This window comes from Triticum aestivum, chromosome 4A (genome assembly GCF_018294505.1).
Source record: "Triticum aestivum cultivar Chinese Spring chromosome 4A, IWGSC CS RefSeq v2.1, whole genome shotgun sequence".
Lineage (NCBI taxonomy): Eukaryota > Viridiplantae > Streptophyta > Magnoliopsida > Poales > Poaceae > Triticum > Triticum aestivum.
The window spans coordinates 753648713-753720801 of record NC_057803.1 but is presented as its reverse complement, the minus strand read 5'-3'; the positions used below and the strand labels follow the sequence as shown (position 1 = coordinate 753720801).

Sequence of the window (72089 nt, the reverse complement as noted above, 5' to 3'; positions counted from 1 at the left end):
AAACCAAGTGGTACAAGAGTACTACGCGGTGCTCCAACACAAGACACAGTTAACTGGGCTGCCGTGTCTTGTACTCCTCTGTCGTAAAAGTGAAGACGCTCGCTTTCATAAATGTTGTACTTTCTGATGGGCTAAGATACCACTATTCTTCTAATCATTCAATTGCAGGTTGGTTAACCTCAATCACATTCTTTGCATGTCTCCTTCTGATACAAACGTGACCCAGCCAACCCTGTGACATGCGTTCTCCATTCATCTAGAACGGACTGGCATGGTTTAAGGCTGTAGAATTTTGAAAGCTCGATACTCTCGTTTAGTACTTAGTGCCAAATCTGTCCACGTACATAGGAAAACCTTCACGACAACATGAATAGAAAATTAGAATACCCCACACGATTGGACTTTGAAAGATATAGAAAACCGTAGTGTGTAATAGTTTATGTTCTTCCATGATAAGAAATAACTGTGTTATTTCAAGTACAAATACAAACCATAGACCAAATTTCATGTACTTTTTCTGCATGGAGCTAAAACAGCTTCAACAACAATTTATCCGTATTTTCAGTTCCTATAGGACTCAACAAATCAAACCAGAGAGACAGAGGGCCGATAACCATGAGACTAGGGCGCATCGTCGTCGTAGGCAGGGCTCGAGGATGACACACTCGGCCTCCTGAACATCCTTCTAGGTCTTACTGCCCTTCTTGGACATGTAGCAGATGCTCATGAAGGTGGCCACGACGCCGTACTTCTGCCATCAGTGCTCATACGATGGTAAAACGTTTTCCAGAAGTCCTCCCCGTATGCTTGCAATATAACCTGTTATTGTGACATAAACATATAAACTAAGGAAAGTGTATTTCAGATGTTCTTCTGTAAAAAGCGCTCAATTGCTATGTGCTACTATATTTACCTGGTTCAGAAATCACACAAGTTTCAGCACGTTCTACAACCATGGCCTGATAATGACAGGACAAGACAAACATTATAAGAAACTGAATTTTACTAGAAAATATATGAACACTACTGTTAAAACAGTCTCATGTTACGGAATGTTAGGGAATATAAATCATGGATATATCAACCTTATGAAAAAAGGAACCTAATAATTGCCTGACATGTGTACAAGCACATGGCAATTCCGAACATTTTTTATGGTAAGCTTAGTGACGCAAGGATGGAAACTTTCGTGCTCCAGTTTACTTTTGACATAAACTTGCCGTGTGTCACTGGAATTTGCCATCCTTGCGTGACTGGAATTGCCATCAAAGGACGTTAGGGCTGGAGTGTCACGCACTTGATGTGTGGCACTTATTATTTGGAAAAAAAAAGTATGGTACTACAACAGAACACTAAACAGTTGTAACATGGGACAGAAGGATGATACAGCTAGTTTTTACATCAATTAGTTAAATAGTATTGCATATAAGTTCTATCTGTCAAATATGTTTTTCGATTGAATGAGCTTCTCTGGCAAACATCTGACCGCCATGTGCTAAGAAAAAAATTAAAGCACAAGATGCCACAAATAGAAGCAAACCACTTGCTATATGAAATGAATATATGATTGTTGGCTCTTATGGCAAAATAAAACTGATTAAATTGCCCAGTGGAACTAAATTTCTGCACTTATATAGCAGTGAGGAGTTGCATCATCTTCTCATGCACTGTGCACATGAACGAACTAAGCAAAACTTATTTGTGTAACGAAAGCCATCATAAACTTCAGAAAATTTTAAGCATTCCAACATAATTGGAAATAGTGAAGATAGAACTATTTAGTTCCAACATCTTTTTTTAAGGAACCTCATGCGACAGCAGGGTTCCTTCATTTCATTAAGACGGATAGAGATGATCAACTTTATAAGGAAAACCAGATCTAAAAACCTAACATTTCCCGGTTAATTGGGAAAAACCAAGTGAGCACCCAAGAACAAACACAAAACAATGACACTAGAGCTTGGGGGCAGGGACTAGGACAAGCATGCAGCTCCTTGGTAGTCTTGGAGGAACCGTCGGGACGGGGCAGCCGAGCACAATTGGTGGACGAACTCCTCGCTCCCCACCTACGGAACAACAGGCACCACCCACACCACATCACACCAAGCAGAGCAGCCGGCAAGATTCCAATTAACACGATCAGTGTCCGATCGGGCAATCTTCCCCGGACACCAAGGCATGCTCCCGAACCACCACCGACTTGAGGTGATGCCTCGAAGCGGAGGGGGTGGAAGCAGCAGAGGAGAAGGTCAAAGCATCAGGCATGTAACAGGATCCAGCTGCTGCGAGGACGAAGCAGTAGGGGCCGAATCCAGCGGGGATTCCAACGGATAATGCAAATCGAAGCTATTTGATGTCTGACTCAGGCAAAAAGAAAAGAAAGAAGAGAACGAAAGGAGGCCAGGACTGCAGCGTCAGCCATCTCCGTCCCGGACGCGCCAGCGTTGATCTGGAGAGCAGATGGCGGCGTCTCCGGGAGAGCCTCCCCAACACCAACGCAGCGGCCATTTCCATCCTGGGCGCGCCGGCCCCGGCCAGCATCGCGAGCTGCGGCGTCGGCGATCTCCATCCCGGTCCAGGACGCGCCGGCCTGGAACTTGAGAGCAGGCGGCATCTCCTGACTCCTGGATAAGGGGCTGCTCTGGTTGGAAGTGATTAGGGTGGGGAGTTCAGTGGGATCTGGAGGGGACGCCAGCCAACATGGAGTTTGAATGATCACGGCGGCCGATGAAGTTGGATTCCATGGACGGTGGTGCTTTTGAGTTGAGCGGCGGCCGTTGGCACTTAGTAGAGGCAGACAAGGAAGAGAAGGAGGTGGCGCTCGGTGGTGCTGGGACGGGTGGAGACAAGGAGCCTTGTCGAGTCCGTCCGTCCAGAGGATGTGTGCTTACTAGTTATGCCGCGTTGGAGGCTGCTCATCATGCTTTGTACTCCGTATTTGATTAATGCTACGCCGTGAGTATATAAGATCGACCTTTATCTCTATTTTTATATTGCTTAGAAAAATGTAAGGTTCTCATTTCACCTTTTTCTTCTCACAACCATTTCGTCCAACCTTTCATGTACGATAATTGATCAACTTAACTTAATTTACTTATTTCCTGAACCAATTTTACTTTAATTTTCTTACCAAACTTCTCATCAAAATATAAGTAATACACAGACAGAATTTGATGAACATTTATTTACACAATTGCATTACTATGAAAGGTAAATCACAACCTAACGTACTAGAATATTTGTATACCGTTGCAACGCACGGGCATTGTTCTAGTAGAAACAGAATAGTGAGCGGTCCGGCCACTTGATTTCAACCCGTGTCCAGCTATGCCACTTGGACTTAATTTTGCGGCCATCGTATCAATGATAAGGATGAAGACAGAGCAAATTAAACTCTTGTTTTCTTTGCTGGCCTATCAATGATATGCTCACATCCAAATAAATTTTTGTGTTGTATTCAATTAACTAATAAGAAATGATGAAGAATATTATATGCACGATTCTATGGTTTTATTATTGTGTTGTATTCAACTAATTATGACATGCTCAAGAGTAATTTTATAAAGCATAAAAGTTTCAATGGTTTTCACGATACTCTATTCTTTCAAATCGCGTGTTAAGAAAATAAGTGAACTTCATTTGGAAACATTTTTTATCACATCAGAGACGGTGCCTGCAAAAGTGCACAGGTCGCGGTACTGGTCTTAAAAAAATGCTATGTTTAAAAAAGTATCTGGAATAATATGTACCTCCAGAAATGGTCACCATGTTCAAAAGGCTGTTGTATTTCTGTCAGCCGGGGACAACCGGCTATACGCACATACTTTGTCTGAGCAACATTAACTGAAACAGCAATGGACCTCAAGTCTGGGCAATTCTCAATCTGCAGTTGCTCCAATGCTGGAGAACTCCCCATCTGGCAAAAGTCGATGGTTTCTATACCTCCACATGCAGACAACAAGAGTCTCTTAAGAGTGGATGGTAATATCATTACCCTATGTGTATTCAACTTGGCACAATCTTCAATAGCCAACTCCTCCAAACAAGAAAGCTCGTGGAGCCTATCAACCGGCAGGGACGTCAACTCTTCACACATTCTAATACGAACGTACTTTACAGTAGGTAGATAAGCTGGTGTCAGGAATTCATCAAGACTCAATATTTTTACGCACCGACGAATATGTAGTGTACCAAGGGATGAGAATGCTCCAACAGCGCTGCCTGCTTCAGACTCCCAGATAGACGCAAGGGAGCTACAATTGTCGATGCATAACTCTTCAAGATGGCGAAGGTTGTCTAGCACTTCTTTCTGACAGAGTGGTTCCCAGAATGATATGCTCTGAATTTTCCAGCAAAAAAGGAAACTAAGTGAACGTACCCTTGGCAGGAGATTAGACTGGAGCCAGCTAGGAAAAAATCCACCTTGGTAGTGGTCTATTTCCAAATGTTGGAGATTCCAATGAGGTAGTTCTTCCATCATCTGTATGTGGTTCTCACCACTAATTCTGTCAATGTAGGTCCATTTTAGACAGAGTTTGCCAGTATGGTCCTTACTATAATCGAAGGCCCTTGATTTAATTTTCTGTAAACTGATGAGGTCACCGAAGCCTTGAGGAAACCTTTCAAATACACATTCCCGAGCTTCTACAGTTTTCAGCTGATGTAGGAAACGAATTGATGATGGAAGGGTGCTCAATTTTGTAGACCTTGCGAATAAACAAAGGTAACGCAAATGTTTTGAATTGCCGATGCTCTCAGGTAGCTGTGTTACTCTAGAAAGCTTAAAACTCAATACACGGATTTTCAGGAGTTGCCTGAACCAAGCGTCAATCACCACAACAAATTTTCTTGAACTGCTATAATATTCATTGCAAACCAGAGACCGCAATTTTTTCTTGTTGCATATGCTCTTCAATTCAGAGTACCCAACATTTCCATTAGTGAATATGGAGAGATGACGAACATTCGAAGGTATTTTGTGTAGGTCACTTACATGCCTTATAATGAAGCACTCATCCTTTGAGACTAGCTGTGCTGTATCATGAATCAAGTCATGAATTACAAACTTTTCTCTCTTCTTAGATACTCTACTGAAAAAGGACCGACTTGCAAGGTCATCAAAGCAAAAGGATGCATCTTGAGGTTCCGCATACCCTTGTGCTATCCAAATATCGACTAAAACCTCCTTTTCAAATATGTAATCCTTGGGATACATTGCACAAATTGAGAAGCATCTCTTCAAATGCGGTGGTAGGTACATATAGCTCAGTCGAAGGGCAGGCAAAATGTCAGTCGCATGTTGTTCTAATTGCCACAGCTCACTTTCCAATATATATTTCCAATGTGTTGTGTTTAGTCCCCTATGCAACAAGCGCCCAAGAGTTTTGGCGGCCAAAGGAGAACCCTTCAACTTTGGGAGTATAGCTTTACCAATGCACTCCAACTCTAGGTAGTTGGGAGGACTACTGGATCCAAATGCACATAGTTTGAAGAACTCCCAGAAAACAGCATCAGGCAAGAAGCACCTTGGGGCCCGCCCCCTGCGTCGCCTCCCCGAGCGAGGCGACCGGGGGCCCATCTCCCCGCCCTCCAGCGCCTCCCCCTCCCGTTCCTCTCCTCCCGCCGCCGCCGGCCTGCGCCACCGGGCCCTGCCCGCGTGGTGTTGGCGGCAGCGGCGGCCGTCCCTTCCCTGCGCGCGGTGCCACGGCTCGGGTGGTGGCGTCCCGCGACGGTGCTCCTCGGTCAACGGTGATTCCGGCAGCGGCGGCTGCTCCAGGCGGCGCAGCTCCGGGTGGCCTAGAGGCGGCGGCGCAGCCCCTTGGCGGCGCGCTGGCACGGTGGATGGTGGCGGCGCCCGCCCGACCCAGATCTGGGCCCTTTTGGGCCCCATCTGGGTCTGGGCGGGCCTGACTCGGTCTCGCCTGCGGCGGCTCCGGCCGGGGCGGTGGTGGTGCGGCTCGTGCGGGGGGTGGTAGAGACGGCGGCACGTCTACTGCAGCTCGGCGACGGGTGCTTCACGAGCCCCTTTTGGGCTTGGCCGGGCCTCGAGGGCCTCGTACGCTCCCCTTGCCGCGTCCGGTCGGTGACCGCCGATGGCGGTGGAGGTTGTGTCCTCCGGCGTGGCTGCTCTCGCTGCCGTTCCTCGTTCCCGGCTGCTCCCTCTCGTCCTTGTCGGTCTCTCTTCGATGACCACGGTGAAGCGGCGGTGATGATGGCAAGTCCGTGGTGGCGCACGTTCGTGGGTGGCTTGTCTGGTGGTGCGCGTCGGACCGTTCGGGGTTGTGGGTGTTTGGCGGATGGGAGAAATCCGGGCCGGCTTGCCGGCCCCGACGCGGTGACGCCCGTGGGCGCCATCGTTCCTTCCTGAAGGGCGTCGGGTCTTCCCCTTCCCCACGCCTCTCCGCGTACCGGGGGAAACCCTAGGACCTGTCCGGGCAGCAGCGTCGTCGTCGTCGTCGTGTTCCTTCCTGAAGGTGCTGCTTGGTATGCGGAGGTTCGAGGTGCCTGGAGCGAGGTGGTACATCTCCGGTGGGCGCAACGGTTTTGGGTTATCATCGTTTTCGTCGATCCGACGCTGCGGACATTTTTTCTCTCTCTTCTTTCTCTTTTGTTTCTTTTGGGCATGCTTGTGCTGTTTGCCCCAGCATTGGACTCTTTGTTGTATCGGGCGGTTGCTATATCAATATAGCGGGGCGAAAGCCTTTTTCGGAAAAACAGCATCAGGCAAACCCGCTAATTCATAGTGTCTCATGGTGCCAACTAGATTAGCAACCTCGGGAGATCTAGTGGTGACCAGAACCATACTTCCCTGAAGGCCATTTTCCAAAGGTTTACAAAATCTCTTCCATATCGACTCTCCTTGTTTCAAGATATCATCCCACATGTCATCAAGGACAAGCAAGAACTTTTTCGACTTGACACAACTAGCTAGATTTGTCATAAGGATATTCAAATTATCAGATGGTGTTTGTTGTCCCAAGTGCTGCAAAATCTCTCTTGCTAACGTCTTTATGCCAAAATCATCTGAAACACATGTCCAAATTATGCAGTCAAAATGTGCTTTCACCTTTGCATCACTACAGATTTGTTGGGCCATAGTTGTCTTTCCGACACCCCCCATGCCAACTATTGGCAACACAGGCAATTCCGTCATTCTTTCTTCACCATCGGTCCTGCCTCTCTTGCGCACAAGTACTCCTAGCTTTTGCACCAACTCCTCTAGTTCTTTCTCACGACCAAATATTTGTGGCTCCTCGGAGAAAGAACATGTTTCTGGCCTGACAGATCTGTCAAACTTCTGTGGTGCTTGATGCAAGCTCAAATCCCTGGACTGTTTATATATATGATCTAGCTTAACTTGTATTTCCTTCACTTTGTTGAAGTGGCCACACTCCTTGATACTGTTGTAGAACTGTAGAAAAACACCTTCCATGTGATCTTGCCCAGAATTCTTGCTCTGCTCAACCCCCAACTTGATAGCATGATAATCAAACTCATCGAGGAGGTCCTCAGCATCATAGACTGCATCCTTGGTATGTGGGAGGAGGTCAGCTGCCTGCTTCCTATGACTCTGCCACTCGAGGCGGTCAATGAGATCAAGCATCTTGGGCGTTATAGTCGTCCGGAGCTTCCAAAGGTCATTCTCTAGCTGCCGACGCTGCTCCCTCACCTCATGAATATGGTGCTGCACAACTGTATTGTCTTGGTCTAGCAGCTGATTTCTAGCTGCTATGATGCCCGGTGTGATCCAGCTAAAGAATTCACGACACACATTGATATCGCCGAATACACTAGCAATCGTTGTGAATGCTCCAAAGGCCATGGCCGTAAGTAGCTTGGGCACTGCTGTGTGATGAAAACAAAACGAAATTAAGCTTAATGGTAGAGAGTTCAAAGAGTAACATATCAAAAACAGGCAATCCTCCCAAATGGAGAGAGACACATGCAGCATGAAAAGGCAGTACCTTCTCTCTCTTGGTATTTTGTTAAAAATCGCCTCTTGTTGATTTGATGAGCTGTTCAGAGAGGTTGGTCCGTGAGCGAATAGAGATACTCTGGAGATTCATTCCAACAAAAACAAAAACAGCAACGATGGCGCACTGGGGCTACTTGTCTGACTTGCCTTGCGCGCTGACCTGCTGGTGAAGGGCAAACTTATCATGTCTTTTGTACTAGTATAAGCGCAGATGTAAACCATCGAGTTAATTCAAAGGTCATTTATCAAAAGCCACAACACATAGAACTGTACATATAATGAAAATGCAGAGATAAAAATAATATTCACAATTATATTATGTGTTACTTGCACAAATTCGATAGACTTATACTGCCTAAAACATGAAGGCCACATGGAATATATTGCCAATGAAGATGCAATACTTTCATAACCCATACTGGTTAAACTATACAGTACCTTTTATAAACCCAATCCATTGGAGATGCAATACTTTCACAATCCGTATGGTAGGTTGATTTCCATATTAATGTGTTATGTGGCTTGTATAAACAAACATGTGTCACAATCTATGAGGAAGGCTGATCTCTATTAAGCTCATGAAAGGCCAATAATACGACTTATATAGTCCGAAGAGAGGGGCTGCATATGGCAGCCTAGTGCGAAAGAAGACCAATTATGCAACTGCAGATTAGCGTTGTTTTTGTTGAAAATAATCTTGTTCACCTGGAGGAAGTTGTTTTTGTCCCAAGCTTGTCCATTAAATAGATGTATCTAGCACTAACTTGATGCTAAATACATCCTTTTGAGGGATAAGTTTTTTGGGACAAAGGGAGTATGAGCTAATTGAATGCTGCAAAATATCATGTCGGCAAACTTAGCTGGTAAGGAAGCAACATGTCTTCAGTAGAATTGTGCATGCATGAGCTGTGCATGCAAGAAATAAATCTAGTACCTAGTGTAGCTTCTAGTGCTCACGCCCAACTTGTAGTCCACTATATAAGGACTGGCGTCCTTCAGTTGTAAAATCAAGCAAGCCAGCTTCAAATCTGAGTAGTGCTAGTGAGCATCTCTAGTGCATGTATGTATGCATGTAGACGGCATATGCAGCTGCAGTTTACTTGAGTCCTCCTGTTTGTCATAGCCGCTCTTTGTTCCTCTACTTTGATCCTGAGAGAAGCTAACTACTTGGTAGTTTAGCTAATGTTTGGTATCAGAGCCTTGGTTTATGTCAAAATACATGCCACCGAAGGAAGATCATGGAAGCACCATGGTGCCAGCGGCATCAAAAAGTGGCATGTCGTTGCAGTGTCCAATGCTCACACGAAACAATTATGCTTCGTGGTCATTGAGGATGCGGGTGATCCTGCAAGTACACAGTGTGTGGGACGCTGTCACCAAAGATGATGTAGACGAGCACATGCATAGACAGGCCATTGCGGTCATCTATGAGGGTATCCCCGAGGATGTACTTCTAATGATGGCCGAGAATGACTCGGCCAAGAAGACCTGGGAGGCTCTCAAGGTGATACATATGGGCGCTGAGCGTGTCCAGGAGGCGAAACTTCAAACCCTGAAGAGTGATTTCTAATTGATCCGCATGAAGGAAAGCGAGTCAGTGGATGATTTCGCCATGAAGTTGACTACAATACTCAACGGCATCCGGGCGAGAAGGTGGATGAATCCACTATTGTCCGTAATTTTCTTCGGGTTGTTTTCCTTCTAGATTTTTGCAAATTGCATCCTCAATCGAGCAGTTTGGCAATCTCAAAACTATGACCATGGAGGAGCACATTGGTCGTCTCAGAGCTCACGAAGAGAGAATTCATGGCAGTGGTGACACAGATGGTGAGCACCACTTGCTTTTTACTCGATCCGAGTGGGTGGCTCGAGGTAAAAAAATATGGAGGTGGTGAAGCATCGTCATTGTGTAACAACGGCTCACTCTGTGCGTTCGGTTTATTCGGTTTGCATAGTTCGGTTTATACGGTTTTCCGGTTTGTACGGTATTAATACTTTGGTTTATACGGTATGAAATTAAAATACGGTTCGGTTTCAGTATGGTTTTGGTATATACCATAATAACCAAAGTTGACGCGAATTTGAAAATGACATACTATATTTTACAAATTTATAATTCAAAACACATACTCTTTTAATACAAACGGTATGTAACTTTATATAAGTATATATGCATGCCTCAATTCATACCTTGAAAGGTATGGACGTGATTAGCATTTTTGCAAGTGAAAAAAATACTACATTACAGGTTATGGACGTGATTAGCATTTTTACAAGGGAAAAAATACTACATTACAGGAAAAAAGGGATGCTCTTTGCAGGAAATTTTACTCCTATACAAGAAAAATGACTATTTGTATCATTGTTTGCCTCAAGAAATATAAATATATTTTTATTTCGGTTTATTCGGTTAACCATTCGGTTTTTCGGTATATACCATAAAAACCGAAATTTGAAATGGTATCAAAAGTTCATACCATATCGAAACCAGAAACCATAAAAACAATAAATTCAGTTTGGTTCAGTTTATTTTCGGTATGGTTTTTTGGTTCGGTTTAAAAATGCACAAAGTGAGTCAACGGCAGTAGTAGACGTGAGGGATATGGTGGCCGTGGTCGAGGCCAGCAAGGCAACCGCGGTCCTTGCCGCGGCAGAGAAGGCCATGGTCGTGGGACAAATGGGTTCCGTGACAAGAGCAATATTGAGTGCTTCAACTGTGGTATTTTCGGACATTACTCTTCTGAGTTTCGTAAACCACGTCGTGCTCATGGCGAGGAATTGCACCTCGCACAGGCTCAAGATGATGAGCCCGCTTTGCTCTTTTCAGCGTGCGCGGAGGAGCTGTCTGATATGGTCCTGCTAAATGAAGAGAAGGTGATTCCCACACTAGGGGCTATGGAGAAGAGTGCCGAGTGGTATCTCGACGCAGGAGCTAGTAACCACATGACGGGGCGTATGGAGGTATTCACCGAGTTGGACAGTTCTGTGAGAGGCACTGTCCGGTTCGGCGACGGGTCCACTGTGGTGATATGTGGGTGCGGAACTATATTGTTTAAGTACCTACCAGGAGAGCATTGTGTCCTCACCGATGTATATTACATCCCGAGTCTCAGCAGCAACATATTGAGCCTTGGCCAGCTTGATGAGAATGGTTTCAGAACCGTTCTTGAGGATGGATTTCTGTACATCTACGACTGCAACGATGGAAGGTACTGGCTAAAGTGGTGCGGACGAGGAACAGGTTGCAGTACTCAACCTAAACCTGACACAGGCTGTGTGTCTTTTAGCATGCATAAAGGATGATGCGTGGCTGTGGTATGGACGCTTTGGCCATCTCAATTTTCAAGCTCTACATAACTTAGCACACCACGGAATGATGGGAGGTATGCCCCTCATTCAACATGTTAACCAGATTTGTGATGGATGTATTATTGGCGAGCAACGACGTGCTCTTCCTTACGGCAAAAGAAAACTACTGAGACATACGCAGCCGGTCGCGGAGGAGCTCGTCTTCCACACCACCTTGATGCTTCAAGGAAGGCCCCCGCGCAACCAACTTCACCCACGGCTTCTGCCGCAAACACGAGGAGGACTCGTGACGAGCAGCGCATAGGATTTGGCCCGAATGGTGGTGTCTATCTAGAAACGTACACAGCTACAACATGAAGAAATGAACGAACAAAATCAAAAGAAATCGAGGCAAAAGAAATTATTACTAGCAGCAGTTAAAAGGAATGCATAGTTTGCATGGATGTACTTGGGCTAACCTGGAGACACGAGAGCTGCTGCAGGGGGAGCCAAGAAGGTATGGAACAGAGAGCAAGACGCAGCTTGCTCGATCCTTTGCGACCTTGCCTCGCCTCCTTGTGCTCGCCGTCCGTACGTGTTTGTAAGCTAGCACAAGCCTTGTTCCTAACGATCGAGGGTTGTCGTCTCTGATGGAAAAGATATCAGTGGTTAATTTGCATCGTAGTTTCCGTCCGAAAATATATTAATATTGCAAAGATAACAATTACACCCAGCCTCAAGAAGTCACAAAGACTTTCAGAATGCACACAGTCCGAAAAGAAAAGAAAAAAGAAATTAAAAGAAAGTCCTCACCGTAATGATCAACACCCGAAAGACATAAAATGTATCCGAAAGCAACGCTTTTAAGAAGAAAACAGTGCACAAGCGATGTCGTCGTCCGATCCAAAATCATAGGTTTTTACCCTGGAGAAACACCCAGCTCACAAAACAATACCTTCAACAAGGCAATTTCCAGGCACAACCACTGAAGGCCAGACCTTAGGTTTTCACCCAGGAAGTCACGACTCGGCACCCGAGGAGCACCAGCAAAAAATAATATGAAATCCTCCAGTGTTCTCGCCCTCACTTGACACTGCTGCTACTGAAAGTTATCAAACACCTGGCTGACTCCGTCGCTTTCAAGGCACCCTCCGCCTTACTGATCCTCCGATCTCAGCCATTAAGACTTTCTCCACCGCTGTTTGTGCCATGAAAATCGAGATGCCGACACGTCTCATGGTGTAAACAAATAGCAGAGCTTCGCGCCACGCCCTCCTGGCTCGCAAGTGACCGGATACTATCCAATCCAGATATCCTTGGGCAAGATCTCCGACAATAGTTCTGGAACACACCGACGGCCAGATCGAGGAGGACCGATCAAGTAGAACATTGTTGTGATGCAATAAGAGCACGGTGGAGGACACCGGCCCGCTCTGTCCACAGCCTGCGCCTCCAGGCGCCAGATGTGACGGAAACGGCAGTGGCCAGCCCGCCGTCACGCCGCGCCAGCCCGCCCCGCACTCCAGTGCCGCGCTGGAGCGGCAGCAGTACGGCGTGCACACGAGGAGCAGACCACCAGCCTGACCTGCCGCAACCGAGCAGCCGTCCAGATCATCGCCGTTGTCGCCAAGTGAGACTCCGCCATGCCCGAGGACACCCCCACGACGCAAAGTAAGGTCCCTGCCGCCGCCGTCGCCCGCAGCGGCTTCGCCCTGCAGCTTCCTCCGGCGGCAGCGGAGAGGTGAGATTATTTTGGGGGCGGCTGCGCTAGGATTCATGATCCGCCCAGGTCGTCCGCACAGGAGCGATGCGGGGGGCGTGGGCCTCGTGCGTCTGGTCCTTTCCATCCTCCTCCATGGGACATAAGTGCATGGACCAATTAACGCCAAGATGCCCTACCCTAACCTATATATACCTAAGAGATTCGTCCAAACTATTTTATTTAACTTGACATGCAACCTAACCTATATATACTAATAAGACGGTTGTGCACTCAGTGAGAAGAAAAGGCATTGATTTGGTTGCGTGAAACCTCCTCTGTTTCTTGCTAAATTTTCCCGGTGTGCGCAACACCCTACTCTCGATGTTTGCTCGGAATGGGAGGCTATGAAATACTAGTTGAAAGCAGATGCAACATTAAAGAAAGTCAATCCAGTGGCCTTAAGTCGGCGGTCACAATTTCGACTCTCCGCTGGTACCCTACCCATGCAATCTCCAGATGAGCCGTTACCCTCGCTGTTTGACATGATGGACCCAGGAAAGAAAAAGAGTGCCGGAAACTCCACAAACAGTTTTTTTTTTCCTAAAACAGATCTTTTTTCCTCCCATGACGGGAGCAGGCAGAGTGCAACAATGAATTAAATTCCCTAGCTAGGTAACTGCTCTAATGCCATAAACTTATCTTCTTGTTATCTCTTATTATAGCAAGAACTGGCCAGTTCTCTTCAATGGCAGCATTACAAAACTGATAGCCTATATGCAGGACACAGGAGTGCTCCATATGTACATATGTTAAGAAGAAAGACAGAAAGTTGGGTTTGAAACACCGGGTTCACGACCAGAAAAATAACCTTTCAAACTCGATCTACAACTTTTTACGAGATCTCATGATTCCATTGCTGCTAACTGTGGCTGCCAACGACGTGTGCTTGCTGAAATCTTTATTACGCATTTGCATTACGGACATTATGCTACTATACGTCCGGGAGCGGCGTTTCAGCCGTCGTTGGTCCACACTTATCCCCAATTCCTCCGACCATCTGCATCACCCGCTAACTTACTGAACTTCACTAAACCCTGCCGAGCTTCATCAGTTCTACCATTTTGGCTCTGCAATTCCAGCACTACCCTCTTTGTTTCTAAAGACGTATATTACTCAGTAACAGGGATTAGTTCAAGACTGTCTAATATACATCAAGTACATAGTACAGAGACGGCCATTCCAGAGATATTATAGGAATGAATCAAAATGTGGTAGTACATACTTTACTGCGTACATAAAAATTTCCACACTTTTCTACAGAGGCAATATGACACAATATTCAGTACTATTTCAGCAAGCAGCACAGGAAGTTTAAATTAGTATTGCGTATTGACCGGGAACTCCAGAGCTAAAGAAAACTTCCATGTCACTGAAATTTTTCATACAGTAACAACGATTACTTCAAAACTGAGAAATATACATTGATAGAATTTCAGTCCATAAAGCTACGGCCATAACCTGCTAAGAAAATCTAATCTATGCACGGCAGAAACTAACAGTTGCATTTGTAGAATTTATTAATAATTATGTATCACTATAATAGCTAGGCCGTGCAGGTGCATGGGTTGATGACTAGTGTTATATGCCGCTCCTGCATAATGCATGAGTTAGACAGTTGTAGCATCGACTTGGTGTCTAATAATTGAGCCACTTGTTTGTCACCGTGTATCTTTGATGAGGGATTCAAGTTGGAACGTAGTAGTATATTAAGTTGGTGCAGGCACTGTATACAAAACGACAATACCTTGGCACGTTAGGCTTACCTACTGTTTAATTATCTTGTTCAAGAATCTGTTTATTACACTGTTTAATTATCTTGTTCAAGAATCTGTTTATTATACTGCTAACCCAGCTTTGAACAGTCTAGCCTACAAGTAAACAACTATTGGGGGTGGTTATTGGAAGATGATAGGGGGGATGGCACCAACTAGTAGTTGAGGATTACACGGATATGTTCCATCCTTGTAGTAACAAACGTACACTTAGCTCGGCCGAATCCAGATGATTAAGTGAGAATATTGGATAACTAGCGTGCATTTGGAGTGCTTGGCAAGGTCTTATGTAGGCTTAGCAAAGGTTAGTAGGCCTGTTGGGCGCTAACTTTTTCGTTCTCTTCCTAGCAAAGGTTAGTAATCCACCTGTCAACACATTAAGAACATGTATAAATGAAACTAGTATTATCATTTGAATGAAACTGATTTTCGCTGGTAAAATACTAGTAGCACTGCCATGCATGCTGCCACTTTTTTGGTCGGATTAAGTAATGCAATTTTCTCACTCACCGGTTTTGCAGCTGCTCCACGAAATTCAGTCACTGCTTCTGCATTGGGGAGGTCAAAAATTCAGTCGGATGCAGAGTTATTGCGAACATTGTTGAATTAGATCACCAGAAGATCATCTTATATAAGAGCACTTCCACTATAGAACAAAGCATAGAAGGAATAATTTTCGGAACTGAGTGTGTTGCTGCTTACCCGCTTTAGTGTCTTGGCTGCCGTTTTTAGCTTGATGACATCTCCCAATGTCACTGATGCATGGTGGACCTGCGCCGTGCAAATGCACATAAATGATGGAGCAAGTGTGTGAGCATGCTGTAGCCGTCGTTGCTTTTGCTAAGATGATGCAGTGAATTTGCATGTTGGTTCAGTATGTAAGAAAAGGCATAATTAACAACGTCTGTTAGAAATTCATCAACACCAGCTCTAGTTGCACGAGTCTCTACAGTGGGCAAACCCAAGCCAGTACCTCCTTCATGTGGCAAGATGATGTCAGATGAGCTCCAGCTGCATCAGTCACCACTGATGCAACCTATACAATTTTGAAGGTGCAATTTCTGGGAAGAGGCCTATGGCTGCTTTGCAATTGTATGCACGTCCTTGCACAGTTATATAATCACCTCGGTTGCCCTCGCGTTTTCTGGGAAAAGGTCTTGTCCAGTTTAGGTCAATATATATTGCATGCGGACCATGGAACAGCTAACGCAAGCTTGGTGGCTAGAGCATGCATGGAATGGTGGGGCATGAACCGAAAATACCGGGATGACAAGCGGCTCGTGTTTTCAGAATTCTTCTTTTGAAGCCCCGTCTAAAATGTTTGGACCCACATTGCCGTGAAATTAAGATGATACTAGCCACCTTATTAAGTAAAGTATGGGCAACTACCGTATATATGTATTCTTTCATTTTGTGTCAGCATCTCAGCGCGTTAAGTTGTTAAACCTGTTAAAGAATCTGCTATGTACTGCTAAAAGCGCCCCTTCTCATCTCTCAAGACAGCCCCTGTCGTGCCTGACCCTTCTTCGGCTTGGAACGTGGTCCTCCTCTCTATAGTTTTGATATCATCAGTTGCGACCTTGCTATTCTCGTGTATTTATGTGCTGATATGGCATAGAAAAGGAAGAAGACTATGGTTTCTCCTTTGCAAGAAGACTAGCGGAAACAATGAAAATAATTACGAGGCCATGATTGCATCGTATGGATCCCTAGCTCCAAAACGATACACGTACTCAGAGGTAATGAAGATAACATCCTCTCGCAGCAATGAGCTTGGAAAAGGTGGTTATGGTGTGGTTTTCAAAGGAACCCTACTTGATGGCCGTCTAGTAGCAGTGAAATTCTTGCATGAATGCAAAGGAAACGGGGGCGAGTTTGTGAATGAGGTTATGAGCATTGGCAGGACTTCTCATGTAAATGTTGTTAGCTTGTTTGGGTTCTGTTTGGAGGGATCAAAACGAGCTCTTATATATGAGTACATGTCCAACAATTCCTTGGATAAGTTCATTTACTCAGAGGACCCAAGGAAATTTTAGGATGGGATAAGCTCTATGTAATAGCAATCGGGATTGCTCGTGGCCTCGAATACTTGCACCATAGTTGTAATACACGCATCGTACATTTCGACATCAAGCCACAAAATATCCTTCTAGACAAGGATTTTAGCCCCAAAATTGCTGATTTTGGTCTAGCTAAATTGTGTCATACAAAAGAAAGCAAGGTTTCAATGACCGGTGCTAGAGGAACAATTGGATTCATCGCTCCAGAAGTTCACTCTCGAACCTTCGGAGTGGTTTCAACCAAGTCAGATGTTTATAGTTATGGAATGATGCTGTTGGAGATGGTCGGAGGAAGGAGAAACGTAAAATCATTTGTTGCAAAGTCCAGTGAAAAGTATTTCCCAGATTGGATTTATGACCATTTTGCTCAGGACGAAGGTTTGCAAGCATGTGCTATAACCAGTGAAACTGCGGAGGTAGCAAGAAAAATGACCTTAGTGGGATTGTGGTGCATACAAGTATTACCTATATATCGCCCTACTATAACAAGAGTTCTTGAAATGTTCGTGAGAAGCTTAGATGAGCTGGACATGCCACCAAAGCAAAGCTTCGGTGAACTAGTGTGAGATATTTCTCTAGTATTTTTATTTTGTTGTTTTTCTGTAAAATTATTCTTTAGCACTAACTTGATCTACTCACTTATCTCTTATTTCAGTGAAATTTCATCTCACAATATGGATGTACAAAGTGCAAGCTCCACCAGTAGAAGATCCGAGAGGATAAGTCCTGTGACTTCAAAAAACCCTACAGCGGCTGCCAACTCTTCGGCCTTCTCCTCCTTGACGCGGACGCCCCGGCTGGACCCGACGTCGCCACGGTGGACTCGCGGCGGCGCGTCGTCGTCGTCGTCGCTGTCGCATAGGACGACGACTCCGTCTTCGTCGCGGCTGCATCGGCGCTCCTCGAAGCGGCGCAGGGCGGCGCGCTGGCGCTCCTTCGCCTTCTCCCGGCGCGCCTTCTCCATCGCAATGGAGTCCTGGCGCGCCCATTCTAGGGCCACGTTGTCGTCGACGAACTCCGCCTTCACCGGCGCCAGCCCCGGCTCCGTCTTCACCGGCGCCAGCCCCGGCTCCGTGTTTGGCTTGACGAAGCACGGAGGAGCCGACGAGGAGGAGGCGCGCCGGCCGCCCTTGTTGATGACGATGCCGGCGCTGCGAGTGCGCCGGCCGAGCGGCGACTCCGCTGCGGCCTCGGCCTTGACGCCGAGCAGGGCCGGAGTGCCGGAGGAGTGCGACGAGGATCGGGAGGAGGAAGAGGAGGAGGAGGACCCGAACCGCCTTGGCGCCCATGGCCCGACGCGTCGGTGCGGCGCCGGGGGGTACGCCAACGGCGGGTCGTTGCCGCCCTCGAGGTGCATGAGCACGCCCTCGAGTGTGCGGCCGGGGACGCCCCACCAGAGGTGGCGCCCCTCGCTGTTCTGCCGCCCGCCGACCACCGGCGCGCCGTTGGTGGACGCCAAACGCTGTTGCTGGCGGTGCTCGAAGTACGCCGCCCAGGCCGCGTGGTTGTCGGGAGAAAGGGGGAGAATGGCGGGAGGAAGGCGAGCAAGCGGGAGAGAAGTGAGAAAAGCGTCAACAAAACAGCGTGAAAAGGCCATCGGGTCGCCTCTAGTGCGGGCCCACGCGCCTTTTTCGCTTGCGCCGGCTCCCCAAGCGCCCCGCAGGGCGCCGGGTTCGGCCTGGGTCCGCCGGCACCAGTTTTGGCCCGAGCCGGCGAAAAACGGGCTTCTGGGGGCGCGACTGGGGTCTTTTTTCGGTGCCGGCGCGGCAAAATCGCCTGGGGAGGGCCTGTTGGAGACGCGGCTGGAGATGCCCTAATAATTGAGCCACTTGTTTGTCACCGTGTATCTTTGATGAGGGATTCAAGTTGGAACGTAGTAGTATATTAAGTTGGTGCAGGCACTGTATACAAAACGACAATACCTTGGCACGTTAGGCTTACCTACTGTTTAATTATCTTGTTCAAGAATCTGTTTATTACACTGTTTAATTATCTTGTTCAAGAATCTGTTTATTATACTGCTAACCCAGCTTTGAACAGTCTAGCCTACAAGTAAACAACTATTGGGGGTGGTTATTGGAAGATGATAGGGGGGATGGCACCAACTAGTAGTTGAGGATTACACGGATATGTTCCATCCTTGTAGTAACAAACGTACACTTAGCTCGGCCGAATCCAGATGATTAAGTGAGAATATTGGATAACTAGCGTGCATTTGGAGTGCTTGGCAAGGTCTTATGTAGGCTTAGCAAAGGTTAGTAGGCCTGTTGGGCGCTAACTTTTTCGTTCTCTTCCTAGCAAAGGTTAGTAATCCACCTGTCAACACATTAAGAACATGTATAAATGAAACTAGTATTATCATTTGAATGAAACTGATTTTCGCTGGTAAAATACTAGTAGCACTGCCATGCATGCTGCCACTTTTTTGGTCGGATTAAGTAATGCAATTTTCTCACTCACCGGTTTTGCAGCTGCTCCACGAAATTCAGTCACTGCTTCTGCATTGGGGAGGTCAAAAATTCAGTCGGATGCAGAGTTATTGCGAACATTGTTGAATTAGATCACCAGAAGATCATCTTATATAAGAGCACTTCCACTATAGAACAAAGCATAGAAGGAATAATTTTCGGAACTGAGTGTGTTGCTGCTTACCCGCTTTAGTGTCTTGGCTGCCGTTTTTAGCTTGATGACATCTCCCAATGTCACTGATGCATGGTGGACCTGCGCCGTGCAAATGCACATAAATGATGGAGCAAGTGTGTGAGCATGCTGTAGCCGTCGTTGCTTTTGCTAAGATGATGCAGTGAATTTGCATGTTGGTTCAGTATGTAAGAAAAGGCATAATTAACAACGTCTGTTAGAAATTCATCAACACCAGCTCTAGTTGCACGAGTCTCTACAGTGGGCAAACCCAAGCCAGTACCTCCTTCATGTGGCAAGATGATGTCAGATGAGCTCCAGCTGCATCAGTCACCACTGATGCAACCTATACAATTTTGAAGGTGCAATTTCTGGGAAGAGGCCTATGGCTGCTTTGCAATTGTATGCACGTCCTTGCACAGTTATATAATCACCTCGGTTGCCCTCGCGTTTTCTGGGAAAAGGTCTTGTCCAGTTTAGGTCAATATATATTGCATGCGGACCATGGAACAGCTAACGCAAGCTTGGTGGCTAGAGCATGCATGGAATGGTGGGGCATGAACCGAAAATACCGGGATGACAAGCGGCTCGTGTTTTCAGAATTCTTCTTTTGAAGCCCCGTCTAAAATGTTTGGACCCACATTGCCGTGAAATTAAGATGATACTAGCCACCTTATTAAGTAAAGTATGGGCAACTACCGTATATATGTATTCTTTCATTTTGTGTCAGCATCTCAGCGCGTTAAGTTGTTAAACCTGTTAAAGAATCTGCTAATTATACTGATATTTAGACTAGCTAGCTTTGAACAGCCTAGTGTACAAGTAAACAACTATTGAGGATCGTTTGTTGAAAGATCAGCTTTAACAGCCTAACTATTTGAGGACCCACAGTGACGTTGCAAGTTTGAATAAGAGATCTCTTTGAATAACGTGGCCGCTCACTTCATCCATGTGACAACAACAACAACAATAGCAACAATAACAACAATATTGAAAGGAGGAGGAGGAGGAGGCCGACGACGTGGACGACAAGGAGTAGTAATATTTGAAAGGAGTGGTCCCAACATGACAATGCATGCAACTTGCAAGTCTTCCTCTCTTGAGTCTTCTCTTCACGGGGAGAATTACTCCTTGAAAGCTAGGGATCCAACTTGCTTCCTCCTCCTCTCTTCAGCCTTCACGCCTGCCACTGCCATGCCCGGCGTCTACTCTTCCTCCATGATTATTATTCATGCTCTCCTGCTCCTCGTGCTAATTCCGCTCGCCGCAGCACAGCCGTGGACCAACTGCGGCAGAGGCCAAGGCAACTACTCGGCAGGCAGCACATACGAGACCAATCTCCTAGACCTCCTCCTCGGCACCCTCTGCCATAACGCCTCCTCGTCGCCGACCCTATTCGCCAAAGGATCCCTCGGTGCCGCGCCGGACACTGCCTGGGCCCTGATTCTCTGCCGAGGCGACGTCAGCGCCAAGATGTGCTACGAATGCGTCACCTGGGCTGGTCACTACGCGGCCACAGCCTGCAACCGCAGCAGGGACGTGGCCCTCTGCTGCGACCAGTGCTACGTCCGCCTAGCCGACCACAACTTCTTCGACCCCAACGGCAACGCCGGCGTGGTATCGTCCTTGAGCGCTCTAGGTATCACCAACGGGGACGTCGTCGGCTACGACTGGGCCCTCACTGGCCTGTTCAGCTCCACGGTGAAGTATGCGGTGGACAACTCCTCCAGGATGTTCGCCATGGGGTATTCGGCAGAGACCGAGCCGGGGATCTACTCGGCGGCGCAGTGCGCGGCGGACCTGTCGCGGCCGCAGTGCCGAAACTGCCTACAAGGCCTCATGGGCATGTGGCGGACCACGTTCCTGCGGAACACGCGGGGCGCGAGGCTGGCTGGTCCTTGAGGTCCGAACTATTCCAGTTCTTCAATGACAGAGATTCCAGGTTCCCGTCCAACACCGGATCCTCCGGGCCCTTGGCCGTGGGACCAGCAGCTGGTACGAGAGGTCAGTTGATTTGAATTTCGTTGTAAAAAGATTCCACTTATCTTTTTATGTTTATTAGGTACCACAGGCAAATAATGGAGGTCTTTCATTTGGTAAAATAGGTTATTTACAATTTCTCCCTCTTGCCTTCCGCGTGTTGGACACATGATTTCTTCTCAACACCAGCATCAACGGCTGCTAAGAGCATCTACAACCATACATACCTAATATGAGTTGTCAAAAGCCCGCGGACAATGACCGGGCATACCCCAATTTCCATGTCCAACAACCATAGTAGCCATTTCATGATAACTAGTTCCATTCAAAACCATGCGACGGCATGATATACATACAACTACTACTTCAACTACACAACTGAGAATCCTCGCCGGGCATGCTGAGGAAGCTGGTGCCGGAGCCGCCGGCCTCGTGGTCATTGGCGGTCGGGCACACCTCCGGCTCGTCGTCCTCCACAAACTTGGTGAAGATCTCGACGATCTCCTGCTTCCGCCGGCGGAGGAAGGGGTGGTTGCCCTCCACCTCGTACTCCGACTCAAAGGACTCAAGGAGCACCTGCTGCTCTGCCAAGTGGTCCGCCTGGGCCGCATCGAACTCCGCCATGGCATTGTCCATGTCGAAGCCCGCAGGCTCTAGATCGTCCTCTGCCGCCTTCTCCGGCCGCTCCTTCTCCGTGTCCTTCTCCGCCGTCTCTGGCTCCTTCTCCTGGCGTCAGACAAGCTGGAGTATAGTTGAAGACTTGGAATACATTTTAAAATGACTAGTGAGATGTCACCCATGTTTTTTTTGCCAAACCTGTATTCGATCAAAAGAAAGTCACATATGTAGTCCATGTTCTATCGTTCTTCATATCCTGGAATTTATTTATTTATTTCCATACATATTTCATTCGCAAAATATTGAAGATCCATAAACTACGCCTATCTCTTTCTTTTGGAAAACACAACCAATGTACTCCATCTGTTCCTAAATATAAGACGTTTAGGCAGCTCAATTTGAGCGGAGGGAGTATTATTATTGGACAATTGAGGTTTTACTCATAAATGTTATGTCATATTCCAGGTACCAGGAGGGCCGTCACAAAGATTATGATAATAGGTATGCTAAAACTTTCACCATCTTTTCACAAACAGAGGATTTAAATACCAGTAGTCCACTAATAGTGTTTTTCTATGGTGAAATAGTAAATTGAAAATTTATCATGCCTATAATCATTAAAAATTGATTCTAAATTTAAAGTTAAGACAAACAGCTCTCAGTTTGTGCATAAGGGCATCTCCAAAGAATACCCTCAAACCTCCGGTATATGTCGAGATTATAATGTCTGGGCAACTTTTGTCATCCAATGGGGACCCTTGTTCCGCGGAGCGGTCTAGACGTCTGTTTTCTCGTAAACTAGAAGAAAGTTGTGTGTGTGTGTGTGTGGTTGTGGGGGGGGGGGGGGCGCTATGCGGGAGCTCGGACATCCACTTTACCAACAAAAAACAACCACGTGGTCCTCATCTCTTTTTCTTTTTGGAGGAAAGGCCATCCTGGCTACCTTTATTAACTTAAAAAACAGTTACATTGTTTACTAGTTGGCAAATTAAGAACCCAGGAGGCTCATTAGTCCAACTATCATCACACTTATTACGAAAACTGAAATTAGCTAGCTCATGTGCTACAAAATTTGCATCACGAAAACAATGCTTGAAGATGACCTTTCCTACTAACGTTGCCAAAATCTATGCATTCTGCAAAAATCGCTGCTGCTAGATCCCACCATTGGTTCCGTCCTTGGCAATAATTCACCACAACGAGAGAATCAGACTCCGCTTCAATCCTACTAAAGCCAATAGCATTTGCCAAAACTAGACCGTCACGCATAGCCATTGCTTCCACTGTCATCACATCCTCTGCGTTCTGAATAAATTTGCATTCTACTGCTAAAAGCGCCCCTTCTCATCTCTCAAGACAGCCCCTGTCGTGCCTGACCCTTCTTCGGCTTGGAACGTGGTCCTCCTCTCTTTTCTCTCTCTCCCTTTCCCCTCTCTCCTTTCAACCGGACACCACACACACATATCCACCAAAAGCAACCACATGCAAAGTTGAGACAAACAGCTCTCGGTCTGTGCATAAGGGCATCTCCAAAGAAGACCCTCAAAGCTCTGGTATATGTCTAGATTATAATTTTCAGTCAAATTTTGTCATCCAATGAGGACCACTTGGTCCACGGAGCGGTCTAGACGTCTTTAACTGTGTGTATGTGTGGTTGGGGGGGGGGGCTATGTGGTCCTCCTCTTTTTCTCTCTCTCCCCTCTCTCCTCCCAACACCACACACACATATTCACTAAAAGCAAGCACATGCACGATCCCTCCTCTCCTCTCTCCTCTGAGCCGGACAAACGGGGATTTTTGTGATTAAGGGTTGGATGGCTCCCGCGTCACTCTCCATGGACTAGTCCCCACCGTTCCGCGGACAGATACGGTGTTCGATTTAGAGGTCAGACTTAGAGATGCCCTAATGCAAGAATTTATGGAATTTAGCTTGTTAATACTTTTGCCACCACACAACGTCGCATAAACAGAAATTTAAACTACCGATGATCTTGGAAACTTAATTACTATACTATAGCCTCTAGTTTACAAAAGGAACTAACATATGCTTTCTTCTCAGTTTTGACATCATCAGTTGCGACCTTGCTATTCTCGTGTATTTATGTGCTGATATGGCATAGAAAAGGAAGAAGACTATGGTTTCTCCTTTGCAAGAAGACTAGCGGAAACAATGAAAATAATTACGAGGCCATGATTGCATCGTATGGATCCCTAGCTCCAAAACGATACACGTACTCAGAGGTAATGAAGATAACATCCTCTCGCAGCAATGAGCTTGGAAAAGGTGGTTATGGTGTGGTTTTCAAAGGAACCCTACTTGATGGCCGTCTAGTAGCAGTGAAATTCTTGCATGAATGCAAAGGAAACGGGGGCGAGTTTGTGAATGAGGTTATGAGCATTGGCAGGACTTCTCATGTAAATGTTGTTAGCTTGTTTGGGTTCTGTTTGGAGGGATCAAAACGAGCTCTTATATATGAGTACATGTCCAACAATTCCTTGGATAAGTTCATTTACTCAGAGGACCCCAAGGAAATTTTAGGATGGGATAAGCTCTATGTAATAGCAATCGGGATTGCTCGTGGCCTCGAATACTTGCACCATAGTTGTAATACACGCATCGTACATTTCGACATCAAGCCACAAAATATCCTTCTAGACAAGGATTTTAGCCCCAAAATTGCTGATTTTGGTCTAGCTAAATTGTGTCATACAAAAGAAAGCAAGGTTTCAATGACCGGTGCTAGAGGAACAATTGGATTCATCGCTCTAGAAGTTCACTCTCGAACCTTCGCTCCAGAAGTTCACTCTCCAGAAGCCTCACACTCTCAGTCTCAGTCAGTCAACACTCAGCAGCAGTAGTCCACTATTTTTTGTTTGTGTGTGTGGATGGCCATGTAACATTGAATTCCACGTCTGGCCCATGCACAATAATTGCTCCAAGGCCCACCGATATGATACAGAGACAGACCCATGTTCAATACTGGACCTCACCAACCCCTCAAAAAAAAAAATGGACCTCATCATGTTTTTTATGTCCATCCCCACCCGAAGCAGTTCTGCCCCTGCACTCAAGACATATAATATAAGAAGACGGAATAGCTAACAGCGTGTTTGCCTATACTCTTTTTTTTTCGGGAAAAACTTCCAATCTATTCATCTTCAATCATGATAGTACAACGAATACTAAAAATAATAAAAATTACATCCAGATTCGTAGACCACCTAGCGACGACTACAAGCACTGAAGCGAGCCGAAGGCGCGCCGCTGCCATCGCCCCTCCCTCATCGGAGCTGGCCAAACCTTGTTGTAGTAGATAGTCGGGAAGTCGTCGTGCTAAGGCCCCATAGAACCAACGCACCAGAACAGCAACCGCCGCAGATGAAGAGTGTAGATTAAAAGGATCCAACCTGAAGACACACGAACGAAGACGAACGACGAACAGATCCTAGCAAATCCACCAAGGACAGATCAGCCGGAGACACAACTCCACACGCCCACCGATGATGCTGGACGCATCACCGGAACAGGGGCTAGGCGGGGAGACCTTTATTCCATCTTCAGGGAGCCGCCGCCATCTCGCCTTCCTGAGCAGGACGCAAACCCTAACAAAGATCAAAAAAAGATCTAAAAACGGAGCCCTCCCCCCGGCAAGGGGCGAGATCCACTCCGCCTCCATGGCCCTAAGGCCACCGGAGATGGAACGGACTGGCGCCGGCGCCGGCGGGAGGCAGATTACCCTAGCTTTTTGGAGGGGCGGCTGGTTGGCGTTTCGGTGCCCAGGCTCATTTGCACCTGTTCAGAAAAAATTCAAAACAAAACCAAGAAAAATTCAAAAAATTCCAAATTATTTTCTTGTGGTAGATAATTTGATGTGTGAGGATCGCCCTAATTTTTAGATCATTTGGACATAGGAGCAGCTCTCAGCAAAAAAGATAAATTGGGTCATAACAATGCATGAACAGTAAACATTTTTCAGATCCTGAATTTGTCTTTTTTGTCGAGAGCTGCTCAGATGTCCAACTGATTTGAAACTTGGAGCGAACCTCACGCATCAAATTATCTACCATAGAAGAAAAAAATTGGATTTTAAAAAAAATTCTAGTATTTGTTTTGATTTGTTTCGTGAGGGCGGGTGCAGCTGAGCATGGGCTCAGAAGTGGATTACCGTATACTCTTATATTTCTTTACAGGGGGAGTATTTGAGAAGGGGAAAGAGAGTTTAATGTAGGAAGTTGTATTGACATTAGACCTGCGATGAGTTGTTTTATACACAATCCTCTGTTTGACGCATGATAAGAATTACGTATGAGAATTTGAGGAGCAAACGTATTTCCTTGTTTGGATCGTGGGAAACGACGAGGGACTATACAAGGGAATTCAACTCATAAATCATGAAGAAGTGTTAAGATTGAATCTCAGCCTCCAAAAGGGATTTCCGAGGAAACACTCTAATTAGCATTGCCCAAAAAGTGTTTGTTTCAACTTAAAAGAAGTGTCTGTTTCGTGCAAATAAATTGGCTCAACACATGCATTTTATATGTTGTAAGATGTCACTAGTAGAAAAAAGGCCTATTGTCCCGGTTGGTGAGGGCCTTTAGTCCCGGTTCATGAACCAGGACTAAAGGGTCGGTACTAATGCCCTGGCCATTTAGTCTCGGTTCAATCCAGAACCGGGACAGATGGGCCTCCACGTGGCTTGTCCCCTGAGCCCAGGCAGGAGGGCCTTTGGTCCCGGTTGGTGGCACCAACCGGGACCAATAGGCATCCACGCATCAGCATTTCTGTGGCTGGGGTTTTTGTTTTTTGTTTTTGAAGGGGGGGGAGGGGTTTGGGGGTTTTGGGAGGTTAATTTAGGTGTTTCATATATTGTGTTAGCTAGCTAATTAATAGAGAGAAGTGTCCTCTCTTTTGTCCGTGCTTGGTCGACGCTACGTACTATACATACGTATAGAGAGGACTAGCTAGACACGCTATCTAGCTAGTAAGCAAACTAACGGAACAGAAGATCGTCATGAACATATATGCATACAGAGAGAAGTGATATCGACCAGCTCTCCTTCTCCGAGAGATTGGTCGAACAACAAGTTCTCATATATCTATCCGACACTACCGACTACATATATACAATAATTATCTTTTACAAATATAATCTCCTAACATACGGACGCGTGGTCCACATAGTATTCTCCGTCTTCAGTGATCACGTGGTCAAGAAAGAATGCCGCCAATTCCTCTTGAATTGCTCGCAGGCGATCTGGTGCTAGGAGTTCATCCCGCATCCGAAACATCTAATTTTAAGAAGGGGGTCAATACATATATATATGAATGAATGAAACTCAACACAAATGATGGTAATAAAATAAAATTGTGAATATTGTTATTTACGCACTTCATATTGTTTGTCAGAGTAGCCCCGCTCACAGGTCGTGTGGCGGATGGACTCGCAAATGTAGTATCCACAGAAATCATTCCCTTGTTCCTGCCACAACCACTTTACAAGAAAAGGAGGTCAATCAAACTGATAATTAGCAAGCATGCTAAATGGTATTGATGAAACTAGCGCTTGAATCACTAGGAGATGCGTGGAATATGCTACTATAGTACTTACTTTCGGGTGTCTAAATTGTAGCTTCTTCGGCAGTCCCGGAGCTTTTTTTGGTGAATTTTCTCCAGACCATGCCATACAAAGAAAACAATTACTTGATATCAGAAATGAACAAAGTTGCTTAAAATGTTGGATAATGATCGATTTAGCTTACTTCTCGAGCATTTCAGTCATGTCCGCATACTCCTTGGGATCTTTTCGTTTGGAGTCTAAGACAGTTACTACTCCCTGCTCAAGCTTAATCTCTAGGAGAATATAGTGGTACCTGCGCACGCATGCATAACTCATCAATATTACATTACTATAACCTGGACTAATAAGGGAAACCAAATATGCCACAAGACAGTAACACTCACTTGAAGTTGTAAGGAAAGAGTATTATATCTTTGTGTTCATTTATTACCAACGATCGTAGCAAGTTGGCCTCGGTATTTTCGGCATGAAATTCAACCTCAGTTGCATCTATGAGATATGTGTTAATGAACCCAATATCACCCACTTGTCTTTTCTTCAATTCGGTGATCTTCAATCTGCATAATATAGTGAGGATAATTATAAATACATGCAATGAAAGAGCTGAGTTATATAGAGAGACTTAATGACAGAAGTAGTACTACTTACAGACAGTAGCAGGTGACCGTTGCTTTATCGAGGGCCAATTGATTGAAAAACTGATAGAACTCCTCAAATGGAATAGGCAATAGTTCAATTCCAACGAGGTCATGCTCCTTTTTAACTTTCACATACAAAGTACTCCTCCCCTCAGACTCTCTGCAGGTTTTCATGTACGAATCATGCAATCTTCGCATCATCGTTGATAGAGATCTTTCATCTTTGACAAGAGGCTTCCCGTACTCGTACCTTTGTATCTGCACCTCCAAGAAATCATAATGTACATCGTCGGGCAGGTAATCTTCAGGATTGCCATAACCGGGCACCATCCTCGGATCGACGATGTCGCTAGCAGGCACCTTGAGCGGGGGGCACGATTGCTTCACTTGTTCGCCGAGCTGGGCAATTTGTTTCCCTGCTCGTCGTTCTTTCATCCTTTGATCACTTTTAGTACTTCCCGACCTCTCCGCTTCGGCAAATGCCTTTCCAATAATGCGCTCATAGTTGCCTTTCGGCGGAGACTTGGGTGGTTTTGTCAGGGCAGCCAGAGTGCACTTCGCTTTCACCGGATCTACCTTCTCCTCCGGAGGTGGATGTCTCTTTGCTTTCAACCCTTCAAACCAGTCATTCAATTCGGTCTGCGTGATCTTCGCGTTTTCCTCCCCGTTCCTCTCATACGGTAACTTCTCTGGAGTCTTCAGAGAAGGACCGAATCTGTATCTCCTCCCGCCTTTGGCTGTACTGCTCGACGGCGGCAGAGCAGACGGAGCGGATGTCTTCTTTCGTTGCTTACGAGGCGGAGGAGAAGGACTACGATGTGCCGGAGCAGCCGGAGCGGTGGCGGGCCTCTTCCGCCCTTGCTAACAAGGCGGAGAAGGAGGAGGTTGGCTGCTTGGGCGCGCCGGCGCAGACGGAGAAGGAGGCGGAGTGCCGCCACGCGCCGGAGAAGGAGCCGGCCGAGTGCCCTAATCGTCACTCGCCGGAGGAGGAGGCGGTGGAGGAGGCGGAGTGCCCTGACTCGCCGGAGGAGGACGAGGAGGCGGAGGCGTCCAGTTCGGAAGGTTGATGAGATCCTTCCGCCATAGGCATGGAGTCTTCAGAGCAGAACCCAGCCGATACTCCCCTTCACCGGTAGGGTGGTCAAGCCGGAGGTCCTAAAATCCCTCCGTTATTTCATCCACCATCGCCTTAGCATATCCTTTTGGAATCGGCCGACAGTGAAAAGTTGAGTCGGGTTTAGTAGGATAAACAGAGCCAACAGCTGCCTTGACCTTCAAATTGCTCCATTCCGCCATAAGGTGGCAATTTTGAGACTCCGTGATAGCATCCACGGGATAGCTGGCAGGAGCCGTCAAGGCATGCTCCGGCTGAAGCAGCTCGGTGGAAGCCACGCTGCTTCTCCGCTGAGATGGCGGGGTAGCTTCGGGGTAAGCTTCCGCAGGTTGTTTGCTCCGTTCTGCTTCTCGTTCCTCTAGCCCCATTACCCTTTCGTCCAGCGCCTGCAGTTGGCTCTGCTCCAGTTTCTTCCTCCTCTCCTGGGTTTTGTAACCGCCTGCGTCCAGAAATCCAGCCTTCCACGAAACGGAGCCTGGCGTGCCTCGTGTCCGTCCAGGGTGCTCAGGATTCCCGAGGGCCAATGTGAGCTCGTCCTTCTCCCTGTCTGGAACGAACGTCCCTTGCTGTGCTGCTTCGATATATTGCTGAAGCCTCTTGACTGGTATGTCCAATTGATCGTCCGTCCAAATGCACTTCCCTGATACAGGGTCCAAGGTTCCGCCAGCCCTGAAGAACCAAGTCCGGCAATGGTCTGGCCAGTTCATTGTCTCTGGTTCGATCCCTTTATCAAGCAGATCATTCTCAGCCTTGGCCCACTTAGGCCGGGCTATGAGGTAGCCACCTGACCCCGTGCGATGGTGAAGCTTCTTCTTCGCAGCATTTTGCTTGTTTGTCGCCGACATCTTTTTACTCTTTTCTGATGTCTTGTGGGCCACAAATGCGGGCCAGTCATCTCTGATCTTCTTATATTTGCCCTTGAATTCTTGTGTCTTTTTTTGATCGACAAACTTATTCAGGTCTTTCTTCCAATTCCTGAATAGGTCTGCCATCTTCTTAAGAGCAAAAGACTTGATTGATGGCTCTATAACTGGCTTCTCCGGATCATCCTCTGGCGGTAGGGTGAAATTTGACTTCAGCTCAGTCCAAAGATCATTTTTCTGCAGATCATTGACATAAGACACCTCAGGGTCTTCGTTCTTATGCCTATACCATTGCTGGATGCTGATCGGGATCTTGTCCCTAACCAGAACCCCGCACTGAGCAACAAATGCCTTCTTTGTCCGGATGGGCTCAATCGGTTGGCCGTCGCGCGCGATTTCTATGATCTCAAACCTTTCATCCGAGCTCAACTTTTTCTTCGGGCCTCGTCTCTTTACCGAAGTTGTGCTCGATCCAGAGGGCTAGAAAAAAGAAACAAAGACGAGAGTTAATTAATATGTGTACATACCAAAACAATGAATGCATCAATTAGCTAGTCAGCACAGGCTTAACTAATATATATACCTGGCCGGACTCAGTTCGGTGATCACCGGAGCCGTCCTCACGGTCTACTTCTTCACCCTCTCCTTCTTGCACCAGCATTGGGTCATCGGAGCCATCATAATCATAGCCAGCTGCTTCTTCACCCTCTCCTTGCAGACCATCGGTGTCATTGAGAAACATCAACGAGCAGACGACATCACTTCCTTCTGCGATTATGTCCCTCAACAACGCTTCTTGTGCTTCGTCTCGGGGCGGGGTGTCCATAGTTTCTACAAATATTTACAACATGGCAATTATTATTCAAACATGACAGATATGGATATATTAGTGGCAAACGTAGAACTAGCTAGCTAATCACAATAAGGAATCATATTAATTAGTGGCCTCGACGCTGCTTCTCTAGGGTTTCGGGTGGCCTCGACAACGCTTCAAGGGTTAGGGGTGGCCTCGAGAACGCTTCAAGGAGGGGGTAATATCGACCCCCCCCCACGTGTTGAAGCTATCGGGAGGGGGTCGGTGTTGAACACTACATTTATGTCCCACAAGTGACGTGGGCATCGACGCCCGCGGTAGGGTAGAGGGTCGTGGATCGCCGAGCGGTCGAGGGTCAAGGGGTCGAGGATCGCCGAGGGGTCGGGAGGTTTCCTAGTGTCAAAGGATTCAACGAAGCCATGTCTCATCATTAGGCGAAAGTAACAGGTGCATGATGGTACGAAGCTCTCCAATGTTATTTTGGAACGGAGTCCCAGATAGGATAATTCGCTTTTTGGTACAAAGTTCAGCAAGAACCTTCCGAATATCGTTATTTGGAAGGCCTTTGCTGAAATTCATACAGAAAGGCAAATTATCCTATCCGGGACTCCATTCCAGAATAACTTTGGAGGACTTCGTACCATCATGCCCTGATTACTTCCGGCTAATGATGAAGCCATGGATTTCTTCAATACTTTGACACTAGGAAACCTCTCGACCCCTCGAACCCTCGACGACCCTCGAACCCTCGACCCCTAGACGACCCTGGAACCCTCGACCCTCGACCCCTCGACCCTAGAACCCTCGAACCCTCGACCCTCTACCCTAGTTCCCGACCCTCGACCCCTCGGCGATCCTCGACACCCTCGTTCCCGATAAAAATTAAGAAGAAGAAGAAGAAAAAAAGAGGAGAAAAAAATGAGAAGAAGCTCCTCTATTCCTTCTTCTTCTCCTTTTTTTCTTCTTCTTCCTCTTCTTCCTCTCCTCGTCTTCTCCTTCTTCTTCTCCTTCTTTCTCTACTTATTTTCCTTTTTCCTCTCCTTCTTTTTCTTCTTCTTCCTTCTTCTTCCTTCCTCTTTTCTTCCTTTTCCTTATTTTACTTTTTCCTCTCCACTAACATAAAATGCACTAACCTAAAATGCAACAAACATAAAATGCACTAAATCGATCAACTAACCAAAAATCAGTGATAAAATGCACTAACCTAAAATCGATATCTACTAACAACTTAAAAAAATTAATACATATATGAAAAAAAAACATCATCATATCATCAACAGAAAAAATAGTATTTTTTCTAAAAATCTATCTTTTGCATATATACATCAACATATATATACACAGAGAACATATATATACATACATATATACATTTTTATAAAAATGCAAAAAACAAAAAATCTAAAAAAAGGACATATAAACAGATATACACACATACATATACTCATACATATACATATAATCTACAGGAAAAAAACATATATATATTTGCAAAAAAAGGGGAAGAGGGGGGCGGTGCCGGCCCTGACCAAAATGAGGCAGAGGCGAAGGCGGCGTGGGGCAGCTGGGGCGCGGGGAGGCAGAGGCGGGGCGGCGACGGCGTCGGGGCGGCGCGGGGAGACCGCGACGGCGCGGGGTGGCGCGCGGCGACGGCGTCGGGGCGGCGCGGGGTAGCTGGGGCGCGGCGAGGCAGAGGCGACGGCGAGGCAGAGGCGGGGCGGCGACGGCGTCGGGGCGGCGCGCGGCGACGACATCGGGGCGGCGCGGGGGTGGCGACGGCGTCGGGGCGGCACGGGACGGCATCGGAGGCAGGGCGACGACGGCGACAGCGAGGCGCAGAGGGGCAGCCTGGCGGTGTCGTCGGGGCGGGATCGAAGAACTGAACGAAATTTTTCACAAGTCCTGCTTATATAGACGGAGCATTGGTCCTGGTTCGTGGCACAAACCGGGACTAATGCCCCCCTTTAGTCCCGGTTGGTGCACCAACCGGGACTAAAGGGGGGCATTAGTCCTGGTTTGTGCCACGAACCGGGACCAAAGCCTTCTTTAGTCCCGGTTGATGCCACCAACCAGGACCAAATGCCTTGTGCTGCCCCGCGCCCAAATGTTTAGTCCCACCTCGCTAGTTGAGAGGGAGCCGCACCTGTTTATAAGGTGCGGTGCGCCTTCCCTCTCGAGCTCCTCTGTAAAGCGGGCTTTCGGGCCTAACCGTGCAATCTGTGCCTGTGGGCCTACTGGGCCTCCCGCGAGCCTGAATCCTGACCCATGGTAGGGTTTCTAGTCGTATTCAGGCCGTGGGGGCCCAGTAGGTGGCACTTTTTTTGTTTTTTTCTTTTATGTTTTATTTGTTGCTTTATTTAGTTTATTTTGTTTCTATTTACAACAACAAAATACTTATTGTTGCTATATTTATTTTTTCTAGTTTATTTGTTTTGTTTTCTGCATTATTTATTTTCTTTTGTTTTTTGCTTTATTTTTTAATTCTTTTTTCTTTTAGTTTTAGAAAAATTATAAACTTTTTGTTAGTGCCATTAGTTTTCAAATTTGAAAACACTTTTTTTGTTTTCTTTGTTGCTTTGCACTGATTGAGATGGATTGGTAAAAAATTTCAATTATTTGAATATCTCCTGTTTCACCTATTAGGGGCGTGCTAATTTTATCCGATGAAGTACTTCTAATAGGTCAGTTAGAGCTATTCATAAATTTTTGTTCGAGAAAAAGAGGCATTTTGGACAACACTTTCAAACATAATATGGCCGTGTATGTTCACCGAATTTAATGAGGTTAAGATTTGAAGTTTATTTAATATTAACACAAGAGACAAATAAGCCATCATGTTCAACCACAAGTGCTAAAACATATACACTCCAATGATTCTAAAATCAAGTCTAATATTGACACGTACAAAGCTGAAGTACGGAGGTGCAAACCGGACCACGGAAATATGTGCAGACTGGCTCACTTATGTGTTACAAAGGAGACAAGTGACCTTCCCAGGAATAGAATATCATGCATAAATCTTTCAGTCTAGAAAGGAGTATACATGCACGAGCCATACATTGTTTTCTTTTGCTCCAGCCATACAGATACCAGAGAGGTTCAGGTGCATCTAATGCTAACCCATCAAAACATCCAGTAACTTCAACGATACTGGATATACTGGAGACAAGAGAAAGGTCATCCAACTGGTACAAAATGAAAATTTACCTGAGACAACTAAAGAAATGAATAACAATTCTATTCGTGGGGGGCTGAAGAGTGAAGATATAAACTATACACCCATTATCCTTTTTCTTTTAGTGAAACCGTGTCTTCAATTTAGATGAATGCAGCAAATACAATTCTTAAAACAAAATACGAAAACGGTGCAAGAAGACTATATGTATTGATGCTAGGTTTAAAATAGAAAAAAACTAGCAAACTATTTTAAAGCAATACAACATCACAACCTCTATTTATAAAATATATAGATATGCCAGAATTTAGTAGATGAAGTTATTTTGGCAATTTTTGTTGAATACACAAATAATTTTATATTATGTTTGATAGCTAAGAAAAAGACATAATTAGAGAAAGATTACATTAGCATGTGTGGAAGCATGTGGTGATATTGCATGATGCAACTGTAATAGTGATGAGGGGGCTATACTAGACATAAGTGTTAGATATTATCTTTCCTTAGGTTGTTTCTTAATTTTTTTATTGAAGACAGACACCAATATAGCTCGGAATGTCATGACCGGACCAAACTGATATGACTTCACGTTGTCTGTCATGATCAGACCAATATAGCTTGGAATACGTTGCAAACAGTACTTATCACGCACGATAAAACAAGTTCACATTAGGTTACAATTATTTTTGATAAACGAGTTCCTGCATTATGCATTTTTAACATAATTGTGTAAGTTTGCAAGTCTGCCATCCTATAACAGCTTCTAAATGCTAATTTAAATATAACAACAATTTAGGAAATCTAGCCGCGCAAATGCGCGGGTCACACCGCTAGTTTATTCTTATGAAAATCTGCAATGTGGGGAGTGCTTAATGCATATAGCTGCCGTTGCGTGTACCTAAAACTGCAATTGTGGGCGTCTTTGTTTTTCCTCTTTCTACAAACGCATGAAAAGACCTCTGCAAGGGACAACAGACCAAGCAAGTACTGTACTATGTTTGTCAAACTGCATGCGTCCGGACTCTCTGTTGCAACCTTTGTTTGTACAATTTTCGCTCGGGAATTCCAACACCACCATTCGGACTCTTCATTTCCAATAAGACACAGTCTTAGCCTGTTTAATCAGGTTAGCAGATGCTTTATTTATAAGAATCTCATCTTCTGTTTTATGCATCAACTCAATATCCACTCCATAAAAAGACCATCTTGGGCATTCCATTTTGATTTTTTTATTCCTCTTTCTCGCCACAATCTTAATAATTCTTCCAGTCCATGAAGATTTATTATTGTCAGATGAAAAGGGTAACAAGGAGCACCTTTTCAAACAAACACTATACTCCAGCTATTTCAGTATATGATATACAATGTATACATCATCACTAATAGTAGATAGTAATACTACACATTTCAATCAGAGTAAGTTTGATAATGCTATTTTAATTAGGCAACCTCTTTTCTGTATGCTTGGTTGACTTGTACATTTGCAGAGGCGACTGCGACCTACTGCAGATTAGATGCATACAAGGAAGACAGGCACCAACCCCCTTCCTCAACAACGTTTACACAACAAGAGTCTGAATGACATCAACCTCTACGAATTTCTTGATGTTTAATTCATTGATATCAACAAAGATCACTACACACTCAAGGCAGATGCTGCTTTGCTGTTTCTTCTTGTGCTGTTGCAACTAATTACATTTCTTCCTGTGTAGATAATCTTCATTGTAGTACCCGCAAAAAAAAATCTTCATTGTAGTATCGTGCAGTCTTAGAACTGCGACGTGCATTGATAATGAGAAGCACGGAGGTTGCCACATGAAAATCCTTAACACTTTTCTCCAGAAAAATACTGAAGTAGTAGTTGTTGTATTTCAGTAACCAAGCAGAAGAGGATATTTTAAGTAGCATACATATATGTATAAAACACATAGAGAATATGAAGCAGTTTATCTGACAGGTTAACTAATGCATATTGCACTGACTTTGTGTGGCACAGAACTGAGCATTTCAGCATCTCAGTCAATAGATTCTTTTATACAGTAACAGTGATTACTCGAAGACTGATCAAGTAGTGTTCATTGACAGAATTTTCAGCCCATAAAGATAAAGCTACGGCCATAGTCTGCTAAGAGAAGAGAAAAAGCAAATACAATCTACGAGTGGCTGGAAATTCAGTCCTAACCGTTGCAGCTTGCATACCAGATCAACAATGTTAATAACACTTGTGGAGGAACTAAGGTAGGTATGTTGTACTCAACAAATATATCAATGAGTGTCTATGGTTTCCATGCCAATATAGGTAGGTATGTTGCACTCAACAAATACATCAATTCTGGAACGCCACACATAGATAATCCCATGAGGCTGGCATCTCAATCAAAGATCAATGCGAGCTAATGTGAATTTCAAGCTCGGCGCCAAGTCTTGCCTCTCGAATTACTTTAGCCTTAACCAAATCCTGGTAAGCGCCTCCTCTTGAGAAGATTCCCTCTAAATGGGGGCAGCCCATGATCCATATGTCCTGGAGGGCAGGGAGCTGATGCAGGAGTCCCTCCGGTAGTGTCTCTACCCTTGGGAACCACACCATCTTCAACATCCTGAGTGAAGTGACTCCATACATTCCATCTGGAAATGCCACCAGCGCGTTACACCCACTCAGAGTAAGCTCTGTCAAAATTTTCACATTCCCAAGAATTTTTGGCATGGACACCAGCTTGGGACAAGAACAAATGCACAATATTTTAAGAGCAGGCAACTTTGGTACCTCCACCAAATTCTTGCAGTTTAGAATGTCAAGAAACCGGAGTTGAGGAAGCAAGACATTTTCTTCATCGGATATGGTTGATGGAAGTGAACCAGTTAAGTTGGAACAACTAATCAAGTTTAGATCTTGAAGACGATTCAAGTTTCCAATTTCTACCATTGGCCATTGTACTGTATTATTGTTGCCTCTAATCCAGATTGTATCAACAAAACCAAAATGGTTCCATATATTCTGCTGTTTTTTAGATTGTTCAGCTGAGAAAAGAAATTTGCAATCTACTATATCCAATTTCTTAATAAATTTGGAAGGTACTCTTTTCAGCTCCTCTTCAAAGCACTCTACATTGTCCTTCAAACCTTTTAGATTCAGTGTCGCATATGAGTCACCAAGCCCCGAGAAATGAAGGTCCTCAGGCTGCCAACCAACTATAGGTTTCACTAAAATGGCGCCCTTGCACTCAAGATTAGATTGCACAAACAGATTAATCAAATGATAAACGGGAATGGCGCTTGCCCACTTTATCAGCAGATCTTCAAGCAGAGGGAGCATCTTGGGCATGCTTCATAGCATTGGGCATTCAATAATTTCTAGCTTCTTGAGCTGAGGGAGTGATACAACCGTTGCTTGTCCAGGCACCTCTAGGTGCCATCTCTCTAGCTTAGGCATGTTGGAAAGCTTCATACATTCCAATTTAGGAAAGAAAGGTGGTGGAGAAATACATGATTGCCCATTGTCTGTATCATCATCACCAACACATATACGTGTCAAATTATCAAAACCTTTCAAACTCAAGTACCCGAGGGAGGGACATTTATATAATGGGGAGAGATCCTTGCAGTTCTTCCAGCTACTCAGATGAAGTTCACTAAGTTGTTCTAACGGTGTAGAGTTGTGCATCCATGATGATAATTTAGCACCTCTATAATTAGATAACATTAAAGCTTCAATTCGTTCATGAGGACAAAGGGCCTCTAATATTCCTTCTGCATTGGCATCTACCTCATACCCATCTTGTGTGCTATAAGAAGGTCCATTTTCCCAATCAAGTGACAATTGATTCACATTATGCTTGGCGGACATATTGCTTGGTTTAGCATTTTCTGCACTATGCACTTTTATCAACTTAGTCAAATAAAAAGCACCACTAAGATTCAAATATTTCAGTTGATCAATTCCACAACCCGCATCACTATCACAGACATAATTTGTCAATGTCGGTAGAGAATTCAACTGACCAATACCTTGTGGCATGCGCTCCAAACGATGACACCCAAGGAGGAAAATGTGTCGGAGATTGGTCATATATCTCATGCCTTCTGGTAATTTCTCAAGTTTTGTACATTGAATGAGCTTCAGTGTTTGCAAGTTATACAACATTGTAGTGGCTTCAGGAAGTGAAGATATAGCTGAACAAGAACAATCTAGATAGCGAAGATGCTTCAAGTTTGTCATTTGTGTTATGATTGAATATGTCTTCAATGCTCGCAGTGACATGAATTTTGACTTGGCCACACTCAGAGGAGTCCCATATCGAATCTCAAACCACCACTCACTTTGGACTAATATCATGCGGGGCCGAGGAGCTAAAATTTTATTCATGGTTGCAATTCTACCAAACTTTTGCAAGAGTACTAACTCCAGCTTTTGACCAGATCTTAATCAAGTTGAAACTAAAACACTGCTAATAAAAAAATAGGTATGGGTATGAGGACTTGATCTTACAACTATATATTTGCGAACTGGATCATTATGATATTAATTTGTGCACTGAAAGTTATACATCGAGATGTGCTTGCACCATATCAAAGGGCATGTGTCCAAATTACATCTTTCTCGAAGTGCTTCCTGCATCAAGAATCGGTTGTCCAATCAAAGGCCCTATCCATCACACAAGGTTGCCTTGATAATTAAGATTAAAATCAGGCAAGAGATTTGGGCGTTTAATGATTACACTTCTTATATCCACAGAGATAGGATCCGTGTTACCGTACTAAACTTTCTGTCACTAGTTTTCAATAACACTTCACGGTCTCCCTCCCTTAACCTCTCGGTGACTCATTCTCCATGATCATGGTTACGTACAGGGATGAACAATGCGGATGAGACAAGAGACAACTACAATGAAATTTTATGTTACACATACGAGCCGTTAATTCAAAGTACTTCCATCGCCCCCTCCCCCAAAAAATACATAGGGTTGTAGGGCTATGTCTCAACTCAAGATGGCAACGGGGCCCCGAAACCCGCGTCCCCGCGGGTTTTTACCCCATTAGGGGACGGGGATGGGCGATTTTCTAACCCCGTGGGCCTGCTGTTGGGTAAAATGTAAAACCCAGCATGTTTCGCGGGTTCACACCCGTTTCATCAATACCCGAACCCAAAACCCGGCCTACCCGCGAAAATACTACACAAGGTATTGGGCCATGCAGCCTGGACTCGCATCGGCCCAAACGTCTGCAGCGTCCGAGCCCCCAACCTCAAATCCACTCGACGCACCCCAGCCTCGCTAGGTCTCGCACACCACACGGGCACCGCTCCCTCGATCCCATCTTGCACACCACACGGGCACCGCTGTTGAACCATCTACCATTGTTTTTTGTTCAAATTTGCTCAAGCTATGCTGCTGAAATGTGCTTGTTTTGCTGCTGAAATGTTATTCTTTGTTGCCACTATGTTTGTTTAAATATTTTGATTTTCTCGTGGGTTCCCCGTGGGTTCCCCGAAACCCGATGGGTTTAGGGGACGGGTGAAAAACTAGCCCCGCGCATGGTGATGGGGACGGGGACGGGTTTACGATTTTCTCGTGGGGATGGGTTTGGGAAGGCAAAACCCGATGGGTTTCATCCCCGTTGCCATCTGGAGTCTCAACCCATGCCCTTATAGAATTACTTACATATGACGATCAGATCGCAAGAAAAAATGATGGAAGAACACATCAAGAGGAATGATCAATTAATAATTTCTTACAGTTGTTGCCCACTGCAATAGATGATTACAAGGTATGTATAATCGAGCTGAGTGCTATGGTTGTGGTGATGGAGATGGAAAATGGTGGCTGCTAGGGTTTCTGGATGCTGTGGACCCCGAAGATGGAGGTCTCGGCGATCTTTTGTTGCTTGTCTGACGTGGGGTCCTTTATAAAGTCTGTTTGGTTGGATCAGGGGATGCCGTTGGCAGGTCATACGACGGCCGCGGCGGAGATGGCTTCCTCGTCCTCTACCTGTTCTGTTCAGTTTGAGGACTCCGGTGATGGCTTCCTCGTGCAAGCTACGGACCTTCATGTGCTAGCCTGAAGCTAATCGATCCACCTGCCTGTCTACCTGCTTGTGTACGTAGTACGTGCATATATTTCAAAAAACATCAATGAAACTGAAAGGGAAATTTGACACGTGTGATACGACTCTTTTTTAGAAAAGGAGGATGCAGCCACACGTGTGATACGACTTGACTCGGTTGAGAAAAAAGGCTATGTGAATTTAGTATCGCGTGAAAGGAACATGTTCTGCCGGGGGGCTTTTAGACTGGAATTCGAGTGGCGAGATTCACAGGTTAGCACACAGAATGAACAATCAAATAATGTTTTGTGGAAGCTTATGCCTTTGCCTCGGCATGCTTTCATGTTAATATAGGGGCAAAGCCATGTAGGCCAAGAATACAAGGTTGGTAGGATTACATATTTGAGAATCAAGAAAGAGAGAGAGATCTAACAGAATCTTTATCAATCAGATTGGTGTACATGATCCTAACAAAATATTCGTTACTTCTAAGACATATTACAAGCTTATAATCTTCAACAAAACACATTCTTGTACAAGCTACTAAATACTTGCTCACTCTTATTTATTCATACAGTTCAACAGTAGAATGACAACAGCATCAGATCGGCCTTATTTGGTTTAGCACGCCAGTTCTTAACTTGTAGTTGTCTTACTGGTTATCATGCCCCAAGTAACAACAACAAACACGTACACATTGTCATGTAGCTTGTCAAAGAGGCGGAAATAAGCATTCCTCCATGCTCTTTTGAACAGAAGAGCACAAAAGACAATCCAGAGTCCCGCCACAAAGCCCGCCGTCAGCCCAAAGTAGAAGAACACCACTGGATCATAACCATTTTCTCTTCTCTGCTGATCACCATGCTCTAAAGCATTGTTGCCTGGGCAATTCTTTTTAAGAGGAGGCCCACAAAGACCATTATCGCCGCTGTACATGGACGGGTTCTCGGCGTAGAGGGTGTCAAGTTGACGTCCTGTCGGAATTCTTCCTACAAGATTGTTGTATGACAAGTCCAAGGAGCTTAGATACGTCAAATCTGACAAGCTTGTTGGGATTTCACCGAAAAGGTTGTTCCTTGATAAGTCGAGTGATTCTAGTGATTTCATAGCCCCAATGTTCCTAGGAATTTTTCCACTCAGGTGATTCCATGATAAATTCAAAGTAAACAATCCATTAAGAGAAGTCATCTAATCTGAAATTCCACCCGTTAAGTGGTTGAGTGAAATGTCAGTGCCGAACATGTCGTAAACTGTATATATGTCATACTTCAGATTTTGCCGCTTCATCACCACAGACAAAAGGTCCTTGTTCATGTCCTCTTGAACATACAAGTTAGTCCCACCACGTTGTGGATGTTTGGTGTCATTGCTATTAATTTTGACAATGACGATGGAATTGATCCTGAGATATTGTTGCTTGCTAAACTAAAGTACTGAAGTAGTATAAGATTTGTGATGTTGGCTGGAATATCCCCATAAAACATGTTATGGTTTAGCAGCAGAAATCTCAAGTTCAGTAATACACGGAGAGGAATTTGTTGGACGAGCATTGTGGCAGTTTCCTTAAAAACTCTGTTATGTTCCCAAACGCGAGACTTCCATCAAGCCGTAGGAGCTCTAAATCACAGAGATTTTTCAAGTCCACCATCATTGTAGCTGAATTGCCATTATAGGCAAAGGATAGGAATTGGAGGGATGTAATACCTCCTAGGGCGTCAGGGAATGGACCATAGAGATAGGTTTCATCAAGGTCTAAATGTGTGATGCCTGTTATGTTCCAAAACCAACTCGTATCGATTTGATGGCCAAGATAGTTTCTGTGGAGGACGAGCTGCTCAAGTTTTGTGAGGTTTAGGTGTGTGAGCGGCTGGTTGGCGTTTGGAAGTGAGCAGTTACGAAGAATGAGGTCCTTGAGAGTTGGGATTGTGTTGGCCACAGGGAACACGTTGGGGGTGCCGAGATTTATGCCACTCATGTCAAGATATTCCAGGAAATGCAGATGAGTTAACCATGAGACATCTGCTGTGTGTATATTTTGCATATAACTGAGGTCAAGGTGTCGCAAGTTTGAAAGATTGCCTAGCTGAGGCGGCAGTGTACCGGAAAAGAGCGTGCTGGTGAGATCGAGATACTCCAACTTCGAAAGTTTGCCTAGCTGAGGCGGCAGTGTACCGGAAAAGAGCGTGTTGGAGAGATCGAGACGTGTCAAGTTTTTGTAAGAAAACAGGAACTGAGCACGACCATGCAGGGATGTCCAACTGAGATCGATATACTCAAAATTTGAAAGGTTGGAAAGCCGAGCAGGAACTCTACCAGAGTATGGCGTGAGGGAGAGATCGAGATGTCTCAAGTTTTTGTAAGAAAACAAGAACTTGTGGAAAGTGGTGGAAGCGTTCCTACTGTCCATACAGGGAGAGCCGCGTGATATATATTGATATGGAGCGAGAGGCGTCTCGTGGCGTTACAGGATGCGATCGTGGACTAACGATCGAGAGATACAATCGGGAGAAGAGATAGAAAGATAAGAGGAAGTTAAAACAAACTCTATCTCTAACTACCTAAGATAAACATGACATATAGCCAACGTGACACCATCGTGACATGATGTTTAACACTCCCCCATAATCAAAACCGAACTAGGTTGAGATTACGCCGAAAAACTTCAAAGCTTCTGGTTGGTAGCGCCTTTGTAAACCCATCTGCAATTTGATCCTTGGATGAAATGAATCGATATCTAATTCTTTGTTAGCAACTCGTTCCCTGACAAAATGAAAATCTATCTCGATGTGTTTGGTCCTGGCATGGAAAACTGGGTTAGCAGACAGATAAGTTGCACCAAGGTTATCGCACCAAAGACAAGGTGTTGGGGTTTTCAGTATTCCCAACTCCTTTAGTATTGCTTGGATCCAAATGACTTCAGCTATGGCATTTGCCAAGGCTTTGCATTCTGCTTCAGTGCTCGATCTAGAAACAGTGGCTTGTTTCTTTGCACACCAAGAGACTAGGTTTGGGCCATGAAAGATGGCAAATCCCCCTGTGGACCTTCTATCATCCAAGCAGCCAGCCCAATCCGCATCAGAGAAGGCACTAATGCCCATGGAGGATGATCTGTTGATGGAAAGACCCATACTGACAGTGTTCTTGACATACCGTAAGATGCGTTTTGCTGCTGTCCAGTGAGCTGTGGTAGGTGCATGCAAGAACTGGCAGAGCTTGTTGACTGCAAATGAGATGTCAGGACGAGTAAGTGTTAAGTATTGAAGTGCACCAACTATACTTCTGTAACTAGTGCTGTCATCCTGATTCAGGAGTGTCCCCTCTGTGAGAGACAAGGTTTCTGAACTTGACAGGGGGGTCGGTGACGGCTTGCAATCCTGCATGCCAACTCTGCTCAACAAGTCAGTGACATATTTTCCTTGAGAAAGATGAATGCCATGATCAGTTTTCTTAACTTCAATGCCTAGAAAATAGTGCAAGTCCCCAAATCTTTGAGAGCAAATTCTGATCTAAGATCACTGAGCAAGGCTGTAATTGCTTCATTGGACGAGCTAGTCACAATTATATCATCAACATATATAAGAACAAAGATGGCAGTTTGAAACTTGTTGTAAATAAGCAGAGAAGTGTCAGACTTTGATGGAACAAACCCAAGTGCTTGCAACTTCATACTCAACCTAGAATACCAAGCTCTGGGGGCTTGCTTGAGTCCATACAGGGCCTTGTCAAGCTTACAAACATGGAAGGGTGCATTTGGATCTGCAAACCCAGGAGGTTGTTTCATATACACCTCTTCTTCCAGAACACCATGAAGAAACGCGTTATGTACGTCTAGCTGGCGAAGACTCCATCCCCTGGAAACAGCAAGAGAGAGCACAAGACGAATAGTTGCTGCTTTGACAACTGGACTGAACGTGTCCTCATAATCAATACCATACCGTTGCTTGAAACCCTTTGCAACTAAGCGAGCTTTGTAGCGATCAATAGTGCCATCAGATTTTCTTTTAACTCGATAGACCCATTTGCAATCAATGAGATTTATACCTTGTCGATGAGGAACTAAATGTCATGTCTTGTTACGTTGCAACACAGATATTTCATCCTCCATTGCTTGTTTCCATCTATTGTCCCCAAGTGCAGCAGCAAGCGACTTTGGTTCAACAGATTCCCCTGTCAAACACGTGAGGCCATACTTGGAAATATTTTTGTAATTAAGTCTGTTAATAACTCCCTGTTGCAACCTGGTGCGTGTAGAACAGACTCCAGAAGAAGGAGCTACAGAAGATCCGGGCTCCAGAGGATGATCAGCCGCAGCAGATCCCGAGGGGGATCCTGGTGCGCTGACAGCGGCCGATCCCGAAGTCGCCTCGGGACGAGGCGAGGCGACCAGGCCCACGTCGCGGGCAGGCGCGGCTGTCTCCCGGTCGGGGAGACCGCGGGAGTGGCGGGCCCAGGCTCGGGCCCAGGCGCAGGAGAGCGGCACGCGGAGCCCTCAGGTTGGTTGGGCCGGAACGCGAGTGGAGAGGCGGGAGGACCAGGTGGTGGCCCAGCCGGTCGCGCCGATCCCGAAGTAGATCGGGGCGCTGCTGATGGGACGTGGACAGGAGGTGCCTGGGTGGATCCCGAGGCGCATTGCATGGCAGAGGGGGGTAATCCCGATGAGGATCCGCCAGGAGATTCCGTGCACATAAAATGTCGCACTGTAGCGCCGTTTTGAACACCATTTTCACCATCATTTGCACTGTTTATCGCTGCAACACAAAGCTCAGGTATAAAGTTAGGAGGGTTAGGCAAATATTGATCATCACAATTATTTTCTTCCCCATTTGCACCATTTGATAGACTAGAAGGCAAAAGAAGGATTTCTTTGCGAAGAAGAGCACCGGCATTGGGATGGAGTGTGGCAAAGGGAAACTGAGTTTCGTCAAATGCAACATCCTGGGAGATATACACTCGACCGGTAGAGACATCTAGGCACTTAACTCCTTTATGTTGTACACTGTAGCCAAGAAAAACACACTGTTTCGAACAAAACATGAGTTTACGGTTATTGTATGGACGGAGATTGGGCCAACATGCACACCCAAAGACACGAAGTGGAGCATAATCAGGTTTGACATGTAAGAGACGCTCGGTGGGAGTTTCATTTTTGATGACACGGCTGGGTAGAATATTAATGAGATGCACAGTTGTGAGAAAAGCTTCATCCCAAAACTTTAATGGCATGGACGCAGCGGCAAGCAAAGCAAGACCTACCTCAACAATGTGTCTGTGTTTGCGCTCTGCCGAGCCATTTTGCTGGTGAGCATGGGGGCAGGAGACATGGTGAGATATTCCCAACATTTGAAAAAAAGAATTGAGTTTTTCGTACTCACCACCCCAGTCGGATTGAACAGCGAGGATTTTGCTATTGAATTGTCTTTCAACAAGTGCTTGAAAGTTTTGGAAAACTTGGAACACATCACATCTTTTCTTGAGAAGGTATATCCACGTATATTTACTAAAGTCATCAATGAAGCTAACATAATAAGCATGTTTACCAGCGGAAAGAGGAGCAGGACCCCATACATCAGAGAATATGAGTTGTAAAGGTCTGGTAGACACACTAGTTGAGACAGGATATGGCAACTGATGACTTTTAGCTCTTTGGCAAGAATCACACACTGTTTCAGAATTATGCTCTCCAACAACTGAGAGATTATTTTTGCTAAGAATTTGCTTGACAATAGAAAAAAAAGGATGGCCCAAACGGGCATGCCATCTCTCTAAAGAGAGTCTAATGGCACTACACACTTGTTTATTGAATCTGCTAACTTTGGGAATCAAAGGGTAGAGTCCATCCACGCATCTACCTCGGTAAAGAATTTGCTTCGTGACCTGATCCTTGATCAAGAAAAAGAATGGGTGAAACTCTAGAAAAACATGATTGTCAAGAGCAATGTGATGCACAGAAAGAAGGTTTTTCGATGAACTAGGACAATGATGAATGTTGTTAAGATGTATGTCCCTATGCGGGGAATGAATAATTGAATGACCAATATTGCTTATCTCCATACCTGAACCATCGGCATTATGAACTTGATCGTGCCCGTTGTATCTTTCATGCATGGTGACCTTCTCTAGCTCATGGGTGATGTGGTCCGTGGCTCCAGAATCCACATACCAGTTTGAATATGCACCATAGCCTGCACCATAGCCTGTGTTTGCCGCATCAGCAATCTTCTTCTTGCGTGAGTTATCTTCAGCATATCGCCACTTGCACTCTTTTGCTATGTGATTAGTTTTCTTACAAATTTGGCACTTGCCCTCATACTCATCATACCCGCGAAAGTTGTTGTTGTTGTAGTTGTTTTGACTGCCCCTATTGTTGTTGTAGAAGGGTCGGCCTCCTCCCTGGTGATGGGTGTTGTAGTTGTAGCCGCCGCCGCCGTTGTTGGAGTAGTGGCCGCCGCCACCACCCCCGTACTGGTTGCCGTGGTCACCGTAGTGGCCACCGCCGCCACTGATGGGGTTGTGGGCACCGCCGCCATGTCCATCACGACGGGAGCCGCCGCCGCCGCCACCGTTGCCGCGGTAGCCTTTGGGCTGGCCACCTCCACGGCCGCGCGATGCGGCATTGGCCGACGACTTGAAGGCGCCTGCGCCCGTGCCCTGGAACATCTCCACCCTCTGATCGAAGGTAGCAACCATGCCGAAGAGCTCATCTACAGAAACATCATCAGGACGAACATCAAGGGCAGAGATAATCGGTTGGTAATCCATGTCTAGGCCAGAGATGATGTGGGAGACGAGCTCATTTTCTGTGATAGGTTTGCCGGCTGCGACTAACTCATCGGCAAGGCCTCGCATGTGACCGAAGTATGTGGCGGCAGATTGGGTTCCTTTCTGGGCGGTGGTGAGGGAGATGCGAACGTGGTTTGCTTTGGAGCGGGATTGGGCGGAAAACATATTTGCGAGGGCTATCTAGATTGCATGGGATGTATCTAGGGAAGCAACCTGAACTAGTACCTCCTTTGAGAGATTGCGGAGTAGATAGGCAATGATTTGTTGATCTTGGATCAACCAAGGAGCATAAGCAGGGTTAGGGACGACCTGATCTTTGCCCTCGGAGGTTTTGCTGACTAGGGTTTTTGCTGGTTCGGCGATGGTTTGGTCGAGGTATCCAAAGAGGCCGGCCCCCATGATCTGGGAGCGGGCTTGAGCACGCCAGAGAATGTAGTTCGATCTGGTGAGGGGCTCTGAAACGTTGTTGTTGAGGCCGGAGGAAACTACGGCGGTAGAGGTCGACATAGTCGAGTTTGGGAGAAGGATAGCTAGACGAGATGGAAGAAGATGGCTCTGTATACCATGTGGAAAGTGGTGGAAGCGTTCCTACTGTCCATACAGGGAGAGACGCGTGATATATATTGATATGGAGCGAGAGGCGTCTCGTGGCGTTACAGGATGCGATCGTGGACTAACGATCGAGAGATACAATCGGGAGAAGAGATAGAAAGATAAGAGGAAGTTAAAACAAACTCTATCTCTAACTACCTAAGATAAACATGACATATAGCCAACGTGACACCATCGTGACATGATGTTTAACACTCTGGAGCATGACCATGCAGGGATGTCCCACTAAGATCGAGATACTCCAAATTTGAAAGGTTGGAAAGCCGAGCAGGAACTCTACCAGAGTATGGCGTGCCGGCGAGATCGAGATGTCTCAAGTTGTGCAAAGAAGACAAGAAATCTGGGAATACACTGCTGCCGTTTGGTCCAAGTAGGGAGGTGGTGCTGAGATCCAGGTACTCGAGATGCTGGAGAGAAAGCAAGGAAGGACTTATCTGGCCGAACAACCAGCTGAGACCGATGTCAAGCTCGGTGACATGGCCGGTTTCGTTGCTGCAGGCGACGCCCGTCCAGCGGCAGCAGTCATGGCGCAGTTTTTGCCACGAGGCGAGGACGCCATCCGTGTCGTTGATGCCCTGCTTCAAGGCCAGCAACGCGTCCCTCTCGCGTGGCCAGCAGCTCTTCTGCGCATGTGCATGTGCGACGACGAAGAAGCCGCAGGACACGGCTGCAGTGGCGAGGAGCAAGGCGAGCTTGGCAATGGCGATTGAGTGGTGCATGGCGGAAGTATTTTCGCGGAAGCTTGAATGGACTTTTCCCAAGTTGAGATTAAATGGCATCACGTCTCTCTTTGTGAGATGCTCATTGTGTGGAGGCCGTCAGCTGTCACGTTTCTTAAGTAATGTGGGCAACTACCGTATATATGTATTCTTACATTTTATGTCAACATCTCAGAGCATTAAGTTGTTAATCTTATTAAAAAATCTGTCAAGTATACTGATATTTAACCCAGCTTTGAACAACCAGTGTACAAGTAAACAACTACTCCCTCCATCTAGGTGTATAAGTCATCTTACGAAAACCAAATAATCCCAAAACACTTAGGCGCGGTGCATTAACTTCTACCTCGTTTCTTATTTTTTGACATATCAACCAATAAGAGACAAGGGTGTGCATGCTTTTAATGACTTGAGACTATCAAACACGACATGCAGTGATTAGTTTATTGCATGCAATACTATTAATTAGTAAATAAACATTAGTGTCTCTCGTTTTCCCCTCCTTCTTGATCACGGTGCACAGCCTAAGATGATTTACTCACCTAGACGGAGGGAGTATTGAGGATGGTTTGTTGAAAGATCAGCTTTAACGGCTTAACTATTGAGGACCCACAGTGGCGTTGCAAGTTTGAATAACGTGGCCACTCACTTCATCAATAACAATAACAACAACAGGTACTAATAATTGAAAGAGGGAGTGGTCCCAACATGACAATGCATGCCGCTTGCAAGTCTTCCTCTCTTGAGTCTTCCCTTCACGCGGAGAATTACTCCTTGAAAGCTAGCTAGGGATCCAACTTGCTTCCTCCTTAGAAGACATACCGACATACTGAAAGTGAATTATTGAATTATTTCTATGTGTTTAGTGAAAACGGCTTACCTCATCAAGTGGGGACCCCGTACGTGTTATAGGCAGGGGCACACCTCCCTGATAGCGCATACAGTTGAGATCTTATAGAAGAGATTACATCTTGGGGATCAAGCTAGACAAAGATAGAATTATGGTTACAGAAGATAAACTACACCTCTAACCTCCTAACCTACGGCCCAAGTACTCCTGTTAAGATATGTTACAATGCGCCCCAGTATGCCCAACATGTACGGCAGTACATCATGTTTAACAGTACTGGGGTAATCAAATTACGGTCTTTAAATCAAGCCACCAAGAACATATAATTATAGATAATGTACAAACCACTTTGTTAATTCAAATAAAATTGAATTGACTTTTGATTGCACTTACGAAGTAGACATGAAACAACCTGGTCGCTTTGTTAATTCAAATATAATACATTTAGTTGATCGACTACATGAAACAAGTTTCGAGACCATGATTTATCCTATGCTATTTGATTAATCAAACAAGAAATAAAAAAATCTCCACGAATCTCCACCTAAAATCAAACGGTGTGGGCGTTAGATGGGACATAATTATTTTTCATCTAGATGAGAGCTAGCCACACCCTTCTATTGGATTTGTTATGTGCTATCGATTGACCCAGGTGTTTTCCCCACTTGGTTTCGAAGCCGAGCTTCATGAAGTGGTTGTACTCACATAGCTATATATATATTAGGTTCCATGTACCAACCAGGTGACCGCAACCCAAACTCTAAGCACGCGGTCAAAGATGAGCAACACTTTAACTTACCTCAAGATTTGTCCGGTTCTTAAATAGACATGGAATCAAATAGGCCGGCCATGATTATTAATTTTTAATTTTTTTATAATGGATGGACAACGTGTTGTTGACCGGATCATGAATACGAGATATCTTTGTGTTAATATTAATGTACTATGTTAAACTGCATATAAGAGCAAATTCACATGTATAAACCCCTAAATGGTGTGGAAAAGTGGACGATGTATTCTACTACCTCTGTACCATAATATATGTTGTTTTAGCAGTTTAATTAGGAAGTAACAACAATGTAAAGGTAGAATAACAAGGAACTAACAAAGAAGGTGATGGATAAGAAATAGAGGCGAACGAATGGTGGTACCTTGGCATCCATCAACAAGGTAAGGGTTGCCTTGGTATCCATCGGAGCAGCCGCACCTTATGATGTACCCTGTGCCTGAGCCGAGTAAATAGCATAAAACTACTTTACAGGCTAGGGTTTCAAAAAACTACCGATTTTTAAATTTTCTCAGATAACTACTAAATAGGTGGTCGGCTGTTTCGAAAAACCCAAATCGCCGAGTGCTTATCAATTGAACACGATTATGATAGGTTAGGCCCACACCTAAACGAAGCGTTAGTTCGACTGGTAGTTTGACCGCTAATTGACATGTGAGGCCCGCACGTCAGTCTCTCTTCTTATCTTCCTCTTCTCCTCTCTGCCTCCCTTCTCCTCCCACTCTCCCTGCTCGTCAAGAACAGCACAGAACATCCATGGCCGCTGAACACACTCCACGCCGTCGTCCATCAAGAACAGCACAGAACCGCCATGGCCGCCGACCACACTCCACGCCGCCGTCCTGTGCCACGTCCGGCCACCGCCCTATGCCACTTCGAGTCCCCCCTCCGCTGTTGTTGATGGAGCTCGCCAGAGCTCCTGGTGGCAAGGTGGAGACGAGGAGGCATACAAGAGGCCGGCGACCCTGCCGCGCGTGCCGTCTGGAGTCTCCGCCGCGCGCCATGGGGTCCGGCATGGGTCGCCGCGCTGCCGCGCGCCATCTGGAGGCGCTGAGGGCCGCCGTGCCGCCCGCCATGGGGTACCCTCGGGTCACTGCGCCGTTGCCCGCCATCTGGACTGGCTGGGGGTCGCCGCCTGTCATGGGTTTACCACGGCTCGCGGCCTGCCGTGGGGAGCCGGCACAGAGAGGCGGCCACTAGCACTACAGCGTTGTGCATCACGGCTGCGTCGTGCAGCACAGGTCGGCAGGGGCATAGATAGGCAGGGAGAGATGGAGGTGAGGTGAAGGAGCGACCAGGGTTGAGCCCGGGGATCACCTGCGGCGGGTGCCGGGCGGCTCGCCGGCCGGAGGAGGCGACGTCGCGAGGTTCGGCCAGGAGAACTCGGGGGCGAGAGAAGTAGCGCCATGGTTGCCCTGATCTGGAGCAAGGACCAGATTGCTTTTTGCAAAAAATGGAGGGACCTGATTGCTTTTTTAAATTTGTGTGCAAGCCCATCCCTAAGGGTCAAACAAACGGTCAAACAATTAGAGCTCTTACGCATCGGGCTCACCTGTCATACGTGATCAATTGATAAGTACTCAGCGTTTTGAGTTTTTTGAAACAGCCGACCCTTGACTTGGTAGTTATCTGAGAAAAATTTAAAACCGTAGTTTTTTGGAACCCTAACCTGTAAAGTAGTAGCTTTATGTTTTTTACTCGCTTGAGCCATAGGAAACGTTGGTAGCGAAGCTGGTCAAGCTATAGGCCCATTGATGTTAAGGTTCAAAACAACAGCAGAAAGGGGTAGTGGTCCCGTCGGTTGATTTTAACGTCCACTCCAGCCCCCCCCCCCAAAAGAATTTAATTTGTACAAATGTGATCCCCGTAAGACACCGAAATTTCAAGGAAATGCCCTTGATGGTGACAGATACTCCATGCATAAACATTACTCTCTGCCGTCTGCAACAGACGCAGTCAATGTATCTTCCCCAAGAGCCAATAGAATGAATACTAATATTGTAAGAGCTCATCCAATTAGATATGATATTACCCTACTTGCTACATCAAACTGGATGTAGATCAGTCATGCCGTCTGGCTGTTGTTATAACAAATTTATCCGGCATATAAAAATATTTACCCTACTTGCACACCACCTACCACGCTGCTAGGTACATCAGGTTAGATATACATAAATGATGTCATCTGATTGCTGACATTTCATCTTCCGCTTTCTTTTTTTCTTTCTTGCAAGAAAGCATGTAATCTTAATTCATAGTCACAGAAAATGTATATGAAAATAGATTACTGGGGCAATATGATCTTCATCCACCATAATATCAAACAGAAATTGTTGGGATACTAAATATAAATTATATAGAGTTAATTGTAGAAAACCATCACATTTACAGTTAGGTTTGGAGAAGACCACCTTGTCGCTATTTTTTTTTCTTTTTTGGAAAAACCACCGCATTTCTACTAAACTTTTTAAAAACAGCACTGATCAGGTGATTTGGCCCATTTGATCACTTTCTAGTAAACTTTTTATAAAGTTGAAAGTACACTCTTTCAAGGACGGAGGGAGTACACAGAGTATTTAAATGGGAATCCATCAAGTGAAATGTATGATCTGGATGTCACATATGTGGGGTGAATATCTGGTGCTACGGGGGGACCTCACATTATGTGCTCCCAGGCGACCTCGGCTGCCAATCTGAGATCGAATGGGCAGCATCACGGGATGTGGACCATAGTGTCATTTCGGGAATGTTCGGGGGGTTTTGTGCAAAACATTCATGATGGATTTGTCTTTTTTGTTTCTCAATGTGTATTTCGAATTTTGATCTGAAATTCTTAAGGATTGTACATTTATGTGGTGCTAACATCCAAATTGTTTTTGGAAATTTTGAAATATTTAAATGTGCATTTTGAAAATTGGGAGCACCTAATGTGAGGTGCTCCCGTAGCACCAGATATTCAACCCACATATGGGGGTTGGAATGAATATAGTCTAAAGCTACATACGGGGGTTGGGATTAATAAGTACCTTGTATGGTCTAAAGATATGTAACTCAGGAACTATCTTATAGCCATCTAGGTAGTATTGCTAGTTGGAACTCAAGTATTAGGATATGTAATAATTTTGCCAAGCTTATGAGAAGCCTACTTGAGACTTTTAGCCGTGGTATGGTATTGTAATATAAATGACCATCTCTAACTATTTTCCTGTTGCAAATCTCTGACATTATTGATATTATTTGACAAGGCAAGATTTTGTGAGGAAATAATCCAAGGTTGTAACGTGCACTTTATGGGAAGAGACCTACGGCGCTTGCTATTGTATACACGTCTTTGGACTGTTATAATCACCTCCATTGCTCTCGTGTTTTCTGGGAAGAGACCTCGTGTATTAATAATTGTCTCGCCTCCTTCATGACAATGTGTGCTGACTGGTGTACATGAATGGACAAGAGAAGTAGATAGAGGTTATCAACGGACTGGTCTAGCTTAGGTCAATATATACAGCATATGGAACATGGAGTAGCTATCTCTACCTTGATACACATAATCGGAATGGGGGAGCGATACACGGAATGGTGGGACATGAAACCGAGACAGCAAGCGACTCGTGTTTTCAGAATTCTTATTTTGAAGCCCGTATAAAATGTTAGTAGGACCCACAGTGCCGTGAAATTAAGATGATATGCCGGCTCAGTCTCTCGGAGGTGCTCATAGGGGTAGGGTGCGCGTGTGTGCGTTCATAGGGATGAGTGTATGCGCGTGTATATGAGCGCTTGTGTCTGTACTGATGCTCAAAAAAAAAAAGATGATACTAGCTACCTTTACTAAGTAACATGGGCAACTACCATATATATACTCCCAAGAGTACCAACCCATTTTCCTATATATATATGGGTTTCTGGCCGTCCGTCCTCGCTGCTGTTTTGCAAAAAGTCCTTCTACTTTTTGATAATGCAACCTGCAATCCCTTTATAAGTGGATCGGACAAAATGCTTCATTTTTACAAAAAGGGCCCTGTTGTTTAGTATATTCAACCGGCAGTCCATATGTCTGGTTCAGGATCGGGTCAACGCGTGGCGGCACGAGCGGCTGGGGGCGGCGGCGGATGGAGCTTGAAGGGGACAGATCCATGCACGGAAGGTGCTTGGGAGGCGGATCCAGAGGCTGGCAGTGAGGCGGGGGTCACCGGTGACAACGAGCAAGGCCGGCGGCGAGGCTTCCCGGGCGCATCCATGGCATCAGTGGGTCTCGGGGAGAAAGAAGACAGGGAGGTTGAGAAAGAAGACAGGTAGGTGATGCCGTGAGGGAGAGAAGAAGGGAGAAAGGAGGGGCGGTGGGGCGACCTAGGCAGGAGCTCGCCGGAGCTGGGCGACGGAGGACGGGCGCGGGAGACAGAAGGATCCAGCGCTACGGCTCGATGTTCTTGCAGGTGGAGGCGGGCCTCATGGCTGGCACTCCCGTGCCGCCTTGGCCTCGGCCGCTCCTCGCCCGCCCCGCTCGCCCTGCTTGCCACCTCCGACTCTTTCCACACCTCCATCGCCATTGACGTCGCCGGGCGGGAGTACACCCATTCCTGGCTAAAGTGGCTCCAAGAGGATGACCAACAGTGGCGGGGCAGCACCGTTGAAATAGCCGGAAGAAAAACGATATCATGGGAGCCAGCGGTGGTGAAGCTTTTGCTGCTTTGAAGTTGCGTTCTTCACAGAACAAGACAGTTTGTGGCGGGAACCATGTTGTGAGTCGCGACTCGCGACCAGATCCAGGATGACGGCAGCATGAGGCTTCGGCAAGCAGCAGCATGCGGCGCCAACGAGCAAGAGCAGTAGCAGCGGCAGCCAGTAGCGGTGGTGGGCTTCGGGGAGAAGCAGCTACTGCCCAAGTGGAAGCGGGTGCACCTACCAAAGAATGCACCAGCGGGGCCTGGTGATGGACATGGTCTGCGTCCCCATATCTCTGAACCCCTTGGCGTTCATTAGGGTAGCCAGGCATGCCTTTGATTGCTGCTTTCGACGAAATCAACAACTTCCTGCCATGGTTTGATACAGGTAATCAAGTGGATGGCAGGTTTTGGGTTCAGGAGTAGCCGCAAGATTGCAATGTATTGTGAAACAATTGTTAAGGTAATTCCAATAATAACTAGGCGTAGACTTTCTGTTGATGTGATTTCAATCATAATTGCACAACCATGTTTATATTAACCAAAGAGATTAAAGAGTACCACAAAGTGACAGAACAGATCACATATATTCAAGAGAAACTTACTCCAAGATTAGACAATAGGAAAACAGGATCAGACCAAATTATTTTTTTTATCTGATTCTAAAACGATTCTAATGCTCAAACCTAGACTACTGATAGTTATTACACATATAGTTCAACTGTGAAGCAGCAACACTACCAAAGAAACAAAACTAAAAAATATACAGACACTAAAACATTAATGAGAAGAATTTTAACTGTTGTGCTGGCCATGGGCGCCGGTAGCCGGAGCAAGTACAGTACGGAGGAGAAGGAGCACAAGAGGGAGAGGTGGAAGGAAGGGAAGGGCCAGCGGGCGTGGCATAGTCCAATTCCCTATGTGGTAGATACTTCAGAAATGAAAAAACAAGTCGTAATTGCCTATATATAAAATATCATGCCACACTAAAGCAAATTCATCATCCATCTATTAGCAGCCTGATGAGTTAACTAAGTTTCCCATTAACACAGTAAGATCTCACAAATTTACTATTCTGCTAAGCATATCGAGAGGGGCAGAACATATACCTCATCTGTTTATTTGAAGAGATTTCTGAGACCGTTGAATAGCAACAGAGCTTTAAGCTCACTGCCGGCCCTCATGTCCCTCAACCTCCTACGCAATATCTGCAAGAAATCAACGGAATGAAATGTGAGACGCCAAGGAATAACCGCATGTCGTACAGCAAGACTCACACACTGGCTGAATGTAGGCAACCACAATCACCACCACATGGTGCGAGCCAAGTGCAAACAAAGTGCTCTGAACCTCAAAATGTAGAGTGTTATTCACATACTAGCACTGGAAATTCACAAGTCTATCTCAAACAACAGAGGAATAAACAACATACCATTGAGCTCTATTGGATTCATTGAGGCCTAGCCCCACGTCCCATTTGGTTTCCTCATCACCTGAACAGCCTTCTCTTTTTTACCTTATCCCCGGTGCACATCACGCAGCAGCACCTACATGAGGAAACCGCGCACTAGGGAAACGGGAAGAAAAGCAAATCGAGCCAGACCGAACAAGGGGCAGCGGCACAAAGAGGAGAAGAGGGGCGATACATGGAAATTTCAAGGCATTAATACACAAGACTATATGCGTCATTGATTATAAGTACGCAATTCAGGGCAAATTCCAGCGACAACATACTTGAGTAATTAGATGAATACCTTGGTGGATGCTGTCGTTGCCGGACTTTGCGAGAGCGATCAGATGAGGTCGAGCGAGAGAGAGGCGGAGGTAGACGAACGAGGAAGTTTTTCTGCTGCCGAAAACTGTCGCAGCGCTTTCTGTTTTCTCATTCCTTATCTCGTGCGATTACAAAGCTCAGAGGCTAACTATTCTCCCGGATGACTCGCTATGATCCGCAGTTACCGCGCCATCCCACGGTTGCGTCACACAGCGTCTACCACGTCCGGGAGAAAAGAAAGGAAACGGGATCGTGTGCAAACATGCCACACCGTCCCACTAGCTAGCTGCATGGACGCGTCACATCGACCGCATGCATGTACTTATTTTAAACAGAAAACAAACGCTATCTTATCATGCATGAGCTTAGGCTTAGACTACATTTCTCCCCCTTAAGCTCATGTATTCCAGCTCCCCTCCATGACCGCCAGCTTCTGACGAATCTCAAAGAAGCGCACTCTTCCCAGTGCCTTAGTTAGAATATCAGCCAGCTGATTTTGGGTTCCCACATGCTCGATCTCCAGTACCCTCTCCTCGACGCAATCTCGAATGAAATGAAACTTCACGTCGATGTGTTTGCTCCGATCATGAAAAACGGGATTCTTTGCTAGTGCTATTGCAGATTTATTGTCCACCAGCAGAGTGAACTTTTCTGGCTTAGTCCCCAGCAGTTCAGCAACAAGACGGCTCAGCCAAATGCCCTGACAAGTAGCTGCTGCAGCCGCGACATATTCTGCTTCACACGAGCTGATCGCCACAACCTTCTGCTTCTGGGAGGTCCAACTGACAGGGTTCTGCCCAAGGAAGAAAACTTGCCCTGATGTACTCTTGCGGTCAACCAAATCCCCGGCGTGATCACTATCGCTGTATCCAAGAAGTGTTGCACTCCCATTTCCTGCTGTGTAGCGACATCCATACTGCTTAGTGCCTTGAACGTACCTCAGTATTTGCTTCACTGCAGCCCAATGGCTAGTTCTTGGAGCCTCCATGAAGCGGCTGACAATCCCAACAGCGTGGGCTATATCTGGCCGAGTGTGGACCAAATACCGCAAGCTCCCGATCACGCTTCTGTACAGAGTGGCATCAAACGGCTTGGACCCGTCCTCCTTCTTCAGTTTCAGCCTACACTCCATGGGCGTACTGGAACTGTTACATTCACTCATGCCCGCCTGCTCTAGGATTTTGTCAGCATAGCTCCTTTGGTTCAGCGTGATCTCCCCCTCTTTCTGCATCACCTCTATTCCCAAGTAGTAGCTCAGTAAGCCAAGATCACTCATCTTGAAGAGTTGATGCATCTGACCTTTGAAGTCCTGGATTGACGCCAAATCTGTTCCAGTGATGATGAGGTCATCCACATATACTCCAACTAGCAGGAATGACTCGGTGTTCCCACGTCGGTAGACTGCATGCTCAAGTGGGTTGCGAACAAAACCAAGTTGAAGCAGAGTCTCATCAAGTTTGGCATACCATGCTCGCGGGGCCTGTCGAAGACCATATAACGCCTTCTTCAGTTTCAGAACAGCGCCTTCGCTTCCAGTAACGCTGTAACCAGGCGGCTGGACCACATACACCTCCTCCGCGAGCTCGCCGTTGAGAAATGCAGATTTGACATCCATATGATGCACTTCCCAACGTGAGTGAGCGGCAAGAGCTAGGAGGAGCCGTACAGTTTCCATCCGCGCCACCGGCGCAAAGACCTCTTCAAAATCTATGCCCTCTCTCTGAGCATATCCCTTTGCAACCAAGCGAGCCTTGTACTTGACAATGTTTCCCTCTGGATCTCTCTTCACCTTGTAGACCCACTTGAGGCCAATAGCCTTGTGTCCATGGGGAAGAGCAGCAATCTCCCATGTTTGGTTGTCAGCTATGCACTTCATTTCTTCATCCATGGCTGCCTTCCATGCTGTGTCATCCATGGCTTCATCCACGTTGCGAGGTTCCTCCGCGCTGAGAAGGCAGTGTTCCATCTGCTCGCATACTGCCTCTCCCTCCGTCTCGTCTAGGACATCGGAGATGAGCCGGTAGCGGAGAGGACCAAAATGAGGTCCAAAGTCCGTGTCCCGTCGCTCTTCATCACCAGAGAGAGGTGTTGCCCAGCGTATCGCTCCAGCGATCCCCGGCGAGGCCGAGTCAGGCTGCAGCGTCCCGGCGTTCGGAGACGGCGTCCCCAGTGTTGGTGTAGCAGGCATGTCCTCCCCGCTGCGTGGGGTACGTCGAGTGCACCCTTCGGTGTCCAACTCATGCACTCCGCGGTCCGTGGTGTAGACCACGGTGAAGGTCGAGGGCGTGGCAAATTCTGTAGTTGACGCCGCCTTGTCCGGAGTGTCCCATGACCATGCCCTGCTTTCTTCAAAAATTACATCACGGGTTACCTGAACTTTCCCAGACACCGGGTCATATACACGGTATGCCTTGGACCCTTCTTCATACCCTACAAAGATCATGGGAGTGGAGCGATCTGATAGTTTGGTGATGCCTGGTCCAGTCCTCTTCACATGTGCCGTACATCCAAAAGTACGCAGGTGCTGCACGCTTGGTTTCCGGCCATGCCAGGCCTCATATGGAGTGACACCTTCCAAGCTTCTGGTAGGAGCCCTGTTCAGTAAGTACACAGCAGTCTTTACGGCCTCTGCCCAGAAATATGATGGAACGCCCATACTCTTCAGTAAGCAACGAACCATTTCTACCACCGTCTGATTTCTTCTTTCCACCACCCCGTTTTGCTGCGGTGAATAAGGTGCGGTGGTGTAGTGCTTGACACCGAGCTTTTCACAGTACTCACGGAACTCGCCGGAGTTGAATTCACCACCCCTGTCTGAGCGGAAAGCTCGCAGTTTGCACTTTCCTTCTGCCTCGGCCATCAACTGAACTTTTCTGAAACGCTCTAACGCTTCGTCTTTTGACTTGAGGAGCTCGAGCCACATGTATCGACTGTAATCGTCAACAACCAGAAGAAAATATTTGCTGCCACCTGGTGTCGTTGGCGCGATCGGGCCACACAGATCCGTGTGGACGAGCTCGAGCCCTTTCTCAGCTCGGTACGATGTGGTCTGTGGAAAGGGAGCTCGGTGTTGTTTGCCAAGTGCGCAGCCGTCACAGTATTCTTGTACGTGATCAATAGTGGGCATTCCCCTCACCATCTGCTTGCTGGACATGGCTTTGAGTGCACGGAAATGAAGATGACCCATCCTGGCATGCCATCGCCAAGTCTGTTCCTCCCCTTGAGTCAACAAACACGCTGGTGTGTCTATAGACAAGAGACCAGTGTACAGTCTGCTTTCAGTGCGCTTGATCCGAGCTAGAACACGCCCCCATGGGTCTTGAACTGACATGATCCCATCTCTGATGCTGATAGCACACCCAGCCTCATCCAACTGACCAACAGATATAATGTTGCTCTTGAGACTAGGTATGAAATACACCTCTGTCAGCACGCGCTGATCGCCGTTCCTGCACCGGAAGACAACGGATCCGCGCCCACAGATGGCTACCCTGGAACCGTCTCCGAACCTGACCGTGCCGTGCACATCCTCGTCCAGGGCTGCAAACATGCCCCTCTCACCAGTCATATGGCTGCTCGCACCGGTGTCAAAGAACCAAACCCCGTCGGGCGATGGGACAGGGATCACTTTTTCTTCATTCAGGAACACGGCCTGTGGCGCGGCGATCTGCGTGGTGACCGGCCCGGTGACCAAAGCCATGAGAAGGCCATGATCATGCTCCTCGCCGCGGACAAGATTGGCCTGCTCCTGCTTCCCTTGTTGCTCTTCAGCTTTGATCCGATTCCAGCAGTCCTTTTTCCAATGCCCTGGTTTATTGCAGTAGTGGCACTTGCCCTTTTTCTTGCCGCCCGAGCTGCCGGATGCGCCCGTGCCGCCGTTGCCCGGCGCAGGTCTGCCACCGCCGCCGCCGTGAGGTTTGGGCTTGCCCGGCGACTTGTTCTTGCCGCCGCCGCCACCGGACGATGACCCGCCCACACCTAGCTGTCGCTCATGGGCGAGCCACTCCTCACGTGTGAAGAGCAGGCGGCCGCCGGACTGCCCAGCATCGTCGAGATCATAATGATCTTCACATGCCGAGAAACGCCCGACGAGTTCCTCGATGGTCATCGTCTTCAGATCGATGAGGCTCTCGATTGCCATCGCCATCTGACGATATTTCCGCGGCACCACGCGGAGGAACTTCTGGACTGCCTTGTGCTCCGTGACGGGATCGCCATACAGTTCCAGGTCGGAGACGAGGCCGGCAAGTCGCAGCCCGAAGTCCTCGACGGACTCGCCGTCTTTGAAGCGCAGATCCTCGAACTCGCGGCGGCGCACCTGCGCCTTGGCCTCGCGAGCCCGCTCGCTCCCCATGCGGAGCGTCTTGATTGTCTCCCACGCCTTCTTCGCCGAGTCCTTCGCGGCCAATACGCGCATCAACTCCGGCGGGACGCCGGTGAGGATGATCTGTAGCGCGCGTCGATCGTCGTTCTCGTCGGCGCCGTCTTCGACCACCGCGGTCCAGACGCGGGCGACTTGCAGCTTGACCTGCATCACAAGCGCCCACTCCTGGTAATTGGTGCGGGTGAGCATCATGGCCGTCCCCGACTCCTCGCGCACCACGCGCTCCACCACACGGAGCTCGCCGCTGCCGCTGCCGCTGCCGGTGAGACGCGCGATTGGCGCCTTGGACGTCGGCGTCTTCGGCGGCGACTTGGTCCCGGACTTGCTCGTCTTCTCCTCGCTATCCGACATGGTACGCCGCGGATCGGACACCGCCGGCCACCGGAGAGTGGATCGAACACCACGGCTCTGATGCCAATTGTCGTTGCCGGACTTTGCGAGAGCGATCAGATGAGGTCGAGCGAGAGAGAGGCGGAGGTAGACGAACGAGGAAGTTTTTCTGCTGCCGAAAACTGTCGCAGCGCTTTCTGTTTTCTCATTCCTTATCTCGTGCGATTACAAAGCTCAGAGGCTAACTATTCTCCCGGATGACTCGCTATGATCCGCAGTTACCGCGCCATCCCACGGTTGCGTCACACAGCGTCTACCACGTCCGGGAGAAAAGAAAGGAAACGGGATCGTGTGCAAACATGCCACACCGTCCCACTAGCTAGCTGCATGGACGCGTCACATCGACCGCATGCATGTACTTATTTTAAACAGAAAACAAACGCTATCTTATCATGCATGAGCTTAGGCTTAGACTACAGATGCAGTACTAGATGGATGCAGACTGCCATCGACGCCGAGGAGGCCAGACTGCTGGAGCACCGCGCCTGCTTGGCCTTGAGGACGTGCTCGTCCATCCAGGTCCGGTCGGTGGCGGACGGCAGCAAGGGGGGAGGCAGGAGGAGAGAAGCGGAAGCGACTTGAGCGACAGCTGCGGGCTGTTGAGGAACCGCTGGGTGAGGCGCTCGGAGGTGGAGGGGGAGGGGCGAGAAGGTGAGCGCCCGCCATGGTTGGAAAATGGGGATTAGAAGCTGAGTAGGGAGAGGTAAGAGACGACGGTGTTTTTTCCTCTAATTGTTGGATAAATGCACCGGTGTCTGAAGCGGCGACTAACATCCTGGTGTCTGCAAGAGGCATAGCGACCACTCTGAAGTAGCATTTTTTTTGTATTTTAGCAAACGACATTGAGGTAGCTGCTACAAAAATAACACATCCACTCTCAGTGGACCAAACACAAAAAGTAGTGCAAAATAAATAAGACATGAAATATAATACTAAAAAAATGTCCGTCACCACAAACATAATTACATTCTAAAAAAATCAAAAATATAAAAACAACTACTCAAAGTAAACAAATATATATCGTGTTTTACTGGACAATAAAAAAATAAAATTGATACTTTATAATAGTATGAAATGAAAATGAGGATCTGAAATAGGTCATGACAAACATTGTTAGGGTACGTCCAAATTACAAAGTCCAAATAGAAATACTCAGTGTAACCTTATTTCTACTGTTTCCAACACATAAAAATAGTTTTAAAATATGTGAAAAAAATATGTTCGTACTTTTTAAAACAATTTAAAATTCCCCAAAAACACTAATAACTACAAAAACCATTTCAAAATGTACAATAGTAATAATTAATTTACATAAAAAATTTTAAACTACTCTTCAAAAGATTTTACATTTTAAATAGGAAATTTAATTTTTAATAAAAATAAGTAAATTTTCATGTTCAAAATTTATTTAATTAGATATAGAAAATGGCAAGAAAGGACCCATGAAGCAAGTTCTGCCACATTTATCGCCCGGTGCAACGCGCGGGCATTTGTACTAGCAATACAAATTAGTACTACTGTCCTCAATTACCCAGCTAGCTAATAAGACTAGGCTAGCTAGAGTCAGTGTCCTAGAATTGTAAAAGTTGAAACACCTCGTGCATATGGGTATTGATTTATTTATTACAAGGGCAAGATTTGACAAGAACCATTTGTGGTTGATGTTTAGAGGGAGAGTGGTATCCCCAGCCCACCAGGGTTCAAGTTCTGGTGCTCGCATTATTCCTGAATTTATTTCAGGATTTCCGGTGATGCGTTTTCAATGATGCCGGCTCAGTCTCTCAAAGTTGCTCATAGGGGTAGGATGTGCGTGTGTGCATTCATAAGGATGAGTGTATGCGCGTATGTATGAGCGCTTGCGTCTGTACTGTGTTAATAAAAAGACAGGATTTGACAAGAAGAATTTATGCTTCTTCGAGATGCATGTATGTTCCTCAAATTAGACATGCACCAACTTTTTACCCTCAAAATGAAAACTATATTAATGAAAATTTATACAGAAACCTGCGCATACATCCTATGACATGTACTGAGCACACGCGGAGTTTCATACAGACGCACGTGTCCATTTGAAATATACATGTTCCCTAAAAAATGAAATATGCGTGTGCATGCATGGTCCAGTTATATAGATTAGCCAAAAATGTGTTGTAAGTTATATAAAAAATGTATTTTTATATTTGTGGTCGAATGGAGTCTTTGAACATATGTATATGTATATTATGGGCTATGGCACTTCACACATGTTTTGCTAGTAAAATTAACGACATAAGTCCTCATGCCAGACATTTTTCCCATCCGAAGGGAGTATGTGCTAACGAACCACCCTTAAAAATTAAGGTCAGCCCTTCTCAGACGGTGACAAGACAAGTTCGTCGTGGACTAACCAGTTTGAAATTGAATCAAACCAAGCTACCAGCAGATGCTAAAAGACCGTGCCACATGCATGTATGTTTGTGTTCTGCCCTACAAATTCTTGTTCTTCTCGGTGTGAGGTGGACTTTGGGGTTCTAATTTACATGCATGCAAAGTGGGGTATTCTTCGGTGGGCTAGGCTTTGAAGTTGTTGACAGCGCTATCGATGAACAGGGGACCGCGAATGATCTATTGATGGAGAGGTTGACCGCGAATGACCTCTACTATATGATCAACCAGCGGAACTTCTCAAAATGTTCCAAGGATTTTGCACTTTGAAATAAGTCGATTGACCTCTTACAAGGAAGAGGCGGGCGTGCATGAGCATCACATAGGCACGTAACGAATGAAGCCAGTCACGATTCCACTGATGAGTTTGTCGTCGTTTTATCTTGTCGATAATGAACAAACACTGAGAAATCCAACCAATGAAATACTGGTTCTTTTTGCTACAAAGGATGGAAGTACGTGCAAAGACATGTAGAGGAGCAAAACTCGTTGAATCACTGCAATAGTAGACTGTCTCGTATGACTGAGATGGCAATTTCGCCAAGCAAATTGATAGGGGGGTCATTGTCGATCTAGGCAGGATATCATGCTAGTATGGCCAGACCAAGCTAACAACCTTGCTTGCAGATGATTGAAACAAGAGATTCAAAGATGATGATACAGTCGTCGAAGATGTAAATGCAGCCATGCTGAGAGGAAACACAAACGGTGAACATGTCATCCATGAGGACAAGATTGGAACAGGAAGACATTTATTTGAGATGACGCTGTCATTCTTGCTAGATGACAACTCGTGACACGAAAACCTAGTTAGACAAGAATGAGATTTAGGGATCCCCTCACATCCGCCCCACGGCTTTAGAGGCGAAGCTGAAAGGGAGAGGAGATTGATCTTGATGCGGCTAGGGTTTCTTAACACTTCCTTTCATAGAACAAGCCATACCCTGACGCCTAACTACTATTGCATCTTCTCCCAACTCTCTCTTATTTTTTATGCGAAAATTCCTAAGATCATCTATAGTCGGGCGCCTCAAACCCGCCTCATACACCCGGGCGGGCCGCTCGGTCACTGTCAGGTCACGAAATTTCGACCGAGATGGGCGCCTCAAACGGACCTCAAACGTTTGGGCTGACCGGCACCCCTCATATTCAACCCAAATATGGGGCGGATATGGGGCGCCGGGCACGGCCGCCACGTCGGACCCGACAGCCTGCTCCCTCCGCAAATTGCACCAAATCCACCCCCGACCTACGGGGTCTATTTGCTATCTCTCCTCGTCTTCCTCCTCCGCACCGTCCGTCTCGCAGCTCCGTTGTCGCTTGTGCTCTAGAGCCGTTCCTAGTATATATATATTATTTCATTTTATGTCAATATTTCGGTGCATTAGGTTGTTAATCTTGTTAAGGAATCTGTTAATTATAATGATATTCAACCCAGCTTTGAACAGCCTAGTCTACAAGTAAACAACTCCTCCCTCTGTATCAGAGGTAATATTGAGGATGGGTTGTTGAAAGATCAGCTTTGAACAGCCTAGCTAGTACTCCCTCCGTTCTGAATTACTTGTCGCTCAAGTGGATGTATCTAACACTATTTTAGTGCTAGATACATCAATTTGAGCGACAAGTAATTCGGAACGGAGGGAGTAGTTGAGTTAGTCAGTCGGTCAGAGCCCACAGTGACATTGCAAGTTTGAAATCATCCATGTAACGAGAATACGATGACGAAGACAAGAACAACAACAACAAGCAATAATAATACTTGAAAGGAGTGTTCCCAACGTGATGTTGCATGCAACTTGCAAGTCTTCCTGTCTTCAGTCTTCACGCGGAGAATTACTCCTTGCAACCTAGGGATCTAACTTAGGCACATTACGAAAATCAGATACCCTCAAAATGCTTAGGCGCAATACATTAACATCAAGTTTCTTTTTCTTGGCACGGAAAAACAAATCAGTCAATAGGGGATGTGGGTGTGTATGCCTTCCATGACTCGAGACTACCTAGCACAATATGCAGTGGTCAGGTCTCCACAAGCAATTAATGGTATTAATTGACAAATAAACATTAAGTTATCTTGTTTTTCCCTTCGCCTTTGTCGCGGTGCTTAACATAAGATATCAAATGCATCGGTACAGAGGGAGTACAAGGCACACACGTTTCTCAACGTTGAGATTGACAAATAATACGAAGCTTATGCGACTCAAAAATCATAGTATGGCCAACTTCTCTTGAATACAAATTTAACGCCATGTGGCAGCATAACAAGTCTTTTCAACTAAGGGCATCTCCAACAGTTGTAAGATAGGTGTTGATAAATTTGCCACCTAGGACATAGTGATGATGTGGCATGTAATAAATATGGAGAGAGAGCAAAGTTGTATGTAGAATAACCAACAACCTTTGCACAAGCTCCAAGGTGAAATAGAGAGCAATCACATTTATTTTCTCATCATCTATTAGATAGCTTGCATACAACCTATTGAAATAGTTGTATGATAGCTTGTTGGTTGATGATATGGATATTTTACCAACAAGACTAACATACAATCTATTGGAGATGCCCTAATATAGGCTCGACCATGTCAAAGGTTGTTATTTGACTCACTAAATGGCCAGCTGTCCGGCACCGATTATTTCAAAAGATACTAGACCATCGTATAGTTGATTAAAATTTCCCAATGACTATGTTTTACAGTTGGCGTTGGAACCTGATCTGCATGGTTATTGGCCAAAATTCCTCAGCTCGCAAGTCAAACTTCCCGCATGTGTTCCAGCTTATCACGCAACGCAGGTCCTTTCCCTGTCTGATTCGAGATGGCCAGAGAAAATAAAATAAAAGGCCAATCCGGACCCATCTCTGCCTAAGCCTAGGCCGAGAAAGGAACTCGCCGGAGCCGTACGTGCGACTCGCCGGACGTCCAGGAGCCCCTGCAAGCCAGCAACTGGCAGACAGGCAGCAGCAAGCACTACAGGAAAATTCGGTTTTCCCGTGTGTTAGCTTATAAGCCGAGTGCTATTTTTCGGGCACCCGACTTATGCACCTCGAAGCCGAGTCTATGGAACAAAACACCCGGTAAATAGGAAGAACTCGGCTTATGTAACCTATAAGCCGAGTGCTGCAAAAAAACTCTCGGCTTATACGTACCACACGGGAAATATTACTCGCTCCGAACCTAATTATTTGACACAACCTCTATACAACATTGTATAGAGGCTGTGTCAACTAATTTGGATCGGAGGGAGTAGTGAATTCAAACTATGTTCGTGAATTCCGAAAATATGTTCCTAGATTTCATAAAATTTCATCAATTCAAAAAACAATTCACATATCTAAAAAAATATTCGTAAATTTAAAAAAAATGCTCGACAATTCAAAAATTGTCCACAAATTTCAAAAAATATTCATGAATTCAAAATATCTTGGAGGATTTCAATTTTTTTTCCAAACTCCAAAAATTATTATCGGATTTCAAAAAAATTTCACAAAATTGAATAAATGTTCTCATATTTCAAAAAATGTTCACAAAGTTGAGCAAATGTTCTTGGATTTTTTTTTTTTTTAAATGTTCATTATTTTTAAAAGATATAAAGAATAAATATAAAAGAAAAAAGAGAAGACCGAAGAAAGCCACTAGTAGAAACACAAAATAGGAAAAAATTGGTCTATAATATTATATTTTCCCTTTTCTATTATGAGAAAATAACTGTGGTGGCAGTGTCACTGCTGTTGGGTAACGTAGTAATAATTCAAAAAATATCCTACGTGTCACCAAGATCAATCTAGGAGATGCTAGCAATGAGAGGGAGGGAGGGAGGGAGGGAGGGAGGGAGGGAGGGAGAGAGAGAGAGAGAGCATCTTCATACCCTTGAAGATCGCTAAGCGGAAGTGTTGCAAGGAACACAGTTGATTGAGTCGTACTCGCGGCTATTCAAATCGCGGAAGATCCGATCTAGCGCCGAATGGACGACGCCTCGGTGTTCAACACAGGTACAGCCTGGGGACGTCTCCTCGTTCTTCATCCAGCAAGAGGAGATGAGAAGTTGAGGAAGAACTCCGGCAGCATGACAGCGTGGTGGTGGAGCTCTTGGTTCTCTGGCAGAGCTTCGCCAAGCTCAACGGAGGAGGAGGAGGTGTAGGAGGGGGAGGGTTGCGCCAGGGGCTGAGGTGCGGGTGCCCTCCCACCCCCCTCTATTTATAGGGTGAAGGGGAGAGGGGGCCGCCCCCTAGATGCATCTAGAGGGGGCGGCCAAGGGGGTGCTTGCCCCCCGAGTTGGTGGGGGGGGCCACCCCTATGGTTTTAACCCTAGGCGCCTTGGGCACCTTGGGGGTGGGGCACCAGCCCACTAAGGGGCTGGTTCCCACCCATATTCAGCCCATTTGGTCCCCCGGGGCAGGTGGTCCCACCCGATGGACCCCCGGAACCCTTTTCGTGGTCCCGGTGGCCGGTACAATACCGATAACTCCCGAAGCCTTTCCGGTGACTGAAACTGGAGTTCCCATATATAAATCTTCAGCTCCGAACCATTCCGGAACTCCTGGTGACATCCGGGATCTCATCCGGGACTTCGAAAAACTTTCAGTAACCACATACAATTCCCATTACAACTCTAGCGTCACGGAACCTTAAGTGTGTAGATCCTATTGGGTCAGGAACCATGCAGACATGACCGAGACACCTCTCCAGCCAATAATGAATAGCAGGATCTGGATACACATATTGGCTCCCGTATGTTCCACGATGATCTCATCGGATGAACCACGATGTCGGGGATTCAATCAATCTCGTATACAATTCCCTTTGTCCATCGGTATGTTACTTGCCCGAGATTCGATCGTCGGTATCCCCATACCTTGTTCAATCTCGTCACCGGCAAGCTTTACTCGTTCCGTAACACATGATCCTGTGGCTAACTCCTTAGTCACATTGAGCTCATTATGATGATGCATTACTGAGTGGGCCCAGATACCTCTCCGTCATACAGAGTGACAAATCCCAGTCTCGATTCATGCCAACCCAACAGACACTTTTGAAGATACATGTAGTGCACCTTTATGGTCACCCAGTTACGTTGTGACGTTTGACACACCCAAAGCATTCCTACGGCATCCGGGAGTTGCACAGTCTCATGGTCTAAGGAAATGATACTTGACATTAGAAAAGCTCTAGCAAACGAACTACACAACCTCATGCTATGCTTAGGATTGGGTCTTGTCCATCACATCATTCTCCTAATGATGTGATCCCGTTATCAACGACATCCAATGTCCATGGTCAGGAAACCACAACCATCTATTGATCAACGAGCTAGTCAACTAGAGGCTCACTAGGGACATGTTGTGGTCTATGCATTCACATGTATTACGGTTTCCGGTTAATACAATTATAGCATGAACAATAGACAATTGTCATGAACAAGGAAATATGATAATAACAATTTTATTATTGCCTATAGGGCATATTTCCAACAATCTCCCACTTGCACTAGAGTCAATAATCTAGTTACATAGTGATGAATCGAACACCCATAGAGTTCTGGTGTTGATCATGTTTTGCTCGTGGAAGAGGTTTAGTCAACGGATTTGCGACATTCAAATCCGTATGTACTTTACAAATATCCATCTCTCCATCTTAAATATATTCATGAATGGAGTTGAAGCGGCACTTGATGTGCTTGGTCTTCTTGTGAAATCTGGGCTCCTTGGCAATGGCAATAGCTCCTGTGTTGTCACAAAAGAGAGTCATCGGGCCCGATGCATTGGGAATCACTCCTAGGTCGGTGATAAACTCCTTCATCCAGACTCCTTCCCGTGCTGCTTCCCGAACAGCTATGTACTCCGCTTCACATGTAGATCCCACCATGACACTTTATTTGCAACTGCACCAGCTGGCTGCCCCACCATTCAAATATACATGTATCCGGTTTGTGACTTGGAGTCATCCAGATCTGTGTCAAAGCTAGCATCGACGTAACCCTTTACGACGAGCTCCTCGGCACCTCCATAAACGGAAACATATCCTTAGTCCTTCTCAGGTACTTTAGGATATTTTTGACCGTTGTCCAGTGTTCCATTCCGGGGTCACTTTGGTACCTCCCTACCAAGCTTATGGCAAGGTTCACATCAGGTCTGGTACACAACATGGCATTCATAATAGAGCCTATGGCCGAGGCATAGGGGATGACACTCATGTTTTCTCTTTCTTCTGCCGAGGTCGGGCATTGAGCTGCGCTCAATCTCACACCTGCAATATAGGCAAGAACCCCCTTTTGGACTGATCCATATTGAACTTCTTCAATATCTTGTCAAGGTATGTGCTTTGTGATAGACCAATGACGCGTCTCGATCTATCTCTATAGATCTTGATGCCTAATATGTAAGCAGCTTCTCCAAGGTCCTTCATTGAAAAACGCTTATTCAAGTAGGCTTTTATGCTTTCCAAAAGTTTTATATCATTTACCATCAACAGTATGTCATCCACATATAATATGAGAAATGTTACAGAGCTTCCACTCACTTTCTTGTAAATGCAGGCTTCTCCCTAAGTTTGTATAAACCCAAACGCTTTGATCACTTCATCAAAGTGGATTTTCCAACTTCGAGATGCTTGCACCAGCCCATAAATGGAGCGCTGGAGTTTGCATACCTTGTCGGCATTCTTAGGATCGACAAAACCTTCCGGCTGCATCGTCTACAATTCTTCCTTAAGGAAACTGTTAAGGAATGCCGTTTTGACGTTCATTTGCCAGATCTCATAATCATAGAATGCGGCAATTGCTAACATGATTCGGACGTACTTCAGCTTCGCTATGGGTGAGAAGGTCTCATCGTAGTCAACTCCATGAACTTGTCGATAACCCTTAGCGACAAGCCGAGCCTTATAGATGATCACATTACCATTCACGTCAGTCTTCTTCTTGCGTCAGCACATAAATTTCGACGACACCCCGTTCGCCGTGTGCCCGTGTCGGCGACGGGTAATGTTGTCATCGGCGTCGGCTGGAAAGCAGAGGCTCAACTGACATGGACTCTACCATATAGATATAGCTGGAGCAGGTTTAGTTGCCATGCACAAATTTGGCGGTCGTCCAGGACGCGCGCGAAGAACGGGTCGTGCACGGGGTGGGGCACCTTCTCGGCCGACGACAGCCCCGTCAAGACTTGCGAATTATTGGTCGAACCCGTGGAGCACAACACGCGGTGGGAAACCAGGCCCTGCTCCTACGCCATGCTGGTGGAGAAGTCATGGTACACCTTCTCTACGCCCGACATGTACGGCGACCAGACGCTACCCAAAAGGTTCCCCCGGGGAGTCCCCTTTGCGCTCGATTTCGCCGCCGGGAACACTTGGTGTCCGGCGGAAGGACAGCCGCCGCCTCGGGACTACGCCTGCGTCAGCGGCAACAGCTCCTGCGCCAACACAACATATTCTCCTGCAGCTGCAGGCTACATCTGCAAGTGCTGGGACCATTACGATGGCAACCCATACATTGCTAACGGATGCCAATGTACATACTTACATACTCCTACATTCATACATGCAAGAAACAAACTGTCCATTACCAACTCGTTAACGTGTCGATGATTCTTCAGACATCGATGAGTGCAAGCAACCCCAAGTGTACCCCTGCTCAAATGGTGGGATCTGCAAAAACAGGCCCGGAGGCTACGACTGTCCATGCAAATTCGGAATGAAAGGCGACGGCAAAGCCGGAACCTGCACACATGTATTTACTCCAGCAGCAAAAGCGACTGTGGGTAAGCTACCGCTATACTGCACCTGCAATTTATTTATTTGTCTCACCTAAATCAATTACTTCAAGCACCCTAAACCCTAAACCCTAGAAAAGTAGAAATGTATCAGAATGGTGCGTGCAACCATTTATTAAAAACAGGTCCAAAAAGTCTCGGTACCAGAACAAGCTCTGTCAGAGCTGAAAATAAAAAGTAAAGACAGCCACAACCGGCGAAAATAGAAACAGATGACTAAACACCTATCCTATTACATGACCGCCACCCAAACCGGTTGAAGATATCCCGAGCTACCATCACCCATCGGATAGACCCAGTAACCAAAGGCACCCTGGCTTCCATACGAGTGAGTAGCGACTACATATGGATCAAAGCAGTGGCCCTAAAGATAACCTGCAAAAAATTAATACGGGTTTGTCTGTTAAAAACCATGTCGTTCCTGAAGTTCCATATAGCCAATAGTAATGCATGCACATACTCCTACACATATATGTTCCATCGTATTCATCTCTACTCCATTTAGCCACGTCCCAAATAATGTGTGAATATTATTTGGAGGTGAGATATTGAAGGCTATATACACTGAGCACCATAAAACTTTGGTCATCGGACAATCGAGAAAGAGGTGTTTGATATTTTCATCA

At 46.2% G+C, this 72089-nt stretch overlaps 2 protein-coding genes and 4 pseudogenes across 2 annotated transcripts; 3 read left to right on the top strand and 3 right to left on the bottom strand.

The window, feature by feature from the left end:
- Positions 1 to 3660: 3660 nt before the first annotated feature.
- LOC123084649 (putative disease resistance protein RGA4) lies at positions 3661 to 7822 on the bottom strand. The gene is made up of 5 exons (XM_044506129.1): positions 6726 to 7822; positions 5074 to 5525; positions 4379 to 4920; positions 3825 to 3916; positions 3661 to 3673 (listed from the first exon to the last, which is right to left on the bottom strand). Exons 1-5 carry the CDS (start codon positions 7820 to 7822, stop codon positions 3661 to 3663), a joined length of 2196 nt encoding a protein of 731 aa, XP_044362064.1.
- An 8656-nt stretch (positions 7823 to 16478) lies between these two features.
- LOC123084647 (LEAF RUST 10 DISEASE-RESISTANCE LOCUS RECEPTOR-LIKE PROTEIN KINASE-like 2.4) lies at positions 16479 to 17423 on the top strand (annotated as a pseudogene).
- A 3288-nt stretch (positions 17424 to 20711) lies between these two features.
- LOC123084646 (G-type lectin S-receptor-like serine/threonine-protein kinase SD1-13) lies at positions 20712 to 31326 on the top strand (the record flags this gene model as incomplete). Its single annotated transcript, XM_044506128.1, has 5 exons — positions 20712 to 21391; positions 21861 to 22208; positions 22561 to 22596; positions 24155 to 24885; positions 31318 to 31326. Coding segments are annotated over exons 1-5 (1800 nt in total), but the record flags the coding sequence as incomplete, so codon positions are not given.
- Positions 31327 to 36661: 5335 nt separating this feature from the next.
- On the bottom strand, positions 36662 to 39312 carry LOC123084645 (disease resistance protein RGA2-like; annotated as a pseudogene).
- A 1404-nt stretch (positions 39313 to 40716) lies between these two features.
- Positions 40717 to 48477, bottom strand: LOC123083677 (receptor-like protein 53; annotated as a pseudogene).
- Positions 48478 to 64855: 16378 nt separating this feature from the next.
- The window catches only part of LOC123084644 (wall-associated receptor kinase 1-like), a 9223-nt pseudogene continuing 1989 nt past the window's right edge, over positions 64856 to 72089 (top strand).

Coding starts and splice junctions, on each gene's coding strand:
- LOC123084649 (XM_044506129.1), bottom strand. CDS start 7,822: ATGGCCTTTGGAGCATTCACAACGATTGCTAGTGTATTCGGCGATATC. Junction 5,526..6,725: donor CACTATGAATTAGCGGGTTT/GCCTGATGCTGT, acceptor GCGGGCCCCAAG/GTGCTTCTTGCCTGATGCTG. Junction 3,917..4,378: donor AGTCTAATCTCCTGCCAAGG/GTACGTTCACTT, acceptor GACTTTTGCCAG/ATGGGGAGTTCTCCAGCATT.